At 41.5% G+C, this 72,089-nt stretch overlaps 5 protein-coding genes across 5 annotated transcripts in view; 3 read left to right on the forward strand and 2 right to left on the reverse strand.

The window, feature by feature from the left end:
- cbln4 (cerebellin 4 precursor) overlaps window positions 1–1,623 on the forward strand; it is a 2,257-nt gene extending 634 nt beyond the window's left edge. The window contains exons 2-3 of the mRNA XM_061075395.1: window positions 658–774; window positions 1,426–1,623. Of these exons, the coding sequence (XP_060931378.1) occupies window positions 658–774; window positions 1,426–1,623 (315 nt within the window). The remainder of the gene's footprint in view (window positions 1–657; window positions 775–1,425) is intronic.
- Window positions 1,624–9,734: 8,111 nt separating this feature from the next.
- LOC133004590 (E3 ubiquitin/ISG15 ligase TRIM25-like) lies at window positions 9,735–19,066 on the forward strand. Its single transcript, XM_061074058.1, has 3 exons — window positions 9,735–11,394; window positions 12,062–12,207; window positions 15,830–19,066. Exons 1-3 carry the CDS (start codon window positions 9,735–9,737, stop codon window positions 16,958–16,960), a joined length of 2,937 nt encoding a protein of 978 aa, XP_060930041.1. The 3' UTR covers window positions 16,961–19,066.
- Window positions 19,067–19,481: 415 nt separating this feature from the next.
- Window positions 19,482–22,041, forward strand: LOC133005339 (tripartite motif-containing protein 16-like). The gene has a single exon (XM_061074996.1). The coding sequence runs from the start codon at window positions 19,534–19,536 to the stop codon at window positions 21,280–21,282; it is 1,749 nt and encodes a 582-aa protein (XP_060930979.1). The 5' UTR covers window positions 19,482–19,533; the 3' UTR covers window positions 21,283–22,041.
- Window positions 22,042–32,376: 10,335 nt separating this feature from the next.
- Window positions 32,377–33,719, reverse strand: LOC133004587 (N-acetyltransferase family 8 member 3). Its single transcript, XM_061074056.1, has 2 exons — window positions 33,701–33,719; window positions 32,377–33,128 (listed from the first exon to the last, which is right to left on the reverse strand). Exons 1-2 carry the CDS (start codon window positions 33,717–33,719, stop codon window positions 32,377–32,379), a joined length of 771 nt encoding a protein of 256 aa, XP_060930039.1.
- Window positions 33,720–54,485: 20,766 nt separating this feature from the next.
- pfdn4 (prefoldin subunit 4) lies at window positions 54,486–59,588 on the reverse strand. The gene is made up of 4 exons (XM_061074746.1): window positions 59,540–59,588; window positions 58,127–58,234; window positions 57,469–57,609; window positions 54,486–55,002 (listed from the first exon to the last, which is right to left on the reverse strand). Exons 1-4 carry the CDS (start codon window positions 59,564–59,566, stop codon window positions 54,871–54,873), a joined length of 408 nt encoding a protein of 135 aa, XP_060930729.1. The 5' UTR covers window positions 59,567–59,588; the 3' UTR covers window positions 54,486–54,870.
- Window positions 59,589–72,089: the final 12,501 nt, after the last annotated feature.

A 72,089-nucleotide genomic window follows, 5' to 3' on the forward strand; every position in this document is an offset into this window, starting at 1 on the left:
CAATGTGAGGTGTTGGTAACAGTAACACTGATCCTCTCACTTGAATAACACAACATGATCTCTGACTGTCACAGCATCTGATTGGTGGTGGTGGTTTGAGTTTGAGTCCCTGCAAGTCATCACTCATCATCTGGGGAAGAGGATTTTCTTCTCACTGTACGTCTTCTATGAGAGTGGAGTATTAAAAACCCATTAGTGGAACTCGTGGGGCGGCATTAAGTGCTGTGGCTGTAGATTCTGACGGACATATTCAGGCTGCATAATCTCTACCGCAAGCAAAACGTAAGCAGATGTGTTCATCTGCATTGGTTATTCTGCAAACAGCCGCATGCAGAGAGCTTCTCTTCAGGTTCTGTCCTCGTCAGTTTACCTCAAAGGGGATTTTTTTTGTTAAGAATCTATTTTTCACCATCAAGCATCATTTTGTTTTCTGGTGAAATGGGAAATTCAAATGCTGGGTTGAGTTGCTTTGAGAAGAAAAGGCTGAATTACATATTTTTTATTGAGGTGTCGCAGTCACTGTGTGTCTGAACAGAGGAGGAAGCCTGGTGCAGGACTGATTTCTATTTAATCCCAAAGCTGAATTTTAAATAAAAGCCTTTGCTGAAGTTTATTAACACTTTCTCACCGTGTTTTTTATCTTCCTTCCTCTCGTAGATTCTGGTGAATATAGGAAACTACTTCACATTTGAGTCTGTGTTTTTGTCGCCGAGAAAAGGAATCTACAGCTTTAACTTCCACGTCATCAAAGTGTACCAGAGTCAAACCATACAGGTATAAATTCCTCTTTATTCTCACTGAATCGATTCAGATGCAAAACTCTGTCAGTGGCACGGAGGGACTGTATGAAAATGATTGAACTGAGAGTTGAGGGGGTCGGAGCCGTATGTGAAATACCCTCACATGATATAAGAGTATTAATACTCACCATTAATAACTACAACAGAGGCAGCACTGACCTTAACATAATCATATTTATAATGATAATAAATATAATCTATATAGCACCTTAAATAGCACAATTAAAAACAGACATTAATGAAGAATTGAAACCAAACAATGGAAAGAAATTAATATATGAATGCACCAACATCAACACCAGCAGACACAATAATAATAAGCGATCAAAGTAGTTTAAATCACCAAATAATCTATAAACCTTATTGGAATTTGTAAAACATATTATGATTGGTTTTAAAGAACATGTGAACATGTTGAGTTTTTTGTCCATTTTTTCTATTTTCTCTAAAATAAACAGCAAAGTTAAACTTTTCTAGTTCTCATTAGTAGATCCACTCTGAGTTTTAACTATTTTACCGTCACAGGAAGTCAAATGAATCCAAACAATCCAAAGTAAACACATCTTTTTTGTTCGTTTTCCTTTATTTGTTGCTCAATGTTTGTTTCTTGGTTTGTTTCCCTCAGGTGAACCTGATGCTGAACGGGAAACCGGTGATCTCGGCCTTCGCAGGCGACAAAGATGTGACTCGTGAGGCCGCCACCAACGGAGTTCTGCTTTATCTAGAAAAGGAGGACAAGGTCTATCTAAAGCTGGAGAAGGGGAATCTAGTTGGCGGTTGGCAGTACTCAACCTTTTCTGGCTTTCTCGTGTTCCCCCTGTAAAGAAGAGACGACTCTAAGCTCACTGACTTCTTCATAACGTGTTGTCACCGTATAATCGAAACATCGCCGCAGCATCGGTCGGATCTTTCCGAGTGGTTGAAAAATGACGGATGGAAATGGATAACATCAGAGGGAGGAAATAAGAGTTTGGGAAATCGTTCACATTCTCTGAAGTGCTGAGTCCCCGTCCACGAGAAGAGGAGACTTCATGCTCCCGTCACTCAAGGAGCCTCAGAGAGGAACTCTAAAACATCCCACAAGTACTTTTTCAAACTCGTCGGAATACGTTTAGCATACTGATTTACTTTTGGGTTTAAACTGTATATACCTGCGTTACTTGTGTGACTTGTCATCACCAACGTTTTCAAAGTGCTGTTGGGCGGACGGCGAGGACTTGAAGCAGAGGGCGGATGTCACTGATAGCCGAGGTAATCTGAGTTTAAAAAGTGTGATTAGTGGTGGATGGATTACGGATTGGGCCCCCGAGGCAGAGAAGGACTACAGAGATACACAACAACCGCAAAGAGACGACAAACAACTATGAAATGCAGAGGAACAACAAAGGGACGCTTCTACAGCCGGGTAAGCAACTGCAAAGAGACAAAAAGCTACTGCAGAACGATGCAGAATGGTCACAGCGAGACACTCAATGGCTACAAAGAGACTCTCAGTGGCTACAAAGAGACACTCAATGGCTACAAAGAGACTCTCAATGGCTACAAACGCTGGATCCCGATTCAGGGCCGCCTCCTTTGGGGACGCTGTCTACCAGGTCCACAGAGACGTCAGTCTCGTGGGCTGCGTCCCCTGCAGATGTACAAATGCAAGTGAGACGGTTTGGTCAACAGAGGATTTCGATGATAGGCGTCATCTTCTCATTGCTTGCCCGGCACCCTTAACTGAGCGCAATGAATCCTGGGATAGGTTGGACTGGGAAGGTGTCACATGATGTTGGTGTCTTCGTTTCTTGGGGTTGGAAGGACGCATTTGTCGGACGAATTTGAAGGAGCCTTTGAAATACTATCAATATGCTACAGAGATGCCGAACGACCACAAAGTGTTTTTTGAGGGAAGCCAAATAGAGACAAAGAAGCGACATCAAGCTGTCGTGAAACCACAAAGAGATAAAAAAAACAACCTTGTAGAAATTTCGTGTCTCTTTCAGTCGGCGGCTCTGGCTCCTGTGTTGAGGTCAGGGGGGCGTGTATATGTATGTGCCTACTAAGGGACCCATTGTGACAGAGTTCAGTCTTTATAGTTCTGCTGATTCTTTTATTTAGCTTTTTGATGGATTATCGTGGTGAGGTCACCGCCTGTCCACCGTGTCATTTTCATTCCACCTGTTTATTTTGTTTTGGGCCAAATACAATATGAAGGGAAATGTAATTCCTGCCGACTGATCACATGACGTTGAACCCACAGTTATGCAGTTCCATGCGGCTTGAAGCTTCTAGCGTCTTTTAGCTCATTGTTTGGATATTTCCATCACGTGCTGGTGGAGACCAAAAACAGAGCTAAAAGAAGAGTTACATTCATCTGTTTACCAGAAAACAAATGTGAATATCGTTCCGTAAGCTGCTGGACGTGTAAATAAGCAACTGTTCTCCAAAAATCTACTCAAAAGGTTCTTAAATATATTTACATGTTGTGTTTGCAGCATGTTTCAGCTGCTGAGGCCAGAAAAGTCAGAGGCGTGAGGTCAGAGGAAGATTCTTTTACTTTGGTCACTTGTTAGATAAAGTAGATAAAAATAAAGTAAATCATGTTTTACGTCACTGTTGCCTTTTTCTATATATTTAACAAACACCACAATCCTTCCCTGACTTTGTGCCTCAACATAATCCATTAAAACATGTCGACAACGCTGTGTAAAGACTGGATATCAACAAGTGTGTTGTCTTTGATTAATACACAATTCCTTTGGGTGGCATTACATTTCTCTTGAAACGTATCCGCTGTTGAACGTGTGTGGTCTATAGATGCAATTTCCAACCCCTGTGTCTTTGCAATAAATCTTTCACAAAGTCAACTGGTGGTTTATGGATCTTAATAAAGTTTAACGAGAACCCTTAATTGGTCAACAGGCTGATAATAAACAGGTTCCCGTCACAGTGGGCGAGCGCAAGTAGTTTTCAGCGGGCAGCCAGGAATAACTGATGAATTCATAAATCCCCTAAGTGTGGCTCGGTGTGCGCTGGCGTTTCCCTTCGTGTTTGCGGCCGAGCCTGTGGAGGACTTTTCTTTTTACAGCTTATTTTTAAACCGCTTTTTTTCTTTTCAGCCTGAAATTATCTGCACGGTCATCAGCTTCCTCTCTGAAGTGTTTTCCAGCGTTGACTTTCACTCGTCAGCTTCCTGTTGCCGCGTGTTGTCAGTGATTGACGAGCTGCCCTTGACTTCGCTGTCACCTTTGAGGGGAAGTGATTGTTCAGCTTTGTGAATAAAGAGGTGAAGGCAGCAGTGGAATCTTTGTGCAGCTCAAAAAGCCTCGTGACGATTTCCAGCCACAGTTTGTGTCACACAGGGAAACAGGATTTCAAATTTAACCCAATAGTAATAATGTCATGGCTCAAAAATGGAGGTTTTTATTGAATGACTATTATCACATTATTTACTTTGTTGAAGTTTGCTGTTTTTGCTTTACCTTATATTGGACAGTGCCACTGAAATCTCTTCATTTTGTATATACATTGAAATCTATGGGTTAAAATGTTATATCTGGAACATTCAATTTTACAATTATGTTCAAAGAGTTCTGGCTTTTAATGATGAATAAAAATCGTGCATTTTAAATAGCGTTCCTTTATTGACAATGAAAGAACGCTGACAATCATTTCATCAACTACCATTTATCATGAGGCCTTAAAAATGAAACTAGGTATTTCAAATGTGCAGAACGGTGTAAATATAAAGTGTAAAGTGATGTAAATAAAAATATAAAAATGTAAATGTATAAAACACAGTGAATGGTCAGAGTTGTGTGTTGTGTGTTGTGATTCCCAAACGATGTGGCCTGGGCTTATTAAAACTAGAATGATCATCAAAAAACAAAATCTGCTATTTTGAGACTTTGATGACACAGAAACCTGAAAACTGAAATGATCTGTCTGCTGTTTTCCATGAAGTTGTTTCACCCCAGTTCAGATATAATGGTTAAGTACCAAAATATCATGTGGACCAGTCATGTGAACGTGTGCAGGTTCTACTTCAGTGTGTACGACTCCACGGATCAAACATTTAGAACTTAAAAAGACACGCTGACTCTTCCATTAGGTTTTTTAAATGGCCTTTTCCTCTCACATGTTGTTTTTCCCTGGAATTAAAGCAGCTGTTCATGTGTTTGCGTCTTGTTCTGTGACGTCACGTTTTGGAAAAGAGATTTTTCTCAGTGTTAATGAATCAGACCCCAAACATCATTTGGCAGCCAGATGATCTGCCTCTGCAGCTTTGATCTGGTTCCAGATGTGTTCAGGTCGTCAGAGAAGGAAGATGCTGGCACGCAGGAAGTCATTGGAATTTCATTTGGCGACGAACAGAAGGTTTTCTGGAGAACTTTACACTCTGTGGTTTTTCTGGTCCTGTAGCTGTGGGACAAACCTCTGCTGCAGAAAACAGTATTCTGAGTTTCCCACTGTCCTCGCAGCCCCACGGCGGCAGGTGTAGAATTTCAAAGCTAACACTGACCGTTCTCCCGGCATTTCAGAGGACAACAGCGATTTGTGATTGAATATATTGTCTCTAAACAGCAGCGTTTGTTTCCAGCACTCGTGTTTGAGATATGCAGAGCACTGTTCTCTTTGATTGCTTCCAGTGGGAGACATAACCCCTGAACTGAATCACAACTCAGAAATCTCACACACACTCCTCTTTCTAAACAAGCTTCTGTCCCAGGTGATAAAAGATTGTTCACAATATCTACTTTAACAAACGCACACGTTATTTTGCATGAGCTGCGTCACAGTGTGGATTTGTGCTGTTCTCTGGCAGCAGCTTGTTAAGAGGAGGCAGCAAACTGTGTCAGTGCAACTCTGCTTTCACAGCTTTGCACAGCACCACAGAAATAAGGTCAGCATGAAAGAATGTTCACGTCAGCAGCAAGAAAACTTTTATTCGAATTTGAAAGGGCATCAATGTAAGTGAGGGAGTAGATTCTTCTTTACATTAAAAATAGTTAGACCAATGATAACTTCATCAGTATTAACAGACTCTGGATTCTTCTGGTTTCTATTGGTAGTTTGACTTTGCCTTTATGTCCGACTGAAATGCATCAGCTATTGGCTTTTAATTTAAAAACTGCAGCAGGTTACAAGTGTTTGCTCCTTAATAACTCCTCATATCCAAATTCAACACTTTGTAGGACAGATCACGTTGTTGTTTGGCTTTCCAGCAGCTGAGAGGTTCTTTAGACGTGTAAATCGTTCTCATGTTAACACTGTGGCAGCTGCTTCCTCTTCACAAGTTACATCTTCACAGCAACTGAATCCCAAAAAAACGACAAAAGTGTTTCTAAAAAACGTGTTAATTCCTCATTATCTCCTCCTAAGCATGACTGGAGGCGGCAGACGGGTCTCGAATCAGTAAACAAGTTTGCAGATAAAACAGCGACGTGCTGCAGGTAGATGAAGATGAAGACGAAGATGAGGGTTACGTGACTCACAAGCTGGATCTCAACGTTTTCTGTGATAAGGGACAAAAAGCAGCAACACCTGTTAATGCGATGAACGACTATAGTGAAGCATCTAATGTTCAGGTTATGGGAGAAACATCTGAATCATGATGAGCAACCGTACTTCCAGCTTCTAGATAGGAAGAATCAGATTTCCTCCTTAGTAAAGAAGCTGCCGCCACGCAGCTGTTGTTGTGGTCTCAACCTGCAGGACACCTGGCTCATGGGAAGATGATTCAGTTGCACAAAATGTAACACAACCCAATAATCACAGGTTTAACCTCACTGCCTGTCGACCTTCGCTGCTGCACCGACGGCCCCTGGAGGTGTTTGTCTTTGATAACAATGCAGCTACAGAGACACTGACACAGTGAAAACACACTAATATTCTAATATTTATAGTTTATTCTTCCTTAATTATGCCAGAGTAAGATTTAAAGATGCTATAATCAATATTTTTCAGGGGGTCCCATGTTTTCTGACATGAATATATGAGAATGTTCTTCTTTCATATATGAACAACGCAGCAGGAGGTTCTCTGATAAGATGCAAACCTGAGTTTGTTTTCCTCACAACTCTGATCTGCTCGACTAAACTTGGACTTTAATGCTGATACATTATACATCAGCCACATCAAGGCGTCCGTCATTAAATAATAACATGTTTTGCTTCAAGTGAATCCAGAAAAAAATATATAAATATATCCATGAAAGCACAAAAATCGTGATTTCACTTTAAACAAAGTTCCAAATCAGGTTCACGGGCATCGAACAGGAACGCTGTGAGATGTGCACTTTCATGCACACTGTATAAAAAATGAGCTTGGAGCTGAGTTGCTGATTTGTCGGGCTTAAGGATTTCGAAACCATGTTTGCATGCAGTGCAGTTCTGCAGACGCCTCATTCGGATTTCTGAACTGTGAATGAAAAGCTCATTTGGCTGGAGGCTGTGGGGGGGGGGGTCAGAGGGGCTGCTCGGTTGTGTAACTCGCAGTGAATCTATATGATGAGATTTCAGTTGGTTCACTACTCGCATTACTACGTCTGTATCCAGGCAGTTGTGAGTCTCCACAGGGAGTCGGAGCTGGGGAGAGGAAGATAGGTTTTTTGGGGGCGAAGGATCAGAAAAGCAAGAATGGAAAAGTTAAACCAGAACATGTGCACTGCCAGCCAGTGGAGCTTAGAGAGAAGGATTTATTTACATGTGTTTATACGTGTTTAAACGTTGTCATCCCTGACACAAGACGAGCTGAGTTCGTCTCAGAGAAAATTCCAATGGCGAGAAAATACCAAACGAATTTGCTCCAAAGAGAAATGTGCTTTTAATGACTCTGAATTCGAGGCTGTGCACTAGAGGGTAAGTACCCGGAGCAGAGTAGGAATAGATCCGTCACAGGAGGCTTTCCCCGAGGAGGAAATCAATACTCTACGTTGTATTAATATATTTTACATCTGAGAAATAAGCCATCGCCCTTGATCCAGGTAGATTACTTTGAAATTGTATTCCTGAATCCGTTTTTTTGCAGCATGATCCTGGAGATGCTGCAGATGTTCTCATGGAAACAAACACATGTGGAGGATATGCGGAGAAACACGCCCCCCCCCCCTTTTGTCTTCCTCCCGACTCTTCCTCGACGTCTTGATGATTTTAACCACGAGTGACGTGCCCACCTCTCAGGATATTGTACTTTCCCTCTGAATGCACCCGTGAGTGAGACGAGATGCATTATGTAAGAAAAGGAGCCGCACGTTGACGGTAATCTGGACGGCGTGATGAAGACGAATGGCCGTTGTCTCGTCATCGTCATCCGTCTGAAGCAAGTTAAAAAAAGACCGGGGGGGGCTACTTACTGGCATGGCGGCTTAGGAATGACTCAAATCAAAAGTGCATTAGTGGCTTGGACGAACAAAAGGCATGTAGGTCCTGAAGGGGGTGGGGCTGAATATATAAAACATGTTCCAGTCTGAAAAAGGCAGATCAACACACCGACAGTGATGGATCCATGAGCAAGTAGAGAATCAACCAATCCACCGGTGACCTTTAAGACTTTCCTGTCTGATGTGGGTTCTTAAACAGTTCATAACAACCTGATACAAACTCATGCTGCTCTTCTGTTTAGTGAAAGACAAGTTCACATGTGAGAGTCTGACTGTCTGATAGTTGGCAGGATTATGCAAAAACTACAGATGGATTAATCGATGTTCTATCCTCAGGGAAGAACCAAGTCAATCTTGTCCTAGATCCGGATAAGATCAGGTATTTTCTTTGTCTTTAAAATTGTTAGACGCAGCGTTTTGCAACATTATCATTGATTTGGATCATGATGAAGAAAACAAAGCTGATATTTGTTGGAAATCCCGATTTAAAACCTGGATTTAGCTTCTAGCTTTGTGCTCTGGTACTTAGCAAGGACAAGCGGAGAGAGATGTTGATTATTTGACTTCAGTGGCGTTAAGAATCACAGGAGTTTATCTGCTGGAGAAAAGCAGATCAGATCAAACAACAAACTTTGCTGCTTGAAGAGGTTTTGTAATTTCTGCAGAGTTAAAACAGTAAACGGTAAAAACACTCAGGATCAGGTTCCTGACGACTGGGATCGATTCTTTGCTCCGTCACAGACAAACTTCATCCAATTGTTTCAGAACAGAAAGAACTTTGGTGTCACTTGTATTATATAGAAACAGTTTGAGCAGTTTATCATTTTCTTTGATAGAAGCTGAACAGTTGTTGACATGGCTCCTTTGCTCTTTGTCATTGTACTTCTTCAGAACTCCATTAACTTTTCTGTAAATCTGCGTCATCTCTGGCTGCGTGTGCTGTTGTGACAGCTCAGCTTCACACTGAGGGGGACAGAGATTTAGAAATAAGAGTCTGAGAGACTGAAACTACCAAAGGAAATATAGCAGGCTGAGTCAGAAGCTTCCTTTAAATCCAAACTTCAAACGTGCTATTATCGTACCAAGATTTTATCTAATTCTAGTTTTTAAAGTGTGGTCACAATTACATTTCTGTCACCTGTAGTGTTTTTGTACTTTTAATCTTTCATAAGTGTATTTTAATGTGTTTTTACTTGTGCTTTTCATTTGTGAAGCCCTTTGTAAGTTGGTTTTTATTCCAGTGAAAAGATTTGTTAACTTTTCTCGAAACTTTTACAAATGTGAATCTTACAACCTGTGCTGTTGTGAGCTGGATGTGACAGTTCCCAGTGCAAATATTAAATTTGAGATGTGATAACCCAGATAACAAACTCACAACCGGTTCCTCCAGTCAGGTTATGTCTGTGTTTCCTCCCTTCACAGGTGTGTCAGTCTAAGAACCAGTGAACAACAAGTTGTGAACTGTGGGGGATGAGTCACTGCAGGGAGTGAACGAGAGAGGGAGGAGCAGAGATCTGTTTGTGTTCAGAGGTAGTGAACCTGTTCTAGAGTCTCTGGCATCAGCTGAAATGGAGCAGCAAGAAAATCAACTGTACAGAGAAAGATTCTGCTGTTCAATCTGTCTGGATCTACTGAAGGATCCGGTGACTACTGTCTGTGGACACAGCTACTGTAAGAGCTGTATTAACACCCACTGGGACACAGGGGAGGAGAGAGGAAGCTACAGCTGTCCTCAGTGTAGACAGACCTTCAAACCGAGGCCTGTCCTGGAGAAAAGCACCATGTTAGCTGATTTAGTGGAGGAGCTGAAGAAGACTGGACTCCAAGCTGCTCCTGCTGATCACTGCTATGCTGGACATGAAGATGTAGCCTGTGATGTCTGCACTGGGAGAAAACTGAAAGCTCTCAAGTCCTGTTTGAATTGTTTGGCCTCTTATTGTGAAAAACACCTCCAGCCTCATCTTCAGTCAGCTGCATTTAAGAAGCACAAGCTGGTGGAGCCCTTGGAGAAGCTCCAGGAGAACATCTGCTCTCATCACGACGAGGTGATGAAGATGTTCTGTCGCACTGATCAGCAGTGTATCTGTTATCTCTGCTCTATGGATGAACATAAAGACCACGACACAGTGTCAGCTGCAGCAGAAAGGACTGAGAGGCAGAGAGAGCTCGGGCTGAGGAGACAAACAATCCAGCAGAGAGTCCAGGACACAGAGAAAGACGTGAAGCTGCTTCACCAGGAGGAGGAGGACGTCAATGGCTCTGCTGATAAAGCAGTGGAGGACAGTGAGGAGCACTTCACTGAGCTGATCCATCTGCTGGAGAAAAGAAGCTCTGATGTGAAGCAGCAGATCAGATCCCAGCAGGTAACTGAAGTGAGTCGAGTCAGAGAGCTTCAGGAGGGACTGGAGCAGGAGATCACTGAGCTGAAGAGGGAAGACCATGAACTGAAGCAGCTCTCAGACACAGAGGATCACAACCAGTTTCTACACAACTACCCCTCACTGTCACCACTCAGTGAATCTACACACTCATCCAGCATCAGGATCCGTCCTCTGAGGGACTTTGAGGACGTGAGAGCAGCTGTGTCACAGGTCAGAGGTCGACTACAGGACATTCTGAGTGAGACAGAGACAAAGATTTTACAGATTGTATCTCGAGTGGATGTTTTTCTGCCACAACCAGAGCCAGAGACTAGAGCTGACTTCTTAAAATATTCACAGGAAATCACACTGGATCCAAAGACAGCAAACAAATATCTGTTATTATCTGAGGGAAACAGAAAAGTAACATATATGAGTAAACAACAGTCTTATTCTAATCACCGAGACAGATTTACTTATTGGGATCAGGTTCTGAGTAGAGAGAGTCTGACTGGTCGTTGTTACTGGGAGGTGGAGGTGGAGGTGAGAGGAGCAGTTGGTGTAGCAGGCACATACAAGAATATCAGCAGAGCAGGAAACTCAGATGAATGTGGATTTGGATTAAATGATAAATCTTGGTCATTATATTGTGGTGGAACCAGTTATACCTTTTGTTACAACAGCATCATGACTCCAGTGTCAGGTCCTGTGTCCTCCAGAGTAGGAGTGTACCTGGATCACAGTGCAGGTGTTCTGTCCTTCTATAGCGTCTCTGGCACCATGACTCTCCTCCACAGAGTCCAGACCACATTCACTCAGCCTCTCTATGCTGGAGTTAGTGTTTATAATGGATCCACAGCTGAGTTCTGTAAACTCAAATAGACTCGAGTCATTAAAAGCAGTGATTTAGATTCTGTGTTTAAATCTTTAACTTTTTTTGTCTCCATGTTTGTTGATCAAAGTTCGTTGTGGTGACGTTTCTGCTCCGCACAGAGATCAGCTGTCAATCAAACACTGACCCTCCTTTATCACACATATTTAGTTCTCACTTTGTAAAGACAGAAATCTATAATTACACTGACATGAATGTGTTTGAAAGAAGTGTTTCTGTGAAACTAAAGGCCTACTCTTCGCCTATATGTGTAGTCAAAGCCTGAAAACAAGCATGGTCTTTGTTCTTGAGAAAGCCAAGGAACTCAGTCTCCCAGGGGGCAACAGGTACCATTGTTCTGGAAAAAGCCAGAGCACAAGGGTCAACTCCTATCGGTCAGTCTGGCCCCATGACCTGTGAGGTCACCGGGCCAATATAAGGCAAGGCCTGCCCCAATTCTTTCCATCAACCTTCCAGCAGTGAGGCTGCCAGCTTATCTTCCTGCATCGCCGAGGGAGAAGCCTGGCTACTCCAGCTCAAATCTTCCCTTCGCATCCAAATCAACGAGAGGAGGAGCGGTGCAGCTTCCAATTCATCTCTTCAAGGAAACCTCCATGCATCTCAAGCTTTTCTCAACTCCTAGCAGCGACTCGATGTCCTGCAGCTAAGATTCAACGAGCAACTGAGCCCCACAGCTCAACAGAACCGCAAATGCAGAACCTTACGACCACACAAAGCCAGAAGACTTCACACAACCGGCAGGACGAACTGCTAACTGCACATCAACCTCTTTTCCCTTTCCAAAGACGGGTAACAAAAACTGGGCTTAATAATTATATTATGCTAAGCAAGAATGTTTATTTGATTCTGAGTGGTGTTTATAAGTTTGATATGTGTTGTGATATTGTGTTTATAAGTTATTCGAAAGTAAGGTTAGTTTGTGATGCTTTTCTTAGGCTTTCTTTGCATATCTCTCTGACTCTTGCATTCTCTGATTTAACATCTACACAGACACACGCATAGTCTTCAACTCATTAAAAAACCTTTTCCCGCTACTAGTCGTAAACAACTTCAGAAGAAAGGGGGGGGCTGTTAACTTTAGGGGGGTCAGCGACCATCTTGAAAGCATGCTGAGGAAGATGTGAACTTTGGCGAGCCACCATTTTGAGAACACCCTGATTTACATAGACACCCACACTCACATACATTTCTCTGTTTAGCTAGTACTCTGTTAGTAATTTGTGTTTTCATACTTTATTATATTCATAATAAATGTTTTTCTTTCACAAATGTTCTTTCTTCAATGTTGCTTAAGTGAATTTTGCCAACCTCTACACTGTCAAGAACTCCATAACCTTCACTGTTCATTATATAATCTTTAATGTAAATATTGAGATTTCTAATTGAACAAGATCTAAATGAGACTGATCTTAATCAATAAATTGTCTATCTTTCCCTTCCTTTGAAGGGTGGTGCCCCGAGGTAACTTTAACCAACTAAAGTTATGATTTCATATTCATATATTAATTATTAATGTTTTATATTTTATTTTGATAACCATATTTATTGAATGTCGAAAGGCACACCATTTTATGCTATCACTTTTAATGCTTTATTGCACAACACAGGTTGTGTGATGTTTTAGAACCTGTGTTGATTCTGATCCTCATCAATGAGCTGATTATTTGTTCTTTTCTTTTCCACATGTGAGATGGAGGTGAAACAAACTGAGTGTGTGTCAATGAACTCACTGAACAAGAGTCACTGAACAGACTTTACTGATGAAATGATCAATGACCTCAGAGCGTCAACATGTCCAACAGGTCAACTTCACTCTGGTTAGATTCACATAGCATCAGTGTTATGGGATGTTTGGTCACATTGTAAATGTGGAACCTGGTTTGTTTCTATTCCGGCTCATCTCTGTAAAGTGTGAATCATCTCGTCCTCATTGTATTTACATATTTAGTGAACGGGCATATTGATCTGCTGCTGCGTAGGTTTCTGTTCTTTTTGATTTTCTTGATCTGATCTAGCAGTTCCATTGGAGAGTGTCCTGATTGAGTCCATCTGAGGGTTTGTTCTGCAGCTCTCATCACATGTGTTTCTTATACATGTCTATATTCAGCAAAATCTCTTATATATGGGTAATGGGGTAAATTCTTAATAAAGTTTTATAGTTTTAGCAGTGTTATTTTCCCAGTTCTGCTGATGTTCTAATATCAATATAGGATGCGGGGAGTCGGCGAAGTTTATTTAGGGACACCGTAGCTCTCTCCCTCTCTCTCTCTCTCCCCACTGCCGGTCCTGTGAGGAAGTGTAGCGTGGGCGCAGCAGGTGTGGACGCAAATTGTTTGTTGCGGTAAGTTTACTGAAAGTCACTTCAATGTTAATGGAGATCATGCAGAAAACGTTCCGCAAACATTAACCTCATATTTGTCCATAGAGCCCAGTGTACAGCTGTGTGTGTGTGTGTGTGAGATGGTATCAGCGTCGCAATAAATGCACCCTGTAATCTTCTCTAGTCAGCGTGTACCCACAAACTAATGCAAATAATACTTGTAACTAATGCGCCGGAACATTTACCAGAGTCTTCACCATTGTGTCCGTGACATTTAGGTTAGTTGTCTTTTCCTGTTTTAGTACTTGTTGTCAAGACAATAAGGACGGCGTGGGTCCCAGCTTTGTTTTAATGAATTGAAGTTATGAAATAATGATGTGTTTTATGTTTGTAAATGTTTTCAAACATTTTGATAAACTTGTTTTATAATTGTGTGACTTAATACAACATGTTTGTTTCATAGGGATGCCCTCAGGCAGAATATTTATGGTTACTGTTTTTTCCGCCATTTCGATTTCGTTTAGATTATTTGGTCTTGTTTAGATTTAGTTTCTTTCTGATTTATTGGTTTGATTACTGGTTTCTTTGTTTAATTTTTTTTAATTCTTTGTTCTATGGGCAATGTGCAATATGGTTGACTGGTACTGTGCAATCCGGGTTTAATGACTTGAATATTGGTGAGTTATTGGCTCCATAAACTAGAGGCCCTCTTCTGTCATTTCGTTGTATAATATCGCTTGCAGTGAAAATCCACTGGTGCAATCACACCAGTGTTGGGATTCTTAAAGTGTGCTGTGCTTGTGTTATGCATGATATTTTAGCTTTGTTAAATTGGGTCTGGAGCAGTTAGCTTCTCTCTTTTTAATCTGTTATTTGTATCAAGTCCAGGCCAGTACTTCATCCTTTGCACATGATTCTGTGCTGTTTGATCAGTCTTTGTACATCATTTGTACGAATTGAATAAATTATCTATTTCTTGAATTATCAGCCCCCAGTCCCATTAATTCTGGCTATATGTGGTGAACCTAATAGGCATTTAACTGTCACCCTAAATGTTTTGACCACTACATATGAATAGAGCAATACAAATGTAATGTCTGAAGAAGCTGAAAGTTGAAATAAAGAATAAATCCAGTCTGTTCTTTTGTCTTCATTCCAGGATCTCATTCAAAGCTGATGGAAACAAAGTGAAACTCCTGTGAGAGAAGAACTGAGGCAGTTTCCTCCTGAAACTCCACAAACCTCAGTTTTCACATTCAGTCTCTGTCTTTGCAGCTTTTCTGCACTAAAATTCGTTAACTTTTCTGGAAACTTTGAAGAATGTGAATCTTACAACCTGTGTTGTTGTAAGCTGAATGTGACAGTTCCCAGTGCAACTATTCACTTTGAGATGTGATAACACAGAAAAAAACTCACAACCAGCTCCTCCCAGTCAGGACATGTCTGTGTCTCCTCCTTTCACATGTGTAAGAACCAGTGAACAACAAGCTGTGAACTGTGGGAGCTGAGTCACTGCAGGGAGTGAACGAGAGTGGGAGGGGCAGAGTTCTATTTGTGTTCAGAGGAAGTTAAAGTGTTCTACAGTCTCTGGCACCAGCTGAAATGGCACAGCAAGAAAATCAACTGGACAGAGAAAGATTCTGCTGTTCGATCTGTCTGGATCTACTGAAGGATCCGGTGACTACTGGCTGTGGACACAGCTACTGTAAGAGCTGTATTAACACCCACTGGGACAATGGGGAGGAGAGAAGAAGCTACAGCTGCCCTCAGTGTAGACAGACCTTCACACCAAGGCCTGTCCTGGAGAAAAGCACTATGTTAGCTGATTTAGTGGAGGAGCTGAAGAAGACTGGAGTCCAAGCTGCTCCTGCTGATCACTGCTATGCTGGACCTGAAGATGTGGCCTGTGATGTCTGCACTGGGAGAAAACTGAAAGCTCTCAAGTCCTGTTTGGTTTGTTTGGCCTCTTATTGTGAAAAACACCTCCAGCGTCATCTTCAGTCAGCTTCATTGAAGAAGCACAAGCTGGTGGAGCCCTCAGAGAAGCTCCAGGAGAACATGTGTATCTGTTATCTCTGCTCTGTGGATGAACATAAAGACCACGACACAGTGTCAGCTGCAGCAGAAAGGACTGAGAGGCAGAGAGAGCTCGGGCTGAGGAGACAAACAATCCAGCAGAGAGTCCAGGACACAGAGAAAGACGTGAAGCTGCTTCACCAGGAAGAGCAGGCCCTCAATGGCTCTGCTGATAAAGCAGTGGAGGACAGTGAGGAGATCTTCACTGAGCTGATCCATCTGCTGGAGAAAAGAAGCTCTGATGTGGAGCAGCAGATCAGATCCCAGCAGGAAACTGAAGTGAGTCGAGTCAGAGAGCTTCAGGAGAGACTGGAGCAGGAGATCACTGAGCTGAAGAGGAAAGACCATGAACTGAAGCAGCTCTCAGACACAGAGGATCACAACCAGCTTCTACACAACCACCCCTCACTGTCACCACTCAGTGAATCTACACACTCATCCAGCTACAGGATCAGTCCTCTGAGGAACTTTGAGGACGTGACAGCAGCTGTGTCACAGGTCAGAGATCGACTACAGGACATTCTGAGTGAGACAGAGACAAAGATTTTACAGATTTTGTCTCAAGTGAATGTTTTACTGCCACAACCAGAGCCAGAGACTAGAGCTGACTTCTTAAAATATTCACAGGAAATCACACTGCATCCAAACACAGCAAACAAACGTCTGTTATTATCTAAGGGAAACAGAAAAGTAACACGTATGAGAGAAGATCAGTCTTATTATAATCACCCAGATAGATTCACTGATTTGGATCAGGTCCTGAGTAGAGAGAGTCTGACTGGAAGTTGTTACTGGGAGGTGGAGGTGGGAGCAGGAGTTCATGTAGCAGTCACATACAAGAATATCAGCAGAGCAGGAGACTCAGATGAATGTAGATTTGGATTCAATGATAAATCTTGGTTGTTATTTTGTGATGGAACCAGTTATGACTTTTATTACAACAGCATCGTGACTTCAGTGTCAGGTCCTCAGTCCTCCAGAGTAGGAGTGTACCTGGATCACAGTGCAGGTGTTCTGTCCTTCTACAGCGTTTCTGACACCATGACTCTCCTCCACAGAGTCCAGACCACATTCACTCAGCCTCTCTATGCTGGAGTTTATCTTTATTATCATGGAGCCACAGCTGAGCTCTGTAAACTCAAATAGACTCGTGTCATTAAAAGCAGTGATTTAGATTCTTTGTTTAAATCTTTAACTTCTTTTGTCTCCATGTTTGTTGATCAAAGTTCGTGGTGGTGACGTTTCTGCTCCTCACAGAGATCAGCTGTCAATCAATCACTGACCTTCCCTTATCACAAATATTTAGTTCTCACTTTGTAAAGACAGAAATCTATAATTAAACTGACATGAATGTGTTTGAAAGAACTAATGTTGCTGTTGTTTTCTAAATCAAAGTAGAAATCAGGTTGTGTGATGTTTTAGAACCTGTGTTGATCCTGATCCTCATCAATGAGCTGATCTTTGTTCTTTTCTTTTCCACATGTGAGATGGAGGTGAAACAAACTGAGTGTGTGTCAATGAACTCACTGAACAAGAGTCACTGAACAGACTTTACTGATGAAATGATCAATGACCTCAGAGCGTCAACATGTCCAACAGGTCAACTTCACTCTGGTTAGATTCACATAGCATCAGTGTTATGGGATGTTTGGTCACATTGTAAATGTGGAACCTGGTTTGTTTCTATTCCGGCTCATCTCTGTAAAGTGTGAATCATCTCGTCCTCATTGTATTTACATATTTAGTGAACGGGCATATTGATCTGCTGCTGCGTAGGTTTCTGTTCTTTTTGATTTTCTTGATCTGATCTAGCAGTTCCATTGGAGAGTGTCCTGATTGAGTCCATCTGAGGGTTTGTTCTGCAGCTCTCATCACATGTGTTTCTTATACATGTCTATATTCAGCAAAATCTCTTATATATGGGTAATGGGGTAAATTCTTAATAAAGTTTTATAGTTTTAGCAGTGTTATTTTCCCAGTTCTGCTGATGTTCTAATATCAATATAGGATGCGGGGAGTCGGCGAAGTTTATTTAGGGACACCGTAGCTTTCTCCCTCTCTCTCTCTCTCCCCACTGCCGGTCCTGTGAGGAAGTGTAGCGTGGGCGCAGCAGGTGTGGACGCAAATTGTTTGTTGCGGTAAGTTTACTGAAAGTCACTTCAATGTTAATGGAGATCATGCAGAAAACGTTCCGCAAACATTAACCTCATATTTGTCCATAGAGCCCAGTGTACAGCTGTGTGTGTGTGTGTGTGAGATGGTATCAGCGTCGCAATAAATGCACCCTGTAATCTTCTCTAGTCAGCGTGTACCCACAAACTAATGCAAATAATACTTGTAACTAATGCGCCGGAACATTTACCAGAGTCTTCACCATTGTGTCCGTGACATTAAGGTTAGTTGTCTTTTCCTGTTTTAGTACTTGTTGTCAAGACAATAAGGACGGCGTGGGTCCCAGCTTTGTTTTAATGAATTGAAGTTATGAAATAATGATGTGTTTTATGTTTGTAAATGTTTTCAAACATTTTGATAAACTTGTTTTATAATTGTGTGACTTAATACAACATGTTTGTTTCATAGGGATGCCCTCAGGCAGAATATTTATGGTTACTGTTTTTTCCGCCATTTCGATTTCGTTTAGATTATTTGGTCTTGTTTAGATTTAGTTTCTTTCTGATTTATTGGTTTGATTACTGGTTTCTTTGTTTAATTTTTTTTAATTCTTTGTTCTATGGGCAATGTGCAATATGGTTGACTGGTACTGTGCAATCCGGGTTTAATGACTTGAATATTGGTGAGTTATTGGCTCCATAAACTAGAGGCCCTCTTCTGTCATTTCGTTGTATAATATCGCTTGCAGTGAAAATCCACTGGTGCAATCACACCAGTGTTGGGATTCTTAAAGTGTGCTGTGCTTGTGTTATGCATGATATTTTAGCTTTGTTAAATTGGGTCTGGAGCAGTTAGCTTCTCTCTTTTTAATCTGTTATTTGTATCAAGTCCAGGCCAGTACTTCATCCTTTGCACATGATCCTGTGCTGTTTGATCAGTCTTTTTAAATAATTTGTACGAATTGAATAAATTGTCTATTTCTTGAATTATCATCCCCCAGTCCCATTAATTCTGGATATATGTGGTGAACCCAATAGGCATTTAACTGTCACCCTAAACGTTTTGACCACTACATATGTATAAAGCAATACAAATGTAATGTCTGAAGAAGCTGAAAGTTGAAATAAAGAATAAATCCAGTCTGTTCTTTTGTCTTCATTCCAGGATCTCATTCAAAGCTGATGGAGACAAATTTAAACTCCTGTGAGAGAAGAACTGAGGCAGTTTCCTCCTGAAACTCCACAAACCTCAGTTTTCACGTTCAGTCTCTGTCTTTGCAGCTTTTCTGCACTAAAACTCGTTAACTTTTCTGGAAACTTTGAAGAATGTGAATCTTACAACTTGTGCTGTTGTGAGCTAGATGTGACAGTTCCCAGTGCAACTATTCACTTTGAGATGTGATAACACAGATAAAAACTCACAACCAGCTCCTCCCATTCAGGATATGTCTGTGTCTCCTCCCTTCACATGTGTAAGAACCAGTGAACAACAAGCTGTGAACTGTGGGAGCTGAGTCACTGCAGGGAGTGAACGAGAGAGGGAGGAGCAGAGATCTGTTTGTGTTCAGAGGAAGTGAAACTGTTCTACAGTCACTGGCAGCAGCTGAAATGGCGCAGCAAGAAAATCAACTGGACAGAGAAAGATTCTGCTGTTCGATCTGTTTGGATCTACTGAAGGATCCGGTGACTACTGTCTGTGGACACAGCTACTGTAAGAGCTGTATTAACACCCACTGGGACAAAGAGGAGGAGAGAGGAAGCTACAGCTGTCCTCAGTGTAGACAGACCTTCACACCGAGGCCTGTCCTGGAGAAAAGCACCATGTTAGCTGATTTAGTGGAGGAGCTGAAGAAGACTGGACTTCAAGCTGCTCCTGCTGATCACTGTTATGCTGGACCTGAAGATGTGGCCTGTGATGTCTGCACTGGGAGAAAACTGAAAGCTCTTAAGTCCTGTTTGAATTGTTTGGCCTCTTACTGTGAAAAACATCTCCAGCGTCATCTTCAGTCAGCTGCATTGAAGAAGCACAAGCTGGTGGAGCCCTCGGAGAAGCTCCAGGAGAACATCTGCTCTCGTCACGACGAGGTGATGAAGATGTTCTGCCGCACTGATCAGCAGTGTATCTGTTATCTCTGCTCTGTGGATGAACATAAAGGCCACGACACAGTGTCAGCTGCAGCAGAAAGGACTGAGAGGCAGAGAGAGCTCGGGCTGAGGAGACAAACAATCCAGCAGAGAGTCCAGGACACAGAGAAAGACGTGAAGCTGCTTCAACAGGAGGAGGAGGCCGTCAATGGCTCTGCTGATAAAGCAGTGGAGGACAGTGAGGAGATCTTCACTGAGCTGATCCGTCTGCTGGAGAAAAGAAGCTCTGATGTGAAACAGCAGATCAGATCCCAGCAGGAAACTGAAGTGAGTCGAGTCAGAGAGCTTCAGGAGAGACTGGAGCAGGAGATCACTGAGCTGAAGAGGGAAGACCATGAACTGAAGCAGCTCTCAGAAACAGAGGATCAGCATCAGTTTCTACACAACTACCCCTCACTGTCACCACTCAGTGGATCTACACACTCATCCAGCATCAGGATCCGTCCTCTAAGGTACTTTGAGGACGTGACAGCAGCTGTGTCACAGGTCGGAGGTCGACTACAGGACATTCTGAGTGACACAGAGACAAACATTTTACAGATTTTGTCTCAAGTGGATGTTTTACTGCCCCAACCAGAGCCAGAGACCAGAGCTGACTTCTTAAAATATTCACAGAAAATCACACTGTATCCAAACACAGTACACAGACGTCTGTTATTATCTGAGGGAAACAGAAAAGTAACATATATGAGTGAAGATCAGTCTTATTCTAATCACCCAGACAGATTCACTGGTTGGCATCAGGTCCTGAGTAGAGAGAGTCTGACTGGACGTTGTTACTGGGAGGTGGAGATGAAGGTAGAGGTGCAGGTGAATGTGTGGGTGGATGATTGGGGGGGGGAGGAGGAGGTGGAGGTGGAGTTGAGAGGAGGAGTTGATGTAGCAGTCACATACAAGAATATCAGCAGAGCAGGAGACTCAGGTGAATGTAGATTTGGATTAAATGATAAATCTTGGTCATTATATTTTGATGGAACCAGTTATACCTTTCGTTACAACAGCATCATTACTCCAGTGTCAGGTCCTGTGTCCTCCAGAGTAGGAGTGTACCTGGATCACAGAGCAGGTGTTCTGTCCTTCTACAGCGTCTCTGACACCATGACTCTCCTTCACAGTGTCCAGACCACATTCACTCAGCCTCTCTGTGCTGGAGTTGGTCTTTATAATTATAGAGCCAAAGCTGAGTTGGTTAAACTCATATCGAGTCATTAAAAGCAGTGATTTCGATTCTGTGTGTTAATCTTTAACCTCTTTTTGTCTCCATGTTTGTTGATCAAAGTTTGTCGTGGTGACGTTTCTGCTCCGCACAGAGATCAGCTCAATCAAACACTGACCTTCCTTTATCACAAATATTTAGTTCTCACTTTGTAAAGGCAGAAATCTATAATTACACTGACATGAATGTGTGAAGAACTAATGTTGCTGTTGTTTTCCGAATCAAAGTAGAAATCAGGTTGTGTGATGTTTTAGAACCTGTGTTGATCCTGATCCTCATCAATGAGCTGATTATTTGTTCTTTTCTTTTCCAAATGTGAGATGGAGGTGAAACAAACTGAGTGTGTGTCCATGAACTCACTGAACAAGAGTCACTGAACAGACTTTACTGATGAAATGATCAATGACCTCAGAGCGTCAACATGTCCAACAGGTCTTCAGGACTTCACTCTGGTTGGATTCACAGAGCATCAGTGTTATGGGATGTTTGGTCACATTGTAAATGTGGAACCTGGTTTGTTTTTATTCCGGCTCATCTCTGTAAAGTGTGAATCCACTCGTCCTCATTTTATTTACATATTTAGTGAACGGGCATATTGATCTGCTGCTGCGTAGGTTTCTGTTCTTTTTGATTTTCCTGATCTGAACCAGCAGTTCCATTGGAGAGTTTCCTGATTGGAAAGAGGGATTGTTCTGCAGCTCTCATCACATGGGTTTCTTATACATGTCTATAAACATTTAAATCTCTTTTATATGTATAAAGCAATACAAATATAATATGTGATGAAGCTGAAAGTTGAAATAAAGTATAAATCCAGTATGTTTTCTTGTCTTCATTCCAGGATCTCATTCAAAGCTGATGGAGACAAAGTGAAACTCCTGTGAGAGAAGAACTGAGGCAGTTTCCTCCTGAAACTCCACAAACCTCAGTTTTCATGTTCAGTCTCTGTCTTTGCAGCTTTTCTGCACTAAAACAGCTTCATCGCAGAGAAATGAGCAAAGACAACCTGAGGAAATATAGCAGGAGCTTCCTTTAAATCCAAACTTCAAACGTGCTGTTATCGTACCACGATTTGATTTAATTCTAGTTTTAAAGTGTGGTTGCGATTACATTTCTGATACCTGTAGTGTTTTTATTCTTTTACTCTTTCATACGTGTGCTTAAATGTATTTTTACTTGTGTTTTTAATTCGTGAAGCCCTTTGTAAGTTGCTTTTTAGGGGGTGGGGGTTAGGGTTAGCACAAACGTCAGAGGCAAAAATACAAGGTCCCAAAATAAAGCTTGGGCATGAACGCTAGAACTCTAAAATGGAAACGACGCTGGGGATTAAAAACACGTTCAAATCCACAGAAACTTAAAAGATACATTTCTGAATAAATGTGAGTATTATAATGAAGGCGATGGGGTATCGTCTTTGGTGAAGTAGAAAGATTCAGAGATCATGACTTTCTATCTCCTTTATGCTCGAGGTCTTTACTCTCAAAGGTAAGACTTTCACTTTTCTCCTTTTCTCAATTAGCTCCTTTCATCTGCTTCCTCAGGTTTTTTATCGTTTCCTGTGGTTTTCACCAATCGTCAAATTCACTTTAATTACACTGCAGCTCCTGCTGGGTTCAGAATTTCCTAAAACCTCCGTTCAGGTTCCACAAAGTCCCGTTAAACTGCGGAATCTTCCCGCTCAGTGTTTGACAGAAGATGAATGTGAACGTGATCAATTATCAGGGACCGCATTTGTTTTACTTAGTTCTTTTCTGCAAAGACGAGGACGTCACAATGAGATCCCTGAACTGGGACGCTTCATTCATCACAGCAGCAGATCTCCCTCGGGGAAACTGACGAGGATATCGCCCAGGTGACCGTTACAAGAAGATTAGAACCATTTGGAATTGGGTCGATAAGGTTTTTTCTCTCACCTGGTTTGCGGGTGTTAAAATGTGTGAATAAACAAATGCTGTGTTTTTAATTAAGAAATAAATCTGAAGGGCCACAGCATTTTCCTACTGAAGGTTCAGGAAACAGCAGAGAAAAGGATCTGAACTCATCTTGGGAATCAGACTCCATGATGAACACTCTGATGAAGGGTCCTTCAGCGAGAACCCCCCCGCTGAGACCAATAACACATTCATCACATCATCACTATTATAATAATTGACTACATGAGTCGGGTTTGACTTGTACGGTGCAGGAGAAGATGTGGTTTCACTGTGGAGGCGAGTGGCTCAGCTCTCGGTGACGGAGCTGCAGCATTAAGCCATGCTGCGACTCCACAGAGGAGATAACAAGAAAAGCTTTCAGGGCTTTTACTGTATGTTGGGGGCTGTGATAACCTCACGGTGAAATTCATACATTAGTCGCAGCTCATATTCAGTAATGGAATCCTTGGCGAGAGGGATTAAACCATTTAGGTAAGTGCAGGTCTGGTTTTGTTCTTTATTACTGAGAAATAAAAGAAGAAAAGTGGTGAGTGTTTGTTTCCACTCTGTGCTTCAAGGATCCCTCGTGTTACAGAAATGTTTCCAGGTGCTTTGCTGCAGTTTTTCCTCTTTCTCAGGCGGAATGAGCTCCAATATTTATCCCAACATGGATATTTGAAACTTTTTCACAGCAACAAAGTTTTATTTTGTCTATTTCTGATTCTATATTGGCAGAATTAATCTTAAAATATGAAACATCTCCGCAGACATTCATCCAGCAAACAGTTTTTCATTTGACCTGCAAAACTGATCGTGAAGCCGCATGAACCAGACTGTACTTTGTGATCGGTGACAAAACTAGAGAGGATCTCAGAGAGGCCTAAAGACAGTGAAAACTAATCCTGGATCTGACTTTAATCCAGATCCACTCAAACATTTTATGGAAATTGGTTCTGTAGGTTTCTATAGGTCCCTTATAAAACCACAATTTAAATCACTAAATCTGGATTTTTCATTTGGATCTCTATCAAATTGCACAAACTCATAAATGTCAGTCCCCTGAACAGCTTTTATTTCATTAAAAACCATGAATCATTCTGTGGGAAATCAAAGAAAAAGAAAACAAACAAACACATCCTCCTTAGTGGACGTAATTAAATAAACATAAACTCTACACCTGCTAAACCCTGTCACTGCTGTGACGTTAGCATTTAGCTGAGAGCAGCACAGTGTTAAGCACTGAAGTTCACCTGCAGACTTTTAAATCTTGTTAACACTTGATCCTCTGGGATCAGACTCTGACAGATATATTTGTATCGTGTTGTTCTTATTGAATCAACCAAAGATTTAGTTTGAATTTAAAAAAGTAATATCGAGGATATTTTCATCATAGCAAAACAGCCTGATCAAACTAATCCTCATTAAAGAACTAAAGAACAGCACGAGATGTTTCTGGAGGTGGTTCAGCAGCTTCTCTCTGTTTATGAACTGCACAGAACATCAGTCTGATGAGCAGATTGGAGGAAATTCAAGATGCAAGCGTGGTCCGGACTCTGCACTTTGTGTGTCCGACCCAGAGGAAATGATGTGAGTGATGATGCCCCTCAGATGGGGCTGGGGGGATTTCTGGTCTCATCAGCTCTTTCCATAGTCATGAATCAGGTGATGGGAGGAGAGTTACAGCTCAGGGACCCTGTGTGTCGGGGCACTCTGCAAGAGAGGGAAACTTTCTGGCAACTTGGCAGGAAACACAAACGATGTCCAGCAACAATTAATTCTCCAGAGACGGGAGCGGCGGGATGTGCTTATTCAGAAGATGACCTCTTCACGAACCAGGAGATTCCACTGCTCAGCACAGAGTTAGTAAACGTCCACGTGTCTGGACACCTCAGCAGCTGCTGGGAAACACTCTTCTGAGTTTTGGGCAATAATCCTGTGCGTCCACGTTGAGGTGCAGCTGAGTGGAGGGACGGATGGAGAGAGGAAGAAGACTGCTGTGGTTTGAAGTTGTCCTTGTCCAATCCAGGATTCCCTCACTTGCAGACTCCAGCATTTAATTTCTATAAACTCATCATGTCGCGTCGCTGACCCGTGGATGAATGGGACTTTACCCTCGTGCCATCAGGAATAATAATCAAGCCCTTTGTGCGGTTGTGTCGTTTAATTGTCTCTTATTTGCTCATAGGCCTCCGAGTGGGGGTGGTAATCTCTGTTGGTTTGGATAGAGATAGAGAACAATCTGTGTCTTCATAAGCACATTCCAGTCTCCCAAGATCCATCACTGTCTTTTGTTGTTATTACTTTTGGCTTTTAAAAAAAAAAAAACTCATTTAGAAATCAGATAATTAAAAATCCGACTAAATCCAGTCCCGCAGGCGGGGGGGGGGGGGGGGGGGGGGGGGGGGAGAGAGAGAGAGAGAGAGAGAGCAACGGCCACCAGCCAGAGAAAAGCATAATGCATCAATCTATCTATCTATCTATCCATCTATCTATCCATCTATCTATCCTTCTATCTATCAATCTATCTATCTATCTATCTATGTGTCTATCTATCTATCTGTCTATCTATCTATCTATTCATCTTTCTATTTATCTACCTATCTATCTATCTATCTATCTGTCTATCTATCTATCTATCTATCTATCTATCTATCTATCTATCTATCTATCTATCTATCTATCTATCTATCTGTCTATCTATCTATCTATCTATCTATCTATCTATCTATTCATCTTTCTATTTATCTATCTATCTATCTATCTATCTATCTATCTATCTATCTATCTATCTATCTATCTATCTATCTATCTATCTATCTATCTATCTATCTATCTATCTATGTGTCTATCTATCTATCTATCCATCCATTCTTCCACATAAATAAGAGGAATCAGTTAATAAACTAAACCAACACAATGCAAGTGCTGCTAGTAAATAAACACAACTATAAAAAACAATGTTCTACTTGTTATGAGGGGTTATTACAGCTAAACCAAAAGATTCTAAAGCTCATTACGGTAAATTGAAACTGTGACTACATTAAATTTCACATATTGTTGAAAATTAGTTGCATATAAACTAAGTTTCTAGGAGACGGGGTCATCAAACCTTCAGCCCCTTAATGCCACTGTCCACTTAATGCAAGAGACTAATATAAATCCTCCATCAGCTCCTGGTAATATCCAACATTATATCATAATAATAATCGATATCTGCATTAACTGCTCTTGTTCTTTCTTATTCGACTGAGTAATAATTATCTACTTTTGCAGGTTCTCTATGATAAACTGTACAATAGGTATTTATCCAGTTATAGTTTTTACACCGTGGAGCCTGTTTTCTCGGAGCAGGTTTCATCTGTGTTCGATTCTGAGAGAAATCCATCGGCCGCCTGCTTGAGAGGGAAGAGGCCGACGGAAATGATCCTCAGAGTCAGCGTCCACATCGGATTGTTTATATGAATATCACACCGGCTTGTCAGCTCGTCCAAACACTAAACACCCACGAGAACAAGCTTCATGAACAAAGTAAGTTGTTCCTGTGTCTGGTTCCATTAAACCTCCCGTTAGGCTTCTAGAGGCAGTTTGATGCAGAGTCTCACCTCGCACCTCGCACTGCTCAGGAAACAAAGAGCATTGAGTTACATTTAAATCCTACAAACCTTTGACTAAGGTTAACTGTTCATTATAAAATAAATGACTTAAAGAAAAAAACATTCAATCAAAGTACAACACAATTTCAAGAAAATATACACAAAAACATCACTCATGGATCACTGCTTCCCCAAAGGGGGTTTGTTAGCATTGTTAGCATTGTTAGCATTTAGCTAACGGACTCAGACAGAGGCAACACACACACACACACAGACAGGTTAACTAGCATCCCGCCATACCACCCCAATACAACACAGAGAACACAACTCACCCTCGCACTGCTCAGGAAACAAAGAGGAAGGGTGCCTCTACACCCGGATATTTACAGTCCCGAAACCGGAAGTAGTTTGCACTTCCGGTTTGGATTTCCGGTTCGGAAAATAATTATTTTAATCATTTTGAAGTCATGAGACCTGGGTTACATCAGCTTTTTCATCTTTTTACAAATAGACACCAGATGTGAGAATTAAATGATCTAAAATAAGAACAGGAGGTGAGGTCGCAGCCTCTGAGACAAACCGTGAAGGTGATGCAGAGACGTGTGTTGTCTCAGCAACAGAAACCAACATGTAATCTGTCTTCATACGACATCGGGCCTGTGTGGTGTCGTGGAACAGATGGCATCAGACGCTCTCCAACCAGGTGACGGCCATGCCTCCTCCAGGAGAAATCAAAAGTCTGTTATCAGGTCTGGTTCTCCTGCTGGAGGAGAAACAAATCCCACCGCCCCGGCCTTTATCCTCTCCTCACTCCAACGCCGCTCCAGAGATCCTCGCTGCGGCTTAATCCGCGACTCGTTGAACGTACGTGATAAAGCGCCGTCTTCCGACCTCCTCGTGGAATAGATTCAGACGTCTTTAGTTAATATAGAGATCAATCAAAGCTGGATTATTAACGGCGTCTGCCGGCCATTTGTAACGGATATTAGTTTCACCCCCTTTCCCTCAATATGTCTGGAAAGTCAGAGATATGATGGAATTGTGCCGCATATCATTAGAGTTTAATCATTTCTAGAATAGAGCGGAGCCGGACTTATGCTTATCTGATGAAGTTAATTATAGGGACTGAGTTAAAAGTATTAGGGGCGGAGGTAAGAAGGAGTAGATTCAGATGTTCTCTTCGTTTAAGAGTTACATAAAAAATACGTATCAAATAGTAGAATAGATTTTTGAATAAAATAAGATGAATTTAACCAGATAAAGTTTTGCATTCCCTTAATGCATTAACAGTATTTTAAATTAACAATATGGTTTGATTGAGATCTGTGTTCCTTGTTTCGTTATATTGCAGAATCATTATAATTGTATACGACCATTATATACGATAAGAGGAGCTTTCTTCTGAATTCAGTTTTTGTGGGAAACTCATCATGAAAAAGTTATCGTCCCATATTTCTTCTAACTACGAAGTTGATGTTGTTGTGTCCAATTATTTCTTTGACCAAATCCCCACAGTCCTGCTCCTACATCCTCAAAGTAGACTTGGCGCAAAATTTATTCCAAAACAACTCACTGAAACTAATCCCACGTGTGTCCCTGTGATCCGAGGACCAATCTTGAATGATAATGGAGCCGTGGTTATTCTGTCCTGCATGTTCCAGTGTAGTAGCTGCAGTCACCACACCTCCTGTTTCTCCTGCTTCACCTGTTAGTGTCTCTAATGTCGTCCTCTAATAGAAACACAGATTCATCTTCCCTGCGCCATGCGAGCCAATAAGTGACCAATCATTCAGAGGGAGGGAAGTGCAGATTCGGCACAATGTCGGGATCCTCACGCGTGTTGGTGTAAGAGCTCGGTGCGTCTGATTTAACTCCTCCAGTAATTGGCCAGGTGTTTGTCTTCTGCGGTGAAGTTCAGCAGCTCGGCCCCGAAAGAAGACAAGCGACTTCCTGCGGAGCTGCAAGGAAGATGAACAGTGATGATGTGAGGAAGTGGTGGATCGCGTGTGATGATGGACGAGCCAAACAAATCTGCCTCTGGCTCTCTGACAGCGCCACACATGGGCTGATGGCAATTAATCTCCACTACTTCACCAAGTCAATAAGAGCGGTAACCATAGAGATAGAGAGACACGGCTCGTGATGGTGATTAGTGGCTACGCTGTTACTTTGAAGGTGTCGCCGAAGTGCGGCCTTAAGTTACGTGAACTCTTTTCCCCACGATGAGCAGGACGGCTTCGATCTCGACGTGAAGCAGATTAATGAGAGAACGCTCGAGGTAATCCCTGCTACACACAGACACACACACACACACACACACACACACACACACACACACACCGTCCCGTTCTAAAAAGCAGTTGACAAAGAAATGTTTTCCAATTAGATTTCTTGAGCTCATCCTCTGATGAGAGTTGGGCCTATTTCATTGATTGCACACGTTATGTCAGAATGGAAAAACCTCAAGTCCAATAAAGACAGATGGATGAATCTGCACCAAATTACACACACTCATGAATAATCATCACATAAACAAGTTGGATTTTTTTCATCAAGATGCAAGAATTATTCTAAAATCAACAAAAAAATTTGCAAAATGTCCTTTATCATAGTATAAAAGAAAGTGAATAACCCAAGTTTAGTCCAGTTTTGTGGTAATCTGTCGTAACCCTTTCGACTGACTAACGGTAAATATAAAATACATGTTTACTTTCCGCTGTGAAAGTATTTATTGGGACACAAGCACCTGAAATTCACACAATACGTTAAGTGGAGATTTAAAGGTTTTCAGGAGATCACACTTCTCTGTGTGTAGCGTCCCAGAGCCGCCTGTTAGAGCTGGAGCAGCTTTGCAGGGAAGGATGATGAAAACCTGCAGAGTCTGGGGCCAGTTTCACTTGGACATGTCAGGGTTGGCAGGCGGAGGCAGCGTGCACGCCATGTGGGAGGGGACGACGGGGAAAGACTCCCGTGTTGTCAACTTGAGAGTCCTCACGTCATCGAGACAAGTCAAGATGGCAGCTGTCAAGTCTGTTTTGAATCTAGGAGACAAACATGTTCCTGCTGCACTGAACTGATGCAGAACAGTTTGAAGCAGTGACTCAGGAGCTCGTGCAGCGGTCGATGGAGATGTCTGAATGTTAGAAGTTTAAAATCCAGATGAGCTACACACACTCAAAGCTGCTAGATGTGCATCTGAACACTGACTGTGCAGGAGCAGGTGAGTTCTCACATTCTAAATGAACCTAATCCCACTCTGCATGTCCTTGGACGGTGGGAGGATTCGGAGAAACATTCAAACTGCACAAAGGAAGAACACGTCAGAACCGGGACTCAAACCTGGAACCTTCTGGCCTTGTCCATCAAATCATTCTGTTCAACCTCTGTCTGTCTGAGGCTCGCACATCTCTAGGACTGTTCATATTAACAATCGGCATGAATGAATCTGGTGCGATTTGGACACATTATGTTGAATTTGAATAAAGTTTTGAATAAACATGCGACCGTTGCTTTGCAGCAGCGGCGGCGGAGACTCATCAGTCGTTCACCACAGCTGCAACAACAACGGATTCTCCAGCTCGGGTGTAATTTACAAACCAGGCTAAACAAACAATTTGATAATCATCACACTGAATGAAAAATCATGATTATCATAAAACATCATAAAGTGGATGGTTTCATTGATTAAATTTGATTTGCAACCCGAAAAACCCTAATTTTACAGCAACTTTTTTAGCTACTGACTAGTTGGTAGATATCATGATTATTTCAAGCAGTTTTCTAAATAATTCAATATTAGACGAGGCCATTTGACCTTGACGCCCGATGTTTAACACAAAGTTACGCCCTTGCTCTCAGCGGCTCATTTACTGCCGGTCACTCTAACAGGTTCAGAAAGGAAACTGCCTCCAGCGTCAGCACAGTCCAAACAAACAGCCGCGATTAGAACTGCAGCTGCACTTGTAACGTACGAGCAGCCAAATTAAATCTACTCGCATGCGATGTTGTGAGGAAATAAAAGCGTCTAAGTGGATGAACGCCTCTTGTGTTCGGAACTGCAGCCGCAGCAATTCAGACTCTTCTGTGAGAGTGTTTGCGAAGCTTTTTTCTCCGTTTAACTTCCCCTCAAATCGGCAAACTGGCTCGATTTAGTGCGGCGCGTGAATGAGAGGAATCACAATCGAGCCGGGAATCACAATCTGGTGATTGTGAGAGGACGACAACAGGTTGAGCAGAATTAAGCCTCATCTCCCTCTGGCTGGTTCGGCACCTGCCTGTTGGCCACCGGCCTAATTTCCCTCTGACAGCCTCAGCAGGAGTGATTGATGCCTGGAGGCCTCTGACGGTGTGTGTGTGTGTGTGTGTGTGTGTGTGTGTGTCTGTCCATACACAACACTCTCTTGAAACCCATTCCTGTCACTACACACACTGGCTGCTTGATGTTTTTACCCTCACAGGCTTATTCTGTCCGTGGGAACACACACTCTTCAGAGATAAGCCTCGACTGTGCGGCTGCTGATAATATTCTGGAAACCTTAATCACCTCCGGGGGATTTCTGAGGCAATAAAGGTTAAAAAAAAAAAAAGACAAATCTGTAAATCTGCGTTGTTTAGCTGATGCTGCACAAACCTTGTGGGTTTTGTTGAGGAAGTTTAGTCCTGGCATCCGGCGGCGAGTTGACAGGAAGCTCCTTGTTTACATTATTTCATGAAAGCTCGCCAGCACACAGCGACCAGGGATTCCTACGCCCGGCACTTAAGCTGCTTCTCTATTGTTTGGTGTCGATAATCTCGGTATTCGCCTTGTGTGTGATGACCTGAGTGCCACTGAACTCTATCCTCTTTTGATGCCACAAACACACACACACACACACACACACACACACACACACACACACACACACACACAGAGCTCTTTCAGCTCCAAAGAATTCTAAACCCCCCAATGTCCTCATACTATGGCATTTTTCATCGGTATTTTAAGCGAAGAGCTGTGAGGTCTTAGAAGTCGGCTGGCATTAGAGGGATTCCACTTCTCTGTGGAAAGGAGCTTAAAAGAAAAGTTCTCCTGATTCCAAACCACTGAATTTCTCCTCCCTCACATTTAGTCTTATTCTCCCTGAACGGACACGACAACAACAGCTAATTGATTCTGTTTGTGCTCGGTAACTTCAAATGAGGAATTCAAAACAAATTCAAATTGATATTCATTGCAATTAGAAATAATAAAAACACTCGGACGCAAACCGGGGGATGTTGAGTAATCCCGTTGTTCTCTCTGTGGTTGTGGGCAGCGGCGCGTCGGGGGTGCAGGTGTTTGCATAATACATCAAGGCAAGAGGAAACACAAGGAAACTGGCATTATTAATGCCGCTTTGTGGAAAAAAAAACATGGAATTTAATGTTTCAAACTAGCATGAGAGCAAGCCAGAGGGACGGGGGGGGGCGGGGGGGGGGGGGGGGGGGGACCGGGTATCACTCAGCAGGGAGGAGCTAACGAGACAGGAAGCATAAATTAACTGACGTATTCTTATTGTGCTGTACATGTGAGGTTGTATCAGGTGCTGAGGTACCGAGTGCAAATCTAAATGAACTTCTCCATCCGCAGCACGTTGATTCTGGCCAGTTTGGAGAACCAGCGGTTAGCGTGCGTGTTGCCGTGCGAGGCCGTTTGAACGAAGCCGATTTTCCGGCACAGGGCAACGGCGGCCGTCTGCGGCGAGCTGACGTCCAGGACGAGGCGGGCGTGGCCTCGCTCTTTGCAGAAGTCCAGGGCCTTCTGCATCAGCTGCGAGCCCAGGGCGCTCCGGCGATGTGGGAACGCCACGACCAGGTGGGACACCTCGCCGTGGCTCCCGTCTCCGGCGTCCTGGTCGGGCTCCGAGCCTCCGCCCGCCACTCCTCCGTTCCTGTCGTCAAACCTGGCGCTCTCCTCCTCCGCCCTCTTCCCCGTCACCGCCGCCATCCCCACCACCTTCGTCTGGCCGCCCACGTCCGCCTCCGCCACCCAGAAACCGTTCTCTGGGTTCTCCAGGTAGCGGGCCTGGATGTCGGCCATGTCCGTGCTCAGCCGCCTCGCCATGTAGCCCTCGCAGATGTCGTGGCAGCAGTAATAGATGAGGCCGGCCCAGGCGCCGCCGAAGAGCAACGCCTGGAAGTAGGAGCTGCCGCCGAGCACGTAGCCGGCCACGGAGATGCTCAGAGCGACGCCCACGTGGTCGGGGTGGCTCAGCGCCTTGAAGAACGCCGGGTACACATGCTCCAGGATCCCGTCACGGAAGAGCGACGTGACCACGAGTTGATCTGAAGGTCTGTACTCCCTGACGGAGAACGGAGCTGCACGATGGAGGGAGAGAAGGGGGGGGGGGGGTGGAGAGAGAGAAGGGGAGCTCAGTGAGACTAATCTGCCTGTTGTTGCACTGAGAAATTCCTGCAGGATTTCACAACAGGCTCAATGGGCTCATGTAAAGTCGTGGAAGAAAAAAGAAAAACGAGTGAATCAATAAACCTCTTTAACCCTTTTTCATTTTTAAATTCTCCCCATTCAACAAGAATATTAAAAAACACCTGGCATTAAAAACATGACAACCCCGAGGTGAGGGCTGCAATTAAAATGATTATGCCGTTGTTTTTTTTCAAGAGTCAGAGTCTTCGTGAGACGCAGAATAATCAGGTTTCAAAAGCGCTAATGAGAAAAAAGAAATCAGAGGAAGGCGAAAGTTCCCGAGGAAACAAAAGAAAAAGATCCTGAGCTTTATCGTAATGTGTCACGGGGGCGAGTTAGCGCTGCCACTCACTTACACCCGAGCTGTCTTATTAGTGCTCTTGTTTGTAATCAAGTCTACTCGGAAAGAAACATGTAATAGAAAGATAAAAAGATGAGAAACACAATCAGAACAGGAACTTACCGTCACTTTTCTGGGCCATGCCGACTCTGATCCGCTGGTCTCGCTCTGAAAGGACTTCACGCTGCTGCTCCCCCTGAACTCAAGCAGCAGATTGTGATAATCAGCCATTCACAAAAGGGATTGAAATAAGTCTGGGCATGCTCACCTATGGGAACACACACACCCACTCACACACACACACACACACACATACACACACGCACTGCGACAACTTGCAGAACTTAAATGACACTAAACTTTAGCTGCTCCTCCTGCAGTTCGACTGAGATAAAGTTGACGGAGCCGTTTTTTTTACGTTTGGTTGAAATTAAAGACGTTGTTGCCGTGCTTATGGAACTCTGAGTACTTTCCAAAAACTTAATTAGCTTACTCAACGGAGTAAAGAAGTGTATCATTGGATTTCTCAGGGAGGATGAGCACAGATCCTGAACACATTAAGTCAGAGGACCGAGCAGAATGTGAATTCCGCGCCCGTTCGAGCGCTTCGTGGATATTTCTCCAGGAGTAAAATGTTATTAACCTCTTTCTGGGTGCTTCAGCTCCCTGGTGGAGTCCTTTCAGAAATGTGCTGCGGTGTGTCCCCCCCCCTACCCCGATATAAAAGTGTCATGTGGTGTCTCGTGCAATAACCCGCCGGCAACTCTGACGTGATTCGATTCCCCGGGCAGGTGAAGAGGCCTCTACACCTGTTTAAATCAATAGGGCTGCCTCATGAATCTGGAAGGTCACGACACAGGAACCTTCTCGGTTTCTGAATTCTGCAGCGAGCGAGTGAAACCTCCTCAGAGCACTGGGGTCACATCTGATGACGACTGTGTGCAGCCCCGTCTCCCGCTATGGTTTTCTCTTGTTGTTGCAGCGGGAAACGTTACGACTTATATTCAGAAGCAACGTTTTCTCTTGTTTTTCACTGAATAAAGTGTAATAACTGCACAACAATGGAGAGGAAGCTGATGGAAGAGCACAACCCTCCAACCAGAGCTCATCCACGGTCCAGTCTGGGGTTGTTGGGAAACAGAAGCCTGTTGGTTTGATTATGGTTTTAGTTCGTAGTCATATCCTTAATTCGTCTTACAAAGTTTGTACAAACATGACAAAGCTTCCACTGCCAGAGAAGTGTATAAGTAAGGAGCATTTGTGTGTATTTGAGTGAGTATTTGCACGAGGATACTAAATTAGCATAATTAACACCCAAGCAAAACCAAGTGCAAGATGGCAACACCCCCCCCCCTCAGTGTTCCAGATATTTTTGCTTAATTTTGCACATCTTTATTTAAAGTCTGTATCACAGTGTGTCTGCATTTCTATGTGGCTCATAGACCTCAGTCCTGAAAACATGTCCGATATTTTTCATCATGATCCATCTCCATGTGAAAATGTAAAAAATAAAAACATTTTGAAGTATACTGTGGTCGGCCGAGAGGTTGCTGTTGTTGTAGAAGTTTGATGATGAAGGAAAGGACCACGGACCCAGTAATACAAGTATAATAATGTTTATTACACAGAAGTTTCACAGGTCAGACGGGCACCATGGTATACCCGGAGACATCACAAGCCAATAGTGAAAGGCTGTCTACTCCCTGCAGGGCAAGAAGTTTTATAGGTGGGAGGTGGGACCCCAAAACTAGAGATAACATGACATCACACAACAGGGCTTCAGCCTAAATAAGGAGTTGTTTTGCACAAGAAGATGAAAATGCATTGGTCAAGGACCTTCCCTTTACCCCCATCCATTTTCTGGTCAGAGGTCATTCCCTAGGTAAAAGGTCTTTCCAAAGAGGGACAGAACTCCTTGAATAATCACTGGAGGACTCTCCGGGAATGTCTGAGAGTCACGAAGATAAGCATCATATATATCAGCCTGTCATTATGTTTTGAACACACACCAACATGTTTTACTCCAACGAATACACGACAATTTCATGGAAAGAATGTGAAAACACATACTTGTACTTTCTGAAACTCAACTTGAAGTACAAACTTGTTCTTCCAGCTCTAATCCAGCTGAGTCTGAGCATCATGAAGCCTCACGTTGTGAATTCCTTCAGCACATAACACTTCATGGCCGCGGGCAGTATTCATTTCACTTGATGAAATTGGCCGTGTGCTTCATCGCTGATTGCACATTGTCTCGAAAAACAAAAAGGTCTCAGAGAAAACCGGTTCATGTTGCCGTGGAAACGGAACGTCCGCGGGCTATACCTGCACGCTCGGCTTCCATCGGGCCCACGAGATCCCGACGATCGGAATCATTATTCAAAGACACGCACTCGCACGAGGACTGGGAGGGAAAGAGCCGGTTCTGTTTGCTCGTCACAGAGCGAAGACATTCGCGAGCATTTGAACGCACCGCGGACGACTTCATTTCCGACCCACTGCCTCTCCAGGAACTCTTAATTGAATCTGTCCTACCTCGTGACCTCCGGGGGCTCAACGTGTCATATGTGGAAAGCTGCAACCCCCCCCCCCCCATTCCATTTAGCTGCAGCCATCTTTCAACATTACAGTTTGGCATTTGCTCTTGTGCAGAATATATGTCTGGAGACGTGTCAGCGGTAAGTGCTCCTGTCGCAGTGAAACAGGGATGTGGAGTCACACTGGTGATTTCCCCCGGTGCAGAGAGTGAAGCGTTCAGTGATGACGCTTCCTCCACGTGCAGGATGTACAAACACAAAAGGAAACAACTCAGGACGCACCGATCTCGGAGGGGCTGCACGTGAGAACGCACACGTCCGAGTGAGAGCCTTCAAATGACCGCTTCCTATTTAAAAGGGGATTTTATGTCGTGCACGATTCCCGACCGCTGGTTCTGGCCCAGAAATGGTTTGGCACACGAGCCACGGGTAGTAAGTAAGTGAGGAGTTTGCTTCACACATTTTTTGTTTTGTTGTATAAAACAATCCAGATATGATGTGTGAACTCGAGCTTGTGGGTAGAATCTGTTAGATCTGCACAGAGCAGGTTAATGGTGTTTGTGTGATGATAAGTGGACGAGCTGCAGAGGTTTTCATCTGCTCTATGTAGTCAGAGATCAGCCTGGATAAAGAATATATCCATTAAAGAAATAGAGAGATCAACGTGGTCAAATAACAATGAATACACTAAAGAATAGATCAATATAAATCAGTCACAGAAATGTGAGCAAATCAACAAGAGAAAACAAAAGTGATCACATAAGAGAGCTAAGAAAAGAAAAGGAATAAAATAAATAAATTACATTATATAAAATGCACAAATACAATATCCAGAACAATAGAATAATTCAGAAAATAGTAAATAATAAAATGTATTTCTTAGAGTATAATACATGTAGAAATAATTGAACAAATAATGTGAAAACAAATGAAAGTTCTTCTTCTTCTTCCATCTTAATTCTCCAGAAATTGCTCATACAATTTTCTATCACATTTATTTACCTAATCTATTACAGAAAGTTAATACTATTTGTTTGATAATTCTTATAAGCTATAAAACCAAAATTTATTTCGCTCCTGGATTCTCAGTACTCACTATTTGTGAACCATAATTCAAAAAGGAAACATAAAATTAAGTTGTAAATCTGTTCCATTCATTTTTGGATCCTAAACCTGGAAGTTTCGGCTCATAATGTACAGATCAAATCTCCTAAAAATCACTTTTAGAGACTGAGCCGACATTTCTTTTACCTCCTGAATCATATTTAATGGGAACAAGTGAAGGATTTATCATTTTTTTTATGGAACTGAAACACTGAAGTCAAAACTGAGCCACTGTCGTCTCTCTTGTTTTATGATTATCTGACTTTATCACAATGCCTCCGTCTTTAAAACTGCTGTGTCACTCCACCATGTGCATCTGGACAAAAGTGATGGTCTCACCTCAAAGTCAGAATCCCACGTCATTTTCACACAGAAAATAACAGGGATATAATAATAGAGACACATCTTGACACATAAATGAGTTGTAAACAATGTGTGGATATAAGAGAGATGATGAACCTGATAGATCTCTTCATCCTAAACCTCATGTTTAAAGTGTTTTTGTGCAACACTGAGGATTTTACAGTGGAATACAATCTTTGAAAAAGAGTTGTTTCTTAAATCAAATGTATTTTTCCTCTGGGCAACATGACAACATTTAGCATGTAGGTTTTATAGAAACTGTTTGAGAACCTAAACCCTCCAGGATCAGGAGATGGGGAAACAAGTCAGTGACTGGGTTTGAACTGTGGTTTTCTCTTCCTATCATTGCACGTCTCCGGCTGCTTGTCAGAGTTTGTTATTGGTCGGACGTCTGCAGGCAGCTCTCTCTCTCTCACAGGGTCACAGCCCAGAAGAGTCACTGTGGTGAGTCCCTTCCTCTCAGTCACTTTCTCTACAGGTGAGCATCGGAGCACAGGATGACAGTAAATCGAAAAACTATTTCAAATCACTGTGGAGGAAATAAACAGTTTCATGATCTGATGATGGTTAAAGGAGGATTAAGTGATTCTGGAGAGAGACACAAAGACACTGAGGGCCGGCTGACTTCACCAACTTCTGAGGGCGAGTGTGACATATAATAGTGATTATTAATTGGTCAGAAATAATAATTTTGATATGATTCAGACTATTGGACGATGGCTATTTGAGACCAGCGTTATATTCTGGTTCATACTTCCAGTTTCAATCGATTTGGTTCCTGGTCTTGAAACAAACAGTCGTCAACTTATCATTCAACGTGTCGTTTTCCACTCGGACTGAAAGATTTACACCACAAGACAGATGGAGACAGTAATGTTTGGCTAGGTTTAAAAAGAAACAGCACCCCAAGGTTCTGCAGTTGCATCTGGGGACTTAAAAATGTACATTTGTTTTGTTTCATTTAGATCTGTGTGAGCTAAAGGACATCGGATGAAACCCTGGTTGATGGATTCTAAATACAAATAAAAGAAGCCGCACAAATATAAAAAACAAACCTCGGAGTAAAGGGGGTTTGTTTTGCACTTTCCCTGAATACAGATCGAAGGACAACAAAAGGCTTTTCAGCTGAACCATATCGTGGCTCCGGCTCATCCCGGCTCTCTGGGGACGACTGGGTCACACAGACGCTGCAGCTGAAAGTAAACTCCATCCATCACACTTAAAAGGCTGCACACCTCCATCTAACCACCGAGGTGCCAGGAGATGTTCTGAGGGATTATTCAGGGATTTAGCAGCAAGATGAAGCTTTGAATAACCACCGAGCTTCTTCTTATTATAAAAGGAGAAGCTGCTTTTGTTTCAGGTTAATCACCGACTGGGGGGACACGGCTGAAAAGACGTGGGGGGGAAATTAAAGAACTGGTTTGTGTCAGACGAGGAAAAGCAGCTCCAGGAACCTCTGACAGAGCAAAGGAGGCAGTTCTGATGAGAAGTAAAAGGGTAGAGGATGTTTTATTCACCCAGTCGCTGTGATGTGGTCATATAAAGACAGAACCGACCTTGCAAACACTGAGATTTTCGATACAAGAGTAGAATTTTAATCTTTGAAATGAAACACAATGGTCAAGGTAAAGCAGAAATCTGTTTAACATTCCTTCTTTTTCCTTTTTCGCTTTTTCGGTTTTCACAGTTTCTGTGAAATCAGCACAGACACGTGTCTGCAGAAAACTGATGCATCTGTACTCTGTGGCTCTTACAGCTGGTTTGTCACAGAACTGAATCATTTATTTAAACACATGTAGGTTGAATGCAAAGACAAAATGTGTGTCGCTGCTATTTTTACATATTTGGACGTTGAGCTCCTCATCTTTCTTTCACCTCCACTGACACACATCTCGTTCGGCTGAATCCTGAGCTTCTGTTTGAAAGTTCATCCGCTTCAACGTCGGTTTTATTCCTGTGTTCCTTCTGCTCCTAAAGCCAAACGTTGTCATTTTTATTTCTCCTCCATTTCCACTGTTAATGAGATGGAACGCCCCGTTTAATGCAGCTCTTGATTCTACGGAGGAGCAGAGAGTCTGTTCACGGCACCTTCTGTTATTTATCTTTCCATTACCTGGTAGAGTTCATTTAAAAGTAAACATCCTCCTGTTTTATTTATTTTTATGTGGACTCTGCCAAACTGGATTCGATGTGGAGAGGACTCAGGAGTAAACTGTTTGCATGCATCAAATCATTTTTATATGATATTAATGTATTTCAAATGCAGATCCCGTAATGCACCGTGCACATAAAGGCAAGACTCTTCCCTCTTTTGAAAAGGTGGAGGCACAATGTGAGAATGCAAATTGAACTCTGGGAATGAAATGAGGAATTTGTGAGACTGATATCAGTTATTTCTGTTTTGCTCCAGAAACTGGGTGATGTTTTAAAAAAAGGTTAAGAAAGTTAAATAAGAGGATATGCCTGTCAATAAAGTTAAATGAATGTTAAAATTAACTTAGTATTTATTCTGCACCAACATAAACAACGAGTATACGCAGCCTGGGCAGAAAGAAAAAAATAAAATGCAGATCCGTTAATGCAACAGTTTAAAATATGCTGCATAAGAAGTGAAAGTCCACAAACTAAACAAGTATATACTCTGCAAAAATGTCCTCAAGGATGAAGGTACTTAATATGCAGAAGACACCCTGAAAGGTCCAGTGTGCAAGACTTGAAATTGAAAATGATCCGAGTGATGTTTTGTATGGATTGTTGTTTTCTTTTATGCCAAAATTCAAAATTCTAACGTTTCCTGCGACTCTTTTCAGTTTGTGAGAGAAGAGGAAGTCTTCACACGTCATTGACTTGCAAAAATACTTCATACCTGCATACCTTCATGCTTCAGATTGTGTGAAGCCAATAAGATTAATGATTCTCCAGATATGCAAATCAAAGAGAGATTTATAGATCAGTAGATTAATGGTGTACACATGTGGTGTAAATACATAATAAAAATTATCAAGAGAGATAAGATACACACAGTGAAGGACGGGGCCCCTGGGGGTCCTGAAGCCGAGGGCAGTTTCATCGTTTGTTGTGGCACAACTGGCTTCTACAGAACCGAGTGTTCACGTCCTCAAATCATCTCAACTTTTCTCTGCAGCTCTGACAATGTGGCTTTTTGCTCACAGCATCAATTCAAATCCACTTTTCCTGAAAATCCAGAGGAGAAATAAACCTCGGCTGTTTTTCTTCATCTCACTTAGAAAAATACTCCGACGGGAGAAGAGCCGCCTGAAAGCAAACGAGGTTAGACCGGTCGCTCTCCTCTGCGGCAACGAGATTCGATTTGAACAATAAATGCTTTTGTCACACAAATGTGTTTCAGTATGAGAAATAAATGTGTGTGTTTCCGTGCGGTGACGCTCCTCAGCTGTGATGGAAGGATGCTGTGACATTCATGTGCAACGTGATGAACATGTGTTACATGTGTGCAGCTGGTGTTTGAACATACATCACATTTCCTCAGACCCCTGATGGTTAAAACTAAGAGCAACGACTCAGCAGAAATCTAATTTGCTGTTTGGGCCAAGACCTGCGCTATTGATATTTTTACAAACTTATGAAAAGGTCAAAAACACCCCAAAAAACTGCCTATCTCGCAATTTTCATTAATCCAGATTCGCTCCAACTTCAACAGGTCATGCACCTGTAATAACCCTTCAGGAAATTATATTTAAATCATTTTAGTAGAATCCTGCGTAATAACAATCAAATCAGCAACAGTCCAATGATGAAACCACATTTAAGCCAAATACGATCTTAGAGCTTCATGAACACACTCATAAATATCAGTCTCCTATTTATGCTTCCTCATCAAGATCCATGAATTATGTTCTGAGAAATTAGTTCAAGTGTAAAAATACAAAAAGCCATTAAACCAGATCCATTCAATGAGTTCTTCTCCGACCCGTTCCACATCCTTCCATCAGGTTTAGTGTAATCCTGCCAAATATTAAAACAAACACACACGTGCAGATGAAAACCTCCTTGGTAGAAGTAGGACTAGAGTCAGGAAGATGTGTCAGTAACATCCTGTCCGAGGTCGTGAATCTGAGTCGACTTCTTCAGACCTTGGCTGGAAATGGGCTTATCAATGCCTTTTTTACTCTGACCAGCAGGGGGCAGCACCAACGAGTAACAATCTGCACCTCAAAACAATGTTAAATTAGCTGCACATGAATTATTAAGCAAAATCTGAAGAACCAATCACAGATCTGCTCATAACTCAAGAGGCCTTTGAGCAAAGCTAGATGGGCTCAGTGGCGACTCCTTGTGCCAGCTCCTGGAAATACAGTTTTCTTCACGGACTTATGATTAATAAAATGCTCCACACATGTTTTTCTACAACCTTGATATTAGCTGCAGCAGAAATGATGCTCATCATGTCTCAACATCTAATTTTTCAGTTCCATCATTGATTTAACATTATTTTTGCTCACCTGCTTCCTTATTTAATTCTCATGTTATAATAATTTCATCCTATTTGTAGATCAGTCTCATTCATGTGCTTGGATGTTGAAGCTTTAGAAATGTAGCACACGCTGAGTCATTACAGACCTCCTGCAGCGCGGCTCTAATCTCTCTCAGAGAGCTTTTCCACTTTCAATTGTTTCATTTTGCTCCAAACGTGTAAAATCATTCATAACACCCGACGACTGTTCCCTTCATGCAGCGTCCAGCGTGCCCTGCAGAGTCGTGCACGTCAGCCACACTGCCACTTCAAAGCTTCCCACAGATAGATCATCCCGTCTGGATCACAAACACTCAGCTGGAAGATGAAGATGTGTGTCGTGAAGATGAGGAGGAGGATTCTTCCTTTATAGAGCTTCTGTGCGTCTAACCCAAATCCTCAAATTCGCCCACTCCGGAAATATAGTGTGAAGTTTACAAAAAGCCAAGGAATATCTTTTCAGATCTGAAGATTCAACACAATGATGATACTTATATCAGACAAAATCTACATCTACTACAACAAATAATATATATATTTTATCAACTAAGCCCTTTTCAAAACACAGCTTTACAAATAAAAACCATGCAGGTGAAAAACATAAAAAATATAATAACTAGAATAAGATAAAGTTCAATAATGTATGAAAATAAAAAGTTTGAGTCAACCTGGATATTTACTTATTTCCTATATTAATTCCATATAATAATTTATCCTGATATGATTATATGACATTGCAATATATGCAAAATCTATTCAAAACAATGCAGCCTGATACAAGGGCAGCTTCAGTTTCCATCTTTTATATCATGTCTCCGCATTTGTTTTCATTTTAAATCTTTTTAGAGGCTTTAAACAATTTAATAACGATCAACTTTTCAACTCACAGCGTTACGGTTAGTTGCTAAATGCTAAATGCTAAATACCTCTGATAAAATCTGCTCTCCACAGTGAAGAGTGAGTCTGCTTCCACATCTGCTGTTTCTAAATTACTGCAATCGTTGAGGGGTGAACATTACATTGAATCACTGACGTGCAGTGCAATGATAAATATGAGATTTCCAAAAGCACAACCTGTCTCCCAAGCGTTAAGCTGCCTCGACAGGTCCAAACTAGAGCAGGAGGAAGATGCAATAATCCTGTTCCACCCTGTTACAGACACAAGTGATGCAGGAGAACTGGGTCGAGTGGATCATGAGGTAGAAAGTCTGAATCAATCAGCACCAGTTCCTCTCTGAAATCAAACCATCAGCAGTGTTACTCGAATCTCTGACCTCTTGAACTATATTCTGGTCGGCCGAGAGGTTGATGTGGTTGTCGAAGTTTGATGATGAAGGAAAGGAACGCGGACCCAGTACTTACAAGTATAATGATGTTTATTACACAAAAGTAGTACAGGTCAGGACGAGCTCTAGAGACTTGGAGAAATCACACAGCCAAACGGTGAAAGTCTGTCTTCTCCCTGCAGGGCAAGAAGTTTTATAGGTGGGAGGTGGGACCCCAAACCTAGAGATAACATGACATCACACAACAGGGCTTCAGCCTGAATAAGGAGTTGTTTTGCACATGAAGATGAAAATGCATTGGTCAAGGACCTTCCCTTTACCCCCATCCATTTGCTGGTCAGAGGTCTTTCCCTAGGTAAAGGGTCTTTCAAAAGAGGGACAGACCGCCTTGAATAAACATCTGGAGGATTCTCTGGGAATGTCTGAGAGTCACAAAGATAAGCATCATATATATATCAGCCTGTCATTGTATTTAAACACATGCTAAAATCATTAACTCTAGTGAATACACAACACTCTTTACACAATTCTAATCAAGTTGGACTCGTTTCATCCAATAAAGTTGAGATCATATTCAGGTGTCCCAAAGCATAAAGGAATCAAAACCAATGTAACATACTTTATCTTTACATTTATAAATGAGTGTCATAGGCCTTGTTTTGTCTCGACAGCATCTACAAGAACTTCTCCTGCATTCAGATCTGTCTGCAGATACACTCACATTCACTTTGGAAATGTTTGTGTGTTTCCACACGTTTTACTGTACAGAAAAACATCAGCTCAAGGTCAAACAACAACCGTTTGAGTCCCTGTGACGTCGCGGCAGCATCACATGTCGAGGTACCACTGGAGAAGTCGGCCGCCATTTTACAACAAGGGAGCAAAACTATACGGTTTGTGGAATTTGTTGCTCTCAATGTCGTCTGATAAAATCAAATAACAAAACAGAGAAACAAAAAAGAAGGTGATGTCAGGTGCCAATCAGTATTAAACAATGAACTATGGAGATAGAGCGATATAGCAATAGAGATATAGAGAGATGGACAGATAGAGATAGAAAGAGACAGAGAGAGAGGGATATCACGATAGAGAAAGATAGAGTTGGTTTAAGAAATAGATAGAGAGATAGAGATAGATAAAGTGATGGATGGATGAATTGATAGAGAGATAGAAAGTTGGGGAGATAGAGAGATAACAGTCATGAAGTTAGAACAAATTACGTTATATATATAATAAAAGTTATAAAATTGCATCATATATCTTTAGAAATAGAATTAGACACTTAGACAATTTCAAAATATTTCAACTCTTTTTTCTAATCAAACTCTGACTCCTCGGGTGTCTCTTATGTGAAAGTTTAATTTAGTGCCCACAATTCTAGTCAGACCCATGTATCCCCAGAAAGTTTGTCAACTATCTTCGACGGACGCGTTTATGGACGTTTATGATATAGTCTGATATTTTCATTACATATATATATAGACCCCATCTATACAGTTAATGTTATGATCAGGTGATGGGAGGACGTGACGCGGAGATAAATCATAGTTTGAATATTTATGCAGCAGTTGTTCACTCCGGCTCCTGGAGATCATGTGACTGTGCTCTCTGGTGCAGCTCGGCCACAGAGCAGAAGCTGATTCTCGTTGTGCTCCGGCCTCATGTTGACCAATTTAACTGGATGAAAAAACAAAATACAAGTCGTAATTCATCCCCGTTTTTCCCCCTTCTTAGCCATGAGTGTGTTTCAGAGAGTCGGGGGGGGGGGTGGACGTGGAAAGATGTCCCCCTGTAGGACGACTGGATGAAATGTTCCACGCTGTTATTTGCTGCTTTTGCACCATAAATTGAAGCTAATTGGACGACAGCAGAGCCGAGTCGGTGCGACACTAATACGAGTGAAGGATCATTGGTTTGAATATCCACCTTGGGGGGGGGGGGGGGGGGGGGGGTGAAAGAAGAGAAGCCATCGTTCTTCAGTCAATGCAATTAGAGGGAAGCTGTTTGATACACAGAACTTTGGAGTGAAGAAGTGGGACTTAGATAGATAGATAGATAGATAGATAGATAGATAGATAGATAGATAGATAGATAGATAGATAGATAGATAGATAGATAGATAGATAGATAGATAGATAGATAGATAGATAGATAGATAGATAGATAGATAGATAGATAGATAGATAGATAGATAGATAGATAGATAGATAGATAGATTACTTTATTCATCCCCGAAGGGAAATTAAGTTGTCATAGCAGCCGGTATATTTGAATACAATAAAATACAATACAATACAATAGAATACAATTAAAAATAAAAGGTAGATAGAATAAAAAAACAGAAGCACAAGATAAAAATACAATAAAATAGGTAGATAAGGTGCAGTGGCAAGATGATGGTAAAAGTACTGATGATATGATGGTAATGGTATTGTTAGACAGTATATAAGAATAGTACAGTATATATAGTATATAATATAACATAATATATATTTATATATGATAGTAATTATACCAATATAAAAGCATTGACCACCAGGACTGTGAGGCCCTGTGGTATGTGTACTTAAAAATAACAGCCCCCCCCCCCTTTTACTGGGGAAGCAGAAAGTGACTTTGACACCTTATTAGCAACAAGACTGAGTGTCTGCAGCCACGCTAGCGTCACCGTGCGGCTGCAGGGTCTCGATATGAACTCTGGGAAATGTCCCGAGGAGAGCGTGCACCAGGCCGGACGTGGTCTTCAAAATCCCTCTGCGGAAATCAGGGAGCTAAATGGGAGGAGTGTGGCTGCTGGTGGTGGAAAATAAGAGTCCCATTCATTCCTCCCATGCCAAATGTCCTGTGAGTCCCAGTTGAAGTGCTTCAGCTTGGGTCAGCACAAAACTCACAGTTCACCGAGCGGAGCACGCAATTATTGTGCGAGGGAGACACAAGGTTCCTTTGTTAAGAGTCTGAGCTCGTGAACACTGAGGTTATTTATATCTCCACCGGCCTCAGGGGGGCGTCTGGGAGTCGCAGCCATTTCAAGACATTTACCTTCACCACCGACCTCCCCACTCTTCACTCACTGACTCACTGACCCCTTGAGTCACAGCACTAGCCTGGTTGAACTGGTTAGAGTGGGGGGGTGGGGGTCAAACAAACGGCTGCTGAGGCCGATCCTACAAAAACACAACTTGCAAAGATATTGACGATAAACGAACCGTTGCCGTGTTTGAGGAAACATCAGACGCAGAAGATGCGAAAGCTAGTTAGGGAAATCGCCAACAATGTTTTTATGCAGTGGTTTTACTGGGGTGGCCAACTACAGATTGAACTGGGCTGGCTGTGGCCCGGGAACTTCAACGACTCAACACAACTGGTTCCTTAAAATCCCTCAGACATCACTAACTAAAGATGCAGTAAGATTTAAAGCCTCTGTCCAGGTCTTAACGAAAGGTTCTCGTCTCCCGAACGGGTCGGACGAGTCAAGTTTCTTCAAGGTCGTCGTGAAGAAACTGACATAAATTCAGACTGTGGCAATAATGATATTCATAGAAAGACTCGGAGGCAACTTATTGTCTTATTTGCTCCATTGCTCCCTGGTGGATATGGAAATACCTTTCTGAGGTGATATTCTCAGGATGTTAAGAGCCTGTGATTGAGGCAGGAAACCGATGGAAACCGACCGGCTGACGACTCCCACACATTTCAGAAGCTCGATGGAACACGAGCGAATGTTTTAATTTCAAATTCGAGCAATTCATAAATGAAAGATGAACGAATATTTAAATAAACCAATGGATGTTTTGCTCTGAGACTCCAATTTTGTTTTCAAAGCACTTTTAGGGCTTGATTGCTGCGTTGAGGCAACACACACACACACACACACACAGGGATCAGTCTACACAAAGACGTGTCCTCATCATTCAGATGATTCATAAGCAGCCACAGAGGAATTGAGCTTTTATTGCCTCGGCTGATCAGCTTGACAGACATTTATGAAATGAGTGACAGGATATATCCCAGTAAAGAGCTCTGCCTCCGCACATGAACCAGTTCAGAGTGGCTGTGCACAGGAAGTGATGGAGAGGAATTCATTACCAATAAATTAACTTGTCTTTAATGTCTCTCAAACTTCTCTGTGGCCTTTTCACCACGTCCTGAATAATTAGAAGTAATACCTGAAAGTGAAATCTTAGCTGTAACTGCAACCTGCTCGTTCTCCTTTTACCATCTTGCACAACATCCCTGAGGAGCGTTGGGGTTTCAGACACCGAGCGACAGGAAGTGATGAAGAGCGGCTGAAGCTGCTGAAGACTTTCAAACCATCTGCGTCGACACTCTTGACATTCAGGAGAAACACACACGGGGACAACCAGGAACCAGGAAACACGATGCAAACTAAAATCATTCGATCGCTGACTCAACTTTATTTAAACAGCTTCTCACAGATTTTCTCTAGATCTCATTCACTAAATTCCTCTTCAGGACCCGTGATGTGATCTTTGACGTATTTGTTCAGGATTGACAATGTGCAGCCTCGTCTATAACCTCAGAGCTTGTGCTGGTACCATGGAAAGCTATTGGACGGGACTGCAAAATTACTGGGGAGACAGAGACACCCTCTGGTCTGTTTGTGCTGCTTCTGCATTGAGCTCAGAGAATCAAAAACATCCATCATCTCTACTGTTTATACTTAAATGTCACAAATATACTTAGTTTTTTAACACAAATTAGTTTGTGTTCCCTCTAATAAACAAAATGTTGTAATACAAATATAGAAAGTAACCAAACAGTAGGTAAAAACTTTATTTGAGGACTTGAAACTTTGCCCTAAAACCTACTTTTACTTGTTTTAATTGCTTTGAACTATTTCTTATAAATTCATAGAATTTGCTTTAAAGTTTCCACTTTAAATTCTGCATTGAGCTCAGAGAATCACAAACATCCATTATCTCTACTGTTTATACTTTAAAATCACAAATATACTTAGTTTTTTTAAAACAAATTAGTTTGTGTTCCCTGTAATAAACAAAATGTTGTAATACAAATATAGAAAGTAACCACACAGTAGGTAAAAACTTTATCTGAGTACTTGAAAAGTTGCCCTAAAACCTACTTTTACTTGTTTTAATTGCTTTGAACCATTTCTTATAAATTCATAGAATTTGCTTTAAAGTTTCCACTTTAAATTATGTATTATATCATTTTCTGTCCTTAATAGATAAATTATAAAGCACTTTGTTGAGGCTGTTTTTGAAAGGTCATCATCTTTATTATTTATTTCAGTGGCCAGTGAACATATTTATCTCTTATAAAATACTCTGATCAGCAGATACTGGTCGACTACAGCAACGTATTTGAAGAGGAGGTGATGAAGACTCTGCTCTGAACCTCCAACAGCACCGTGGGTAATAAACATCTGTGTGGTCAGGCAGCAGCGGAGGGAGGGGACCCAGAGAAATAAACAGCTGATGACAGAGTAAATAAGGACGTGAGGGAAATAAGAGCAGTTGTTTCCACGGGTTCCTCTGAGCCAGGGTTTAACAAGCTGTGCATGAAGACGAGCCTGTGAGGGAGGAGTTCCATTTAATCACACAAACCCACCAGGAGGAATTGTTAATTGAGATCTTGATCCTCCTGAGGTGGTTTTGCTAGAACTTCAAGTCTCTTTCCTTCTCTCTTTTTTAATTCCAGATATTTCATAAGCTGCAGCCGGGGCATAATTTAATGAGGTCTGTGCGCCTGTGGATATTTGCGGGAGCCACTAAACCGGCCGGAACATACAGACAATGAACTGGAAAAATGGTTATTCTGTAATTGTGTAATTTAGTTTTTAATTGTCCTGGTGGTTGTGTTATGTGTGTGGAAAAAAGTTATTCAATCTAAACCTGCAAAAATATTTATTTTTTAGGGTTAATCATTTAAGAAGTCATTATATCACACAAATGCTTTCTGTTGATTTTAGATGAAAAATCCTTCCAATCTATTTTTTATAGATACATGTGTTAAAATTTTTATAATTTAGAGTAAAATATATAGCAAAATAAAATGGGTAGCCTTAAATTTACTCCAAAAAAGAAAAATATTAATTCACTTAAAACTTTTCTACTTGTAACAGTAAACCCGATGTCATCATAGTGTTTTGACGGAGAATCGTCATTTGAACACATGAAAATTAGAAAAGAGCTTTAATCTGCTGCATCAGGTTCACATTATGCCGGAGCTGTTTGTTTTTTTAGTTTTTCCTCTTCACCCTCTGACCTCTCCTGCGCCACATCTGTGTCCCTACGCTTCTAAATCTGTATATCTGTCTGTCTCACAAACAGACTCTGACACCTCTGACCTTATCTTTTCGTCATCCCTGAACCATTGAGGAGACTTCGACGCCTGGGACCCGAGGAGCCGGACAACACGTCAAGACTTCTGCTTCACAGACATTTGAGTTGCGGAATAGGAGGCGCCTTCTTATATTCCAGTCTGTTAAACGTTTGTTAAAGAGAATCAGTGTTAATGAGCCTGTGGTTGAAGGTGGTTACGCGGGAATGAGAAGCAGATTAGTTTCTGTACAATGCTTGTATTTCACCACACCTGGAATAGTCCCAAGAATTTACTGAAGTGCCGAGTTAGGCAGCTAATGTGATGCACAAACATGTTGCTGATGGTTCATCAAGCGGCAAATCCCACTTTCAGGTTTGACCTTCACCATAAACCGACGACCCAGTGCTACACACAGCAGTGCCATATCTGACTTTTCCTCCTGATTTCATTGTGTAAATAAATGAATCAGCTCAGTGCTGTTGAATCGCTGAAGACACCATAACTAGTGTGGAATGTAACCAAACTGTTACATCTGCTCACTGTCCGCACATGACAGACACGGGGTTGTGCAGCTGCTCTACCTTTGTGTTATCTCACTCACCTTTACTGAGCCGGGCCATCATTTGGGCTCAGTTGATGTTGATGATGGCACAGGCTCAGTTAAACTTAGTTTTATGTTAAAAAACCGAGGATTTATCTCAATGTCTTTGGTTCAGGACTGAAAATATGATAAGCTTCATTCATTGGATCTAACTCTATCTAACTCTATCTATCTAACTCTATAAAAAGAACTTGAATCATTGAAAAACAGGAGATACAGCAAAACATATTCCTGTGCGTTCCCTCTGATTGACCGACAGGAGGCTTCGTACTTCAACATTGTAAAAACAGATGCCTTCACTTGCACACTTTTTGAAAGCAGTGCAAACATTTCATGACTTCTCACGGTTTTGATTTGTATCTAATAATTTTGCCTGTTTTCTTTTCCATTTGGAGACTTGTGTTGAGTTTCTTGAGACAATTTATGTACATCTTGTATGTATCGAAAGTTTTTTTTTTACAATAAAGTTGCAAAATAAGTTTGGAAGTACACACATCATTAAGGTGAGTGTGCTTCCTTAATGACGTGTGAACGATGTTCAGGGTCAGTCGATGGTTGATACGTTTTTACAGCAGAGATGTCTTATCATTTGTGATTTTTAAAAGGGAGAAAGATAAAACGTGTGTTGAAACTGGTGCCAAGAAAACTAAATAAGACAAATGTGATCATACTTACTGTATATATGTATATGTCCACATATTCATCATTTATACAGTTTTATGGATGTGTGTAAGTGTTATTTTCACATAGGCTGGGGTCCAAATATCTTAACTGTATGTGAAACCTCTGTAAAAACAGTGAAGACCAATGAATCAGCATGAAGTAAAGTGGCACGAAGTCTGCTTGAAGATCAGGTCATAAATTTGATCCATTAATTCCAATCCTCTGTTTGGATCCCTAGAAATAGGCCAATATTTCCTTCTACTTCCTTCTACCATATACTTTGGTAGAAGTTGAAGTATCAACTCAAGCTTTTTACTTAAGTAAAAGTGTAAAAGTTATGGTTTCAAAGGTAAGTTTCGATGATATTACTGGGAAAATATATTAGCATGCTGATTGAGGATTGTTCATCTGTTCATCTAGCCTATTTCCATTCATTTATCCATCAATTGTAAAATATGTTTACAGACGATTCCAATTGTTTGGCTAACTATTTATATCTCTGGCATTGCATTAGTGTTTTTTTACAAACTTTTTTCTCATCTTATTCTACAGAACAATGCCACGTGCACTCTCTCATGTGTGGAGACATTTCACCCCATCCAATGTAGAAGGAAAGGCTGTGTACATTTGCAAATACTGTGCAAAGACCTATGTTAAGAATGACACAACGATGCAGAAGCATATAGTCAAGTGCCCAAAGTTTCCTCAGGGCTCAAATCAGCCTATGACACAACAAAATGTTTATATTTATGTCTGTATATGACAAGGTAAATACAGTTAGTATAAATTACCAACAACATTTCCAGTTTATTCCCGTATATCCCCGTTGATTCCCATGGAAAGTTTCCAACTTTGAATATTCCCGGAATTTTTGCAACCCTAACGAGGACAGACACAAATCCCTGATCTGAAGCTATTAGAAGGTTATTAGTGACTTTTGCCAGTATAGTAAATAAAAACTGATTATATTTATAATATAAAGTGTATTATTTCTCCTTTTCCTTCCCTGCAGTTGAAACGAGCAGCTGCTGGCATGCCGGTGTGATACACACCCAGGGACAAGAACGATACAGTCTCAGCATCCTGGATGCCTTTAAGGCGTACCAGCAGCTTCATGCCACCTTGGCTTCCCCTGGGGAAGTGGAGGTTGCATTCCAATTTGGGATCGAGACCTGCCAGTAAGTCCTTGTACAAAAATGATTAATGATTGTGAACAACAATTTTAATTTATCTCAAGCTTTGTTAAATCAAATGTACAATTTAAGCTGTTAGACATGTACAGAACCTCAGTTTTTCATATGATGTAATGTGTTTAGACATGGTAACCTGGAGACACCCTGCATCGACACACGTCTCTAAATCGTGTCAGAAAATGTCTTGGAATAATAATAACGTTTCTGTGTCTATTCAGTTACGGCTGGATGTCGAGTGGCAGCCTGAGCAACACCCAGGCAGACGCCACCACCATCAGTTCCGTTTGCTTCACCATTTCGGTAAGGTCTACTTCCTGTCTACCATGTTCCAGTCGGGCCTGGTAAAATCTGGTGTGAATTGCCCCAAAACCATCACCACCCCCACCCCCACCATCACCACCACCCCCACCCCCATCACCACCATCACCAATTCTATGGTTATGTTTTCTATTAGACAGAACTACACCAAGAGGTATTTATAATTTGATATGTTTATTATTTCTTGTTTAATTCATTCACAGTAAACACTGCATGTGAAATTCATTAAAGCAAAATTCAATCCAACATCTATAGAATTAAATCAACATCTCTCTGACACAGGAACAGTTTGATTTGAGGGGAGAACACTTACAACTTGCACAATAAATCAAACTATATTACTTTAAAGATTTCCATTTAAGACTGTTGTGTTCCCATTCACTTTAGACGAGTCATTGGTTTGAATTTTATGCTCCTTTTACTCATTAAGTCAACAAATTTTCTTCTCACATCAAACAGTTCACTTGTGTGTGAGTGAGTTTGTGTGTGTGTGTGTTGTCTAACTACAGCTCCATCCATTGTGTGTACCTTGTATTTATGTATTTGGGTCGTACATAACAGACCTGTCACTAATTTTCTGTTTCCTCTGTTTGTTTACATCTCTGGTTAAAAAAGCTAATTTAGTGTGAATGTTCTTGTTTCACTAGAATATCGGACTCTTTAAATTTAAAAGCCCAATGAGTCTCTGATTCAGTGTCAAGATAAAAATTGTGTTATACTTTGCACTATATTATATTGTAACTATAACGTTAAACATAGAAACAGTGGATCGATTTGAAGACGTTGTTAAATATTCACGGTTGGAGAATGAGAGTCAAGCCTGTAACTATGTGTGCAGAAACCTACCGGGAATCAGTTGTTTCTGATTTATCAAATTCTGGAATCTAATAAAAAAAATTCCTAAGCTCATTAAAAGTGTATTGTGTATTTTGTATTGCTACAAGCAAAGACTTTTTATTTATCATTTGTTCTACGGGGCTGAAACTAAACCTTCTATTCATCAATGATTCATTTGCTGAATATTTTCTTGACTGATTTTAATTGTTGGTTAGTAAAATGGGTTTTTATTTATCTAGCAGCCAAAAACATTTTCAAGTTTGTTTTTAACAAGTTTTGATATTTTCTTTAAAAATCAAACTCAGATCTATAATTTGATTTATCGATGAACTGGCACAGCTGTAAAGTGTAAACATTTCACAAGTCTTGATCCGGTTGTTTCTGATTTGAGCTCAGGAAGTCGTTTTCCTTCCTCAGTTTCAGGTTAACCATTAAAAGTGACTTTGATCCGACTCCTGCTCATCAGTTTATCTGATTCATGTGACGGCGTTTATCAGCTCAATGATTAATAAGTCAATAAAAGGAAATTCGAGGAAAACAATCAGGAAACACCCTTTTGATCGGTTTAGTTAAATAACACAAATGTTTGTGGTATTTGAATTAGTATTAAACAGCAAAATTAAGTTTTATGAGTGTAATACTATGTCTGGTCTTGTTTCATCCTGAGTCATTTCCAAATCAAATATTCATTTTGAATTTCGTGAAATACAACAAGGCTCATTTGAAACTTTCAGTCTGGGTTTCATTGAAACTTCTAATAACCTGAAAGTCCCTCAAACACTGTTCCATCACGACCAGTTTTGGAAATCTGTGTAGTTCGAGATTCATTTTCTCTTTTCAAATAATAAAAGCTTCACTTCTGTCTCTTAAATCCAGACGGTTTGGAGGACTTCAGTGTTTTCACGCCTTGGTTTGCTAAATCTTATTTTATAAAACATTGTGGTCACAGATTAAGACGAGATGACTTATTTAAGATATGTTGATTCATCTCAGCGTGTGACTGCAGCTCAGATATTTATTATTCATTTCAAAAGGAATCAGAGTGGGCCGGGGGGGGGGGTCTCACTGTATTCTTCAGTGACAGAGTGAACTTATATAATCAATACCGACTTGATTTGAAGTCGCCACAATATTCGACATAAGGCTGGACACTTTTAAAGTTTTTTCATTTGAAAATCACAAACTCACCAAGCACGGAGCCCTGTTGTCAAACTGAACTTTTATTAAGTTAATTCAAACCTTTCAGGGAATCAAATATGCAGCAGGCTCGTAAATGAAATGGGTCGTTGTGCAGAATGTTGAACAGAAGCTGAAACAGACGTTTTGTTCCTCTTTTTTACTTTAGCCTCTATAACAAGTAAAAAAAAAACATGAACATTAAATAAGAGGCCGATTAAATACAGGAGAAATGAAGTGTATTTATTTATTTTTACCTTTGTGACTTTGTGTATATCACCTGCGTAAACAGAAGCTACAAACCTAAGCTGTTCATGTCGCTGCTCGGTTTGAAAAACGTCCAGCAGATGTGATACGAGAGTTGCAGGAAAAAGTCTGTGTCGGCGAAACTGTCAAAGTCCATTTCACGGCTCAGCTTTCGTCCGCCTCCAGGTTAATGTTGTTGCCGAACTTGGCGTAGAGCTGGATCTTCAGATCCCCCAACACCTGCTGTATCCCCGACACTTTCTCCTCGAGGCCTCCGACCTCCTGCTCCAGTGCTTTCTGTTTGTAGATGGAGACACAGTTAGAGAACAGACACTGAGATCCCCCCCCACAGAAGCAACAACCGGCTTATCAGTCAATAAAAAGCCGACACTTCCTGCCATTGTACAAAAATGATGCTGCCATCTGGCACGTGTGAGGTTATTTGGAGCGGGGTGTCTGGTGGTGGTGTGGAGCTGTGGTGACTAGGTTCTGCTGATAGTCAATCATGATGTTCCAACCACTTTATAAAACATCAAATAACCAAACTTTGCAGAGACCTGGACACTTGAACAACTAAACATTTAGTAAAAACATCTTTGGGAAAAATCTATAAGCAATTGGTTTTCTCTGTCCGGTGTCTGGACTCAGCTATAGAGACCGGGGTTAAGAGTTTAGAAATCCGAGAAGGCGATTCACGTAGAAACGAGACAGGTTCCGCCATCAAATCAAGATTAGGGGTGCAACGATTAGTCGATGTCGTCGACAAAAATCGATGACCAAAATAGTCGCCGACGAATTTACTAGTCGATGATTCGTTGGTGACGTCATAGCGCGTGTTTCTCGTGCCGCGCAGCGGGACTCAACTGCGTTTTACCGAAGGTGCTGATGGAAGTAGCTGAGGAGTGAGCCATCTCGCTCCCTTCCTATCTCTGAAAGTCGCGCATGTGCAATAGCGACAAAACATGGACCAATGTCGGCGTCCGCAGTCGCGCACCAGGAAGTAAAAAGTTCGGTTACTTCACCCGTAACAGCCCGATAAAAACTACCTGCAGTATCTGTACAGCGGACCTGCTCTCCATGGAAGCAGGACACGCGCATTTGAGGAGGAGGAGTCACGTGTGACATCGTAACGGAGACGATGCGGACTCGCCTCTGTCAGATGTTATATATACACGTATATACCTGCGCGCAGGATTCTAGCATCCATTACAAAAATATGGTTTAAACTTTTTATTAACGAGTTTAAAAGCAAAATATTATCCTATTGCCTGACAAACGTCTTGTTTTAATCAAAATGATTTAGTCAGAAGAAGACTGTAGTTTCGTTTGTTGATGTTTTTATTAATGTTATTTTCCCTGTCCTTTTTTGTTAACACGAAAAATGGATACTTGAATTTTAATTTATTTTTAGTACCAGCACTTGGCCTGTTCTTGGTTCACAGTAAAAAGGGAAACTTAAATTTAAATTAATATTTTTTATTAGCACTTTGCCTGTCCTTTTAAATGGACAAAAACTTGATTTCTTTGCTTTTGTGTCAACAGTACGCTTATATGCAGCAAAGTTTATTAAAAGACATTTTTTTTAATGAAGTATCAATCTTTATTGTCTTTATTTTCAGTCATCACATGCCTTGAACAGCCTCAAGCTAAATTTAAAAGCTGCTTGCTAAATAAAAGCAATTGAGAATTTGTGTCATTCATAATCCGATTAGTCGATTAATCGTTTCAATAATCGGTGACTAATCGACTATCAGAATAGTCGTTAGTTGCAGCCCTAGTCAAGATGCCTCATTTTTTAACGTTGGTTGCTTGGGGACAGAACCAGAACTCGCTGGAGGGACAACATCCCCATCCCCCAAAATATCTGCAAAAAAAACGCGGTGCCTTTCTTGCGCTTCTCATAAAAGGGTTTTTGTTGTTGTTAAGTGTTGTGTGTCCTTGATGGACAGAAATCCAATTACAGTTCTTGGTACTGTACATAAGGAAGAGAAGGACGTGCATTTTTCACAACAATTCTCGTTGGTGTGGAAGTGTTTGTGTTCTACATCGTAAACAGCAAAGAAATGAACAAAGAAAAGGAAGTTGTGAAACCGTGCGCTCAGTGAAAGAGTTCGGTGAGTTTTGTGTATAGATTGAACATTTCCTTATAACTAACAGATCAGAATTTCTTGAGGCCACTGTGACAGGAAAAACGTTTTTTGGAATAAAACACAAAACTGAGACTTATCTGAAAGGTGACGTATAATGGAACCAATACTTCAAACTTAAAAGCAGCTGATATATTTCAAAACATTCAGTTGAAGGAAAATTTCATGAATATTTATTTAAAATATTTAAGGCTTCACATTAAGACAACTTCATATCAGTTATTATTAATGTAATTCACTGATTAAAAACACTAAAAAGGTGAAAAGTAATTTTCAAAAACAATATTTTTCTCCAGTTATCTTACAGGAGCAGAAATCTGTGCAAAATCAGTTTTAATAATAAAAAACCTTAGAAAATATTTGCGACTATGAACCCTTTGATTCATTCATACTTAAATGCCTCCCAATTTAATTTTGCTTGAAAGAAATGAAAAAAGATTTTTAATACTAACATGTGTGTGAGCTATTTTGCTGCATTTCCCGTTCTTTTGTAATTTCTTTTAATCAATTAATCTTAATCATGTTCTGGAGTTCACTTGAAGACTCTGGTTTAATGGGGCTGTTTGACATATGATTGCTACTCTAAAGAGCATGAATGAGCGGTGCACCCCCCCACCTTGGCCGTCTCCAGCATCTCCTGCGTTTCCTCCTGGGTGTGGCTGATGAACACGTTACCGATTTGATACGGGATCAGCTGACAGTCGTCGTCTAGCATCATGAGGTCGTCGCTGGCGTCCTGCAGGTTCTGCAGCGATTTCTGCACGGAGACACGGGCAGGTGGTTACAGAGCGTCTCAGTGACGGCTGCTCACACACCAGTTTGAGTCACTCGGCAGCTGCAGAGCTCTTCACACAGACTCAACCGTGACTCATCTGAGCAAACTGAGTTCCAGAGGAGTCAGTAAGTGTTGATTCAGCTCCACAGTCACTTCACAAGCTGCAATTTGCATTGATGACTAATTATAATCCTTTTCAGTGAAGGTAAACTACAGATTAGAAGAAAGTAAATAAAGTTTGACAGAACAGTGAATACACATGGAGAAATTATCCACACAGATGAATCACTGATTCTTAAATAGTGTCATTAAACACATTATAAACCTTAAGTTATTCCTAGCAAGGCCTTCTGATGAACTGGCAACTGAATACAAGTATTAATACCAAGTTAGAATAAACAGAATAATATGAGGTCTAAATTAAAATGTGGATTTGGAATCTACACAGTGGAGCCCGACTCTGTGACTCGACTGTTTCCTCAACAAACACATTACTTACTTTCTTTGCCTCTATTTCACTTTTGAACTCGGACATCCGACTCGAGTTCCGGGCAAATTTATTGATCTTCTGCTGATCTTCAAAAGTGACGTTAACGTCTTCGACCGCCTGCGAACAAGAGAAAATGAGCAGCGGTGGAAGAAGTCCTCAGACCGTTCGATAAATAAAAGTACAAATGCCTCACAGCAAAAATAATACTCCAACTAAATGTACAGTATTTATTATCTAAGTGCCATGGGCAAAAAAATACATGTGGAGAAAAAGAGGATATCTTGTGCATTAAAATGATATATCAGCAGTTGCAATGAGAGAAATAACAAGTGTTTACACAAAATGCAAAAGAACATTTCAGTCAATAAGCACAAAGACATGGATAATAATATATTGTTGTGTATTACTCTCTTCATGGGACTTGATGAATAAAATTAAAACATAGAAAGACACCTTCATTACTTCTTATTACCCTTTAATATTTTATATGTCTCTCACATGCCAAAATTAAAGCAAACAATGATGATAGAAACACCATTAAATATGAGGGAATCCAATACAGAAACACTTGTGTTTAGTTATTAAGGGAGAAACCATCAAGTATTTATATTATTTGAGCTTCAGTTGATATATCTTCATCAGATCTTAAAACTTTAGTATGAAATATGAAATATAAATAAACTAGGTAGCAGTGGAAAAGAAGATATATCCTTAAAGGAGTTGAGAAGAACAATAAAGACTCACTGCATTTAAATACACATGTACAAGTACTTCAGGTTTGTACTTAATTATACAAGTAAATATAGTGAAGATGATGGGCACTGATTTCACTCTTTGATTAAACACACTTACATCTGCTGCTCCATCATATTTCACAGGCTCAGTTTGTCTAATGCACAACTTCATACATCTTCAGTCATTCATATTTTAAATCTGCATTAATATTTGTGTTCAACACTTTGCCTCCATCGTTCTATCGAGTTCAGTCTGAAGCTACAAGCTGGTGTTATCGAGCTAAACAACACAAACCTGTGAGAATGAACGGTCACTGCAGCTAACAGCTAGCATGCTAGCTAGCTAGCGGTGGTGTCCTGGCGCTGTCATGTCACCGTTTAGCGTCGTGACACCAACAATATTATTATTAGTATTGTTATGATTGACATTAATAGCATGCTAAGCCACCAGTTAGCCTCTAAAGCTAACAGTCGACCTAATACAGCAGCTGCAGCATTAGCTCGGAAGCTAACATGCTAACAGCTAACGGTAGCTACACGAGGGTGTGACTGGGGTTTTAAAGACGTCTCTGACACCGGAAACGGTTTGTGTTTCTCCACATTAAAGAATTGAGAGTTAAAATACAATAAAAAACAAGGATCACAAGACGAGAGTATGAATATTTAGATATAAAGATTTAAAACTTACAACAGTTCCCTTCACTACGGCTGCCATCGCTGCTTCCTCGTCTGCACAAATGACGTAGGAGATGACGCGAGATAGCAGCTATACCGCCATCTAGCGGAACACAAGATGTGGCGTCACAGTGCAAGAACAACAATCAAATGTTTAGTTTTGTCCTTTTTGACAGTTAAATATTAAATTCCTGTTATAGTTTGACCACACAGCTAAAACTTAAATAAGTTTGATTTAATTTAGCATGAAAATGGATCCTTATTATTCTTGTATACATAAGTCTATATACACATACTTATACATGTGTACATGTTATAATTACTATTATTATATCACTATTACTATTATTATTATTATATATACTGTTGCTGCCATTACTACTATATACTGATTTTATATTGGTATAATTATTATCATATATATAAATATATATTATGTTATATTATATACTATATATACTGTACTATTCATGTATACTGTCTAACAATATCATTACCATCATATCATCAGTACTATTACCATCATCTTGCCACTGCACCTTATCTACCTATTTTATTTTATCTTGTGCTTCTGTTTTTTTATTCTTTCTACCTCAATATTTTTTATTTTATTCTATTGTATTGTATTTTATTGTATTCAAATGTACCGGCTGCTATGACAACTTAATTTCCCTTCGGGGATGAATAAAGTACTCTATCTATCTATCTATCTATCTATCTTATCTCAAAGCTATACACTCACAGAGTTAAAGATAATAAATTCTTTAACAATTTCGTTAAAAAGTGACAACTCAGTCAGCTTGGTTCCCATTTGTCATTTATCATACAACGATATATAAATATATATATATGTGTATACACTTGCTTTGAATGGAACAGACATGTTATTATATCAACCGGAACTGCAGCTCTGTAAATTTACCTCCAGCAAACAGTACTACACCCCATTCCAAATATTTACCGATTACATCTGCAAAGCTGGAGCAGCATTCGTGCAGTTTAGACCAGCTACAGCACAAAATGTCAATAAATCTAAGGGAGAGCACCACATCAAAGATATGAGCTGCAGCAGAGTGTCTGCAGTGCACTGTGGAGAAAAGTCATATGTTGGAAATACAGTTGCTTTCGAGGGGACTTAACATCAATGGGCTGTTTGTCAGCGTCGTGCAGATAATAAAACTAGTAGGCCGCTCTGCGTTGGTACATCATGAAGAGTTTGCTTGAGGTCTCTCAGCTGCGTGAAGTCAGACGTGCACAACCCAAACAGGGGAATCCAACTCCCACCTCGATGTGCAAGCTATAGGCCGCACAATCGCAGCATTGTGTGCGAGGATTCCAGGCCTTGTCATGATAAAGTCAATAAATACAGCAGAGGGGGGGGGGGAGAGAAAAAATACTCTGTGGTTTTGGTTTATTTGAATGAACAATCTTTGGTTCTTTGGGGTTAAAGTGAGTAAAAAAAGTAAGAAAATGAGGGTAAAGCAGCTTCAATCAGTCTGGATCTCCAAAGACACAAAGGAAACGTGAAGATGAGGGTAGTAACAAGAGGAAGAGGCGACTTGATGAGCTACAGTCACTTTGTGTTTGATGACTGACGTCCTCTGTGTGCATTGATGCATTGACAGACCCTCAAAGACATTTCCAAGTGACCGTGTGGAGGAGTTTGAAGACGGCTGATTTCATTACTGCGCTCATTGTCTGACTTGATTAACTGAGATAATAAAGACGTTTCTTGATTCTCTTTGCAAATGCAACAAAGCTTTTTTGTCTTTTCTTTTATCAAATAATATCAGAGTAATAGAGTTGAATAGCTTCCTTTGATTTATCATGAGCAAAGTCTGAATCTGAAAGCCCAGATTGTTATGATCTAAACAATAAAATGCTGAAAGTTTTGTTTTTAAAACCATAGTATTCAGTTTAAAGGAGCAGGGTTGTATTTATTTTTGGTTTTGGCCTCGTGGAAACGTGCCAGACTCACATCCTTAACACACATCCTGCTACTTCCAGCTACGTTTGTCAACAGAGCACGAGCAGCACCTTATCACCGCACGTTTGATCAGAGCAGAACTTCGCCGTGATCTTGTCGGAGTGTTCTCAGATAAAAGATTATCGTGACCTAATCATGTGCTTTTACCAGTGAGCAGCGATGGGCTCGTCACTGGAGGAAATCCAATTGATCACCTGAAAACCGTCCCACCCTTTTTAAAGCAAACATAAGACAGCCTGCTAACAACAGCAGGAGCGACTCTCTGACACAGTCACCGACACTTACAGGATCTTTTTCTGCTGGAGGATTTCCCTGGACTTGACTGGCAGAGGTGTAACAAGGTAAGACTTCTCAATGATACTGAAGAAACTTAAGAAAACCAAAATGTGAGGAGTTGGCAAATAACATAGTTTCATAAATACTTTATGTGTGTCCTTATCGTGTCTTTGAAACATAACAAAGTTGTGTTTCTGCAATTTTTCAGTGTGTTTCAGTTGAATCTGAACTGAACTGGGATAAAAATGGGAAACGAGCAGTCCACCCAAAAAGGGGTAACCCAGGTAAACTGATGCATATTACCTGAAATGTTACCTGTGAAGTATCTGTAACTCTGCTGCCTCTAAATCTGCTGTACGTGGGGAAAAAAAGTCTTTGTTTGCTGTTTTTCAAAAGTTTACTGAAATGCTGGTGTGTTCAGTTGTGTGTTTACAGTCTAATCTTACTTGTACACTATGTGTCGTGTCGTGCAAAGGCTTGTACAGGTTATTTATTCTTTCCTTTATTATTCTCTTTGTAGAATGGAAAAGTTCCCGAGAAGCATGAAAATGGATCAGCGAACGGCGTCACTGCAATCATCACACCGACTGGAATTGAGATCGATGGTGAGAGACATTTTCTTTTCTTATTAAGTCAAATAAAGGAAAAGTGAGACACAATAACAATTTCTTATCTGAAAATAGGTTTTCTTAAAGTTTGGGAAATTCTCAGGATGAAATATTATAATTAACCTTAAATGATTCTGTTTAATTGTTTCTTGCTTCGTGGGAAAAACACATTTATCAGTGAGTGACAGACGAAACCACAAGATCTGTCCATGTCCATGTTGGATTAGTCCTCTGGTCTCTTTAATACTCTGCAAACACAGTGACTCCCAGCTGGATTGTCCCTTCAGGTTTCCAGTGAAGGCGTTGTCCCCAGTCACTGACATGGAGCCACTGTTTGACCTGTCACAGTTTGATTAGTGCTGCAGCAGTGACAGAAATACCATCACATTCCCACTGGAACCTGAGTTTGTCTAAGAGCTAATGTTGACGCCTGAGATAAAGATGCTACTTTCTCCAATTGACCAGCCCATGTTGACATGCATAAGTAAACCCAATGCACGGGTTAAATATTGCATGTGCAGAGATTAATAGAGATGTTGAGCAATAAAAACTGTGAATTAGTTCATCAGTGTTTACATATGTTGTTATTTAATAAGTTTGAATAAATGCAATTCAGGCTTAAAATACAAACACAGGAAGAAATACAATCATACAAGTTCTCAGGCTTTTCAAACATGTACATAAACATTTGTTCAAGTTTTTCCCAAAACAAAATAGTGTTGTCTCATTTAAGGAGCTAATGATCAAATTATTTTTGTCAATTAATTAAAAAATACATTTATAGATAAAAAATCCTCAGCACAGCACGAAAGGAGGGGAAGTAATCAAGCTAACTCTCAGACTGTTTGTGTATTGCAAGAGTCGTCACTCTGTTTCAACCAGATCAAATTCCATAGTTTGAAATATGCTGCATGAAACTTTTCTTCATCTACTGATCCCTTGTTTTTTGCTGCAGTTAATAGTGAGACCAAATTCATCGAGCGCAACGAGCCCTTCAACCTGGACCTCGCCACGGAATCCCCGGAGCCGGACTTTGTGGTCGTGGACTCGGTACTTGCTGAGGCCCAAGTGGTTCCTGAAATCATCGAAGCCGTCGTCCAGGTGGTCGAAGCCAAGAAGAGTAAATCAGCATTTGGCAAAATGTTCAAAAAGAAGCCAGAACCTCCAGCTGATGTCGTGAGGGTCGAACAACCAGAGAAGTCAAATGAAGACGTAACGGACCAAAGTCCTGCTGCTGCTGATCCACCACCGGTGAGTAGATTTACTGGTTTAACCTGATATCTATTTCCTTACTGTCAACCAGCCCCATGAGCTGATTCTACTTTCAAGCACTGATAGCTTCAATATTATAGTCACACTTAAAAACCCTTGAGTGACTCTGTCTTCACGACAGCCACAGACACTGTCGTCTGATTTAAGTCAATACTTGAAACAAATGTGTGTTAATCTATAACTGACAAGAATCCTCAAACAATTCAGTGTCTTCCTGTTTGACCTAAAGAGCCCAAAGGTTTTAGGAAATGATTAATCTTAAAGTAAACTTTTATATTTGCTGTATATTAGTTAAAAATTACCTTTTCACTAACAACGAATGGTCTTTATAGGTTTCATCAGTCTATTTAATCTCATTAAGTTTATAAAAAAAACATTTTTTGTTCTGCAATAATCTCAAAAACAATCCAAACTGATCAAACAGCATAAAATCACTTACATTTTCGAAACACCTCCGCATTTAGCAGAATATTAATCACAAAAACATACTGCAAAAAGAAAATCACAAAACAATTCACTGAGAGTAAAATGCATTGAATTTTTTTTATTCTGCATTAAAGACTGAATTCTATGGTTATGTTTTCTATTAGACAGAATTATACCAAGAGGTATTTATTATTTGATAATACAAACACATATTATTTCTTTACTAATTCATTCACAGTAAACACTGCATGTGAAATTCATTAAAGCAAAATGCAATTCATCAACATCTCACTGACAGAGGAATGGTTTGATTTGAGGAGAACACTAACAACTTGCACAATTAATCAAACTCTATTACTTTAAAGATTTCCATTTAAGACGGTTCTGTTCCCATTCACTTTAAACACAGTGAGATCAAGAACACGGTGGATGTTTTTGTCTCAGAAGCAAAAACCAAATGTATTTTATCTAAACATAAATGTTAATTTCTACAATAAAGGAGTTGAACCCGTTCAAAGAAGAAGAAGCTGCTGTTACGATCGTCACCGGGAACCAGGAGGAGGTCGGACCTCCGGGAACAGCCGACACGTCAACGCAAACGGACGCTAAAGTCGAAGTCGATATCGCGACGCAAACAGATGAAGATGAAGACACGACTGCGATGTCTCCTGAGGACCCGGCGGATGATACAGTTGTGATAGAGTCCCTGGATCAGTGTGTTGTCATTGCTGAGGAGGCTGTGGAGGAGGAGGCCTCAGATTATCCGACATGTGGGATCATCGGTGAAGAGGTGGTGGTGATGGAGGACGATGCGTTTGAGAATATTACGTTCAGAGCAGATCTGGTGAGGGTGATAGAGATCGGCCCGTACACCGCAGAGGACGAGAGTTTTAACGGACCCGAGGAAACCGAACCAGAAATCGCTACGGAAGCAGAATCAGACCCAAACAGATCCGTGACGGAAGAGGAAACTGTGTCACTGGAGGTGCAGCATCCTAAAGTGGTGGCAGATTTCATGGAGCTGGTTTTCTCTTCTGTTTCTGTCTCAACCGGCCATGTTGCAGTGGATGAAGCAATTACTGAAGAAAACGCTGAAGAAGCTGGAGACATGTCAGCTGATTTGGCGCTGATTGGAACCACTGAGGCTGATGTCATCACTCCAGAGCCCCAGGAAGAAAATGGCGCTCCCTCCCTGCACCAAGAGATAGTGACTCCGGTGATGGAAACAATCTGTGAGGAGACAAATCCTGAAAACCAAGACACATCTGGAGAAAAACCTCCTGTCTTGACTGAGACAGCGATTCAGGTTACAGAGGAATCCACCCATGTTGAGGTCACCTCTGATGAAGCCGTTGCACCTGAAACAAGCGACCAAGACAAACTAAGCCCCGTGATTGACGAGGAACCCTCAGAAAAGTGTGGCGAGGAAGAGATAAGGATCGTGGAGGTTTCTCCCAGTGAGCTCATCCCCATCGAGGAACTCCCTGAAGAAGAAGTCACGCCTGAGACGACTCCAGAAATCATCAACGCTGAGATTAGTGAGGGACCAGAAACAGTTGACGAATCAGAGCCAAGTCCTGCTGTGGTCCCTGAAGGTGATGAGGTGATACCAGAGGCAGCAATTGACCTCCTCGTTCAGGAATTTGCTGTCACTGTTACCAGCCGTCAGGAGCCTGAAGCAGATCATGAAAACCTGGTGGAAGAGGAGGTGATCACTGCAACAGTCTTCATGCCCCTCTCAGCAGAACAAGAAGTAAGCCTCACAGTTCCAGAAGAGCCTGTGGACGAGACAAGTGTCCCACCCAAAGAGGAGACAGCTGCTGAGCGGTTGAATGAAGAAGCTATAGAGGCTTTGTCAAACCAACTCGAAACGGTGCCTGAAAGTCCTGAGGAGGAAACCGCCGTCCAAGAATCAGCCACTGAGGAAGAAATCGCAGGGTTTAACGCTTTGAAAGAACCTGAAGCCGAAAGCAATGTCGAAGAGGAAAAAACTGACGTACTCGAGGATGTTCCGGCACAAACTGAAAGCATCGAAACACCCGAACAAATTATTCTTACCTCAGAGGAACCTGCGGAAGAACATCCGAGCGCTCGTGAGGAAGATGCAACCACCGAGGTGTTGGAGAAGACTCTGGAAGCCGTCGTTGAAGCTGTTCTAGAGAAGCTTGATGTCACAGAGAAGATAGTCGAGGAAATCGTAGATGTTCTGGCTCAAAATGAAAGCATTGAAACATCCGAACAAATTCTCAGCATCTCAGAGGAACCTGGGCAGGAAAATCCAAGTCCTTCTGAAGATGATGCAACCACACAGATGTTGGACAACACAATAGAATCAGTTGTTGAAGCTGTTTCCGAGTCGCTTGAAGTCACGGAAAAGAACGTCGAGGAATCTGAAGATGTTTTGACCCAAACTGAAAGCATCGGGACATCTGAACAAATTCCTCGTATCTCAGTGGAACCTGCAAAAGCTGCCTTTGAGAAGCTTGAAGTGAAGGAAAACATAGTTGAGGAACCCGAAGATGTGGCAGTGACACCAGTGGAAGCCCAAGAGGAGTCCGAGCCGAGTGTTCCAGTCCAAGAGGAGGAAGAGGAGAAGGTTGTGAATGATGAAGAAGCTCCACCTGCGGTTGCAGACTTGAGTGAGTCACCGGCAAAACCCGAAGTGCTCGTGGTAATCTCAGATACGACCGAGGATGACGTTGCACAGGAGATCGTACGTGAAACAAATAATTCTGTGCAGGTTCCAGTCGAGAACTCTGAAACTTCGGAGGAGCCTGTGGCCGAGCGTGTCGAGGCCGTTCTCGAGACCATCGAAGAAGAGCTCATCACTGAGGAGGCGGTCGCACCAGAGAACAACGCAACAGAATCAACAACTGACTCACAAAGTGCGAAAGTTACAGACGGTTTGGACTTGGACGCTTTACGGGAGAAGTTGCAGTCGGCCTGTGCATCGGTCGTTGAGGAATCCACGTACAGTCTGGGCGGTTTGGAGATCCTGACTCAGGGAAACAGTCTTACCATCAGCATCCATGTGGCGCCGAAGACAGAGCAGCAATGAAAACGTTGAATGGAATTATTTTTTGAATGTTTTTTTTTCTTTTGAAAAATACTGATCTACCTCATCAGGACGTTGTGCTTTATGTTTTATGTTTTGCAATAAAATTAAAAAAAATGTAAACTCCCCTTGGGTCAAATTTATTGGTATTTTCTTGTTTTTAATGGCAATAAACTTTCCACGTAAGAAAATATAATCAAACCAATCAAAAAGAGAAATAAATCCGGTCTCTTGTTTTTGACGACAAATAAACACCCTGCTTATAAAACAAAACAAAACATATATAAATATATAAAACATATTAGAGAAATAAATCCATTCAGTGCTATATTCCACATGCGTGCGCTGTAAGGACACAGCAAGGTATTTGAGTTTTCTGACATTTCTCAGGACATAACTCTCACACATTGTTGAATATCAATGAGTGAGGGGTGGGACACACACATTAATAAAAGGCTGATTGTTGACAATGCCCCGAGTAGGCAGAGGCATGGTTGGAATTGTGCTCCCCTCTCAGTGCTCGCGATTAAGACACTCACTGTGCTTGCATATCAGCTCCGCCGCTCCAACATCACCCTCAAAGGCCGATTCTTTGTGTGATGGTGTTTAGGAGACAGCGACAGCCGACCTAACGCCAGAGGCCCAATCACCACCGGAGCCAGACTGTGGTGTGACCCAGGACGCAGGACCGGAGGAGGACGACGCTCCCGAGACTGACACCAGTCAACCTGAGGAGAGCGACCCGGACAACAATCCAGTTATGAACTTCTTCAAAACACTAGTAAGTGATTCAAGGACGAAAGTTTGATATTTTTAATTTGCTTGTCTTGTGGAATCAGGCTGATTTGGGAAGGAGACGTAGTTCAATTGCTTTAATCGAAGTGGAAAGTAAACCTTGTTATCCGCAGTTATGACTGAAGTCAAACCGCTGCTGGAACATCACAAATCTCTTTCATGTTTTGCTGGAATTATTGTCAGAAGGTTTCAAAACTGAGACGTTTGGTGATTAGTCTGATAAACTGGAGATGGGAGATGATAAATCAACCGATGACGACGTCAGAAAGTCTTTCATCTGTACTTTGTGTGTTGAGGTTTATGAAAGTGGCAGTTTAAAGGTATCGATAACACAATAACAACAACAACAACAAGAAGCGTTTGTGCTCCTCTTCATCACGCTGCCTTTGGGACTGCTGCCGGTTTAAAGAGTCCCCATCGCCCCGGGGGCCCATGCTAATCGAGTGCTTGAACATGCGGGAATGTGGCGGCCTATTGTTCGGCCCCGGAGCGTGAGCTCACAAGGGAGGCCTGTGCGGATGGAAGTGGAGGTTTGTGAAGACGGAGCGAGGGCAGGCCTACGCCATCGCCGGAGCACAATGGCCGTCACAATGACAGCGCATGTACTGTATGTGCTCTGTCAGGACCTCAGAGTGGCCTCAGTGTGCCTGAGTCAGGCTGCACCACAGAGGCCTATGTCTGCCTCCATGAGAGGCTTCTGTTTAATTCAAATAATTATTATTCTGTCCCTGTTATGACTGAATCCTCTGTTTCTGAATGTTTCGGCTTCACTACCAGCGACAACACAACGCCCCATGATGCTGACACACACTCATAACACACACTCATAACACTTAAGGTTTTAACTTTCATGCTATAACTTTTTCTTCATGCGCAGGTGACTCCCACTAAAACGTCCAAAAAGGAAACGGCCACTCCAGACGCCGCAAAAGACCAGGTGACCCGATGACATCACAGATCACATTACACCACATGATCTGTTGCTTTTGTTTGATTTGCTGTAATTGCTTTATTTCCTTAAACCTTATCAGTTAATCCCATAATATCAATGATCATTTGATTATCGAACAGCAGCTGCTACAGGTGCAACTCGCTGTAACCAGCCTTTCTGTTCTGTTGGACGATATTTTAAAGGGACGAGCTTTTACACGACATGTACACAAGCTTCTTTTTTTTTTTATTTGGGCAGATCTTTATTTGCTTTGGTTTAACTTCACTCGCTAACTGCTTCCTCTTTCTGTTGCCAAATAGTCCCAGCAGGAGACCCACCCAGCGGCAGCCACCACTGTGAGCATATAACCCTGAACTGGTTTTTCTTTCTGTATGAGATCCTGAAACACTTCCAAAACATCACTGGGTTCAGTTGGAGACTTTATTTTCTCATTTTACTGTTTACATACTAATCATATGATATTATACGTCGCCTAAACGCTGATAAACGTTTCCTTTATTTTAATGTTCTCTCTCCATCTTGAATAGACTGCACAAGTCTCTGAGCCGCCTGCAGCACCCAAAGGAATGTCCATCCCACCTCCTCCTCCTCCAGAGCCACCGAAGATGGAAATCAGGGGAGAAGCAGCTGCCAAACCTGCGAAGCCGACACCCAAAGACGAACCGAAGGCTGCTGCCAAGCAACCCGAGCCCTCGAAAGGAAAGGCTGCCAAATCTGCTTTCGGCAAATTCTTCCGTCCAAAGGTAAATAAGTGGAGATGACAAGATCAGAGCATCATTCCTCCATCATTTCCTCCAACCGAACCGCGGCTCAGCCTGTTACTAACTGAACCACAGCTGGTTTACTTGTACAATGTGCTTCAGATAATATGCAAAGAAGTATCGGTCTCCTCAGTTCAACATGCAACCACTAGGTGTCACTGGAAAATAGACTTTGACATTTCGAGAAATCTGTTCATTTTTGCAGACTTGCCCAGAGTTAGATGAGAAGATCGAAGTCTAGCTCATGTCTGTTCTCGACGTTCAAAGCTGAATCCGGGCAGCATTTAGCTTAGCTTAGCACGAAGAATGGAAATGATTGATTTGTTACCAGTGTAACTAGTGAGCAGATTTCCTAAAAATTTGGTAGAAGAATGGGACATGGGCTAAGAGAGAATTTGTGAACTTTTGATGTGGATCGAGACAAAGGCTAGATGCAAAAATCTGACATAATTAGTGGATTAATATCTGAGCGTGCACAGCTGAGCGGCTTCAGATAGAAATCTGGATCCAGCGGATTCAAATGTGGTTTATTTCAGCTACTGTACAAATATGGCTTGAAACCTGTAACTCCGACCAATGTATATCTGAGATAATATGGATTCAGTAGAAGAAAAATTTCTATCCTCAATAGTTTTAGAACTGATCAAGTATTTAAACAGCCTTCGCAGATATATGCACTCTACGTGTTTATGTCATAGTTTGGTTATAATTTAAATATTTAAATGTCAAACTATTCCTTTAAGCAGTTCATGCAGGTCGTCTTTCATCCTCATACTAACACACTACTAAGCTGTTCCCAATGTAAATATATTCATGCATTTTGAGGCTCTGGGGTTGTTAATGCTTCCTGTCTGTCTCGTTGACCTTTCCACTAACGATATTAACCCGTCCCCTGTCCTGCAGACTGTCACAGAGACTCCACCGGCAGCAGTGCACGTAGAGCTGCAGCCAGGTGTGGACGAACAGGTAAAACAGGGAGTCTGCTCTCTCATCGCAGCTCTGCAGGGAACACTGTGTTCATGTACTCTGGTGTGTCTCACCAGCAAGTCCTCACATAATGCACATAAAGCATCTCATGTCTGTGCTGCACAACAGACAAACTGTCCAGTGAATTAAAGCATATTTATTAAACTCAGATTTAAACCTACTCTGCAGGAGACACCTGAGGAGGGGGCAGAGGCAGGTGTAGAGGTCCAGGTAAAGACGTGTTCCTAATGTTGTGGGTTTTTAGGATGATATCATATCAACATCTTGTAAATTAAAAGGATCTTTTGCTTTTGGATTCATTTGCATTTGCTCAGAGTGAAAATAAGGTTGAAGATCAGGAGAAAGCCGAGGAGGTGGAACAGCCAGTTGTAGAGGAGCAGGTAAATCAACGAGAGGGGATCGGGATTATTACAACTTTATTTACTTCTTCTCTCTGCAGGCACCTCTGATATAATGCTGATTTAATATATGATCAAATAGTCCTTCCTTCATTTCAGTAAAAACTTCAATTTGCAGTTTGTAATTAGGAATTTACTGAAGTTTAAACAGTATTTTAATTGATGGGAAAACAAATAACTCAACCTTTGCTGCAGGTGGTAGATGGAGAACCTAATTCAGTGGAAGAAGTCGAGGTAAAATAAAAGAGTTCGACATTTTGGGAAATATCCTTATTTGCTTAAAAATGCATCCTAAATAGCTGTTTCCTGTCCTTATGCTAAGCTAAGCTAAGCTAACCTGCAGCTGTCTCTTTATATTTAATGGATTTTCTTATTTCCCAAAATGTCAAATCATCTCTTCAAAGAAAGAGAATCTCTTATTTCTCCCTTTTCTTTTCCAGAATTTCACATTGTTTGGTGCATGATGTGTTGGAGTTCTTTCTTCTTACAGGGACGGGATCTGTTTCCACCTCCTCTCTGCTGTGACCTCTGGGAATTTTCTGTCCTCTTCTTTCACGTGCAGGTGGCAGATCCCCCTCTCTGGATCTGTCAGCTTCCACGATGGCCGTGCCTTCAATCTGTCGATAGCTCATGATGTGTGTATTTTCTCCCCTCTGACGCTTTGAAAACAGAAAGTGGATCCCTCAAAAGCCGGCACCCTGGAGGCGGCTGCGAAGCCAGAGCCGCCGCCGCCTGTTCAGGAAGAGAAGAAGAAAGCAGGCTCCAAATCACCTTTCCTCTCTTTCTTCAAACCCAAAGTAAGAAGCAGTTCATTCCTTTGAAATATCTGAACATCTCTGAGTGTGAATCATGAGCACAAAGGTGCAGGAAGCTCCTCAGGAGAACCACTGGAGAAGTGATTACAGTAAATTTACCTCTCGAGAGGAAAAACATCATTAACCAGAGTGATTTCATTAATTACATCTGGTATTAAAAGTCTTTTTCTTCATATTTGAGAATCATAATGATACATTAGTGCTTCTTATCATCCCTCAAAACTTAGTGCC

The sequence above is a fragment of the Limanda limanda genome, chromosome 7 (genome assembly GCF_963576545.1).
Source record: "Limanda limanda chromosome 7, fLimLim1.1, whole genome shotgun sequence".
NCBI lineage: Eukaryota > Metazoa > Chordata > Actinopteri > Pleuronectiformes > Pleuronectidae > Limanda > Limanda limanda.

Excerpts from the sequence above, each read along its gene's own strand:
- LOC133004590 (XM_061074058.1), top strand. The coding sequence starts at position 9,735 with ATGGAGCAGCAAGAAAATCAACTGTACAGAGAAAGATTCTGCTGTTCA. Across the intron at positions 11,395-12,061 it reads TGGATCCACAGCTGAGTTCT|CTAAGATTCAACGAGCAACT; the intron begins GTAAACTCAAAT and ends GATGTCCTGCAG. Across the intron at positions 12,208-15,829 it reads TTTTCCCTTTCCAAAGACGG|CATAAAGACCACGACACAGT; the intron begins GTAACAAAAACT and ends TCTGTGGATGAA.
- LOC133005339 (XM_061074996.1), top strand. The coding sequence starts at position 19,534 with ATGGCGCAGCAAGAAAATCAACTGGACAGAGAAAGATTCTGCTGTTCG.
- pfdn4 (XM_061074746.1), bottom strand. The coding sequence starts at position 59,566 with ATGGCAGCCGTAGTGAAGGGAACTGTT. Across the intron at positions 57,610-58,126 it reads GTGAAATAGAGGCAAAGAAA|AAATCGCTGCAGAACCTGCA; the intron begins GTAAGTAATGTG and ends GTCTCCGTGCAG. Across the intron at positions 55,003-57,468 it reads AGATGCTGGAGACGGCCAAG|AAAGCACTGGAGCAGGAGGT; the intron begins GTGGGGGGGTGC and ends ATCTACAAACAG.